The sequence below is a fragment of the Amblyomma mixtum genome, chromosome 2, assembly GCF_055824585.1.
Source record: "Amblyomma mixtum isolate Tamu chromosome 2, ASM5582458v1, whole genome shotgun sequence".
NCBI classification, from domain to species: Eukaryota; Metazoa; Arthropoda; class Arachnida; order Ixodida; family Ixodidae; genus Amblyomma; species Amblyomma mixtum.
In genome coordinates, this window is record NC_143013.1 from 236474292 (window position 1) to 236535239 (window position 60948).

Consider the following 60948-nt stretch of genomic DNA (forward strand, 5'->3'; position numbering starts at 1 on the left):
GGATAGTTTTGTGTCTTAGACTAGACTTTCTACAAAAAATTAAAAAAAATCAATTAAATCTCATTCCAGCAGAGGAATAGACGTGATTAGAATCGCACTATGGTTTCCGGGCATATCCCTTGGCGCTGGCCCCGAAGGAGAGGAGAAGCGGAATAGACAGAGGAAGCTCAAGCCGAGCGAGGGGGATCTCCAAGTAAATTGTACGGAATAAACTAAACCAACTGAGCAGCGAACCGCCTGCGAAAGAGGTAAAAAGTGATCTATGGACTCAATTTCGCCACAAGACTCACAAAGGTTGGTCATAGGTAACCCCGATCGACGTAAATAAAGATTTAGCCGCGGTATTATGCAGCGCAAGATGGTCATGGACACCTCACATTGCCTCGAACTGCACATCCGTACACTCCAGGGAAATATCAGGTGTTGAAAATCCGCTTTAGGAAGGAGAGGCTCATGGCTCAAGTAGTGGAGATGCTGGAGTAGTTGAAAGCGTGCTATATATAGTCAAATAGACAGTATTTGGGACGAACGGGACAATAGGTCCACAAGTGGCGGACTGTCTTCGTTGTTGTTGTTGTTGTTGCCTTGGTGGCATGGCACATACCCACGACGGGGGATAGGCCAGGGTTCAGTGAGGAGAGCCAAAAGAAGGTAAATTGGTGCCAAGCTAATGGTTTAAATTTGATTGCAAAGCTAATGGTTTAACTTTGGACAATTGCATCTTTCACCTCTTCTTTCTCTGCATGTACACGAAACCGCGTTTCTACCTGTTCATCTCACCCTGTTTACACTAGGCTGCTGCTGGCGGGACGCTCTCCTTCCCTTGGCTGCAGCTGCGGCGACGCTCCTCCGAGGTTATACCCGAGTTATTTCTATTCAATTCACCTTTATTTTCAACGTTTCACAATGCTGAGGATCTTCCATGCAAAAAGGCTGTATGAACAGCCTAACGAGGCCTGGGGGCTGGCGGCATGGCAAAAGTGACAGCAGTATAAAAAATTATTTACAAGGTATCTACCGGTATACCTAAAAAAAGTAACATTTTATCATAAATTTACAAAAATAAGACGTGAAGTAAATGTATAAAAAGTTACCAAAGCGTTATACAAAGCCTTGCTTAACATGCACATGATATTTCAACAAAACCGATAATTGCACACATGACAAACAAAACTAACATCATTATTGGTATGTTTATTGAACGCGGTACTATTTTACGCTAGAAACACTAAACGCAGCTCAGTCTAGAAACATTGAACTCAAAATTTCGCGTGTTATTACAGCGTTATTAAAACTAGATAGACTGAGCCTATTTCGTAACACTGGCACCGTATAGAAGGTAATTAGTTTGGTTGTGTGGAATCAACCATTTTTCAGTGGCACTTGTTTCAGAAATATTGCAGCGTAACGTTGCACCTAAGAATGTCATTAGGAATTATTTACAGTTTTCAGTAGCAAAATAAAAGTGATAGAAGAGGCGGTAACTATAAAGAGACTGTATATTGATAACATGATGCTGACGAAATAGCTGGGCTGAAGGGTGTACATATGGTACATTGTTTATGCAACGCATGGCTTTTTTTTTCTAGACGCAGAAGCGTTTTTGTAGTCATCCTCCTGACCAGTGTACAATAGTTAAGGTGTGAACGGAAGAGGGCGTGGTAGACATGTAGTCTAGCGAAGATCGGAAAGAGATCACGCGTCCGAGAGTTTTTTGGCTACCTGTTCAACATCTCTGTACCATGTCATCTGACTGGAGGATATGACCCGTAGTATTTTATGCTGTATCACGATATCTATTTCATGAGGTCCTAATTTTAGCTCACGACTAGAAGCCAAGCGTTTGCTTTTACATACACATATAATACAAGTATGGCATTATCATCAGTAGACATAAGATCATTTACATAGGCATTGAATAAAAACGACCCAAAATACTGCCTGTGGAACACCGAGTGAAATCTGCTGGAAAGTGCAGTAGTAGCCATTAATGTGAACACATTGATATCACTCCGTTAGGTACGACTGCAAAAGAGTATTTGTTAGCCCACGGACACCATAATTATCTAGCTTAATAAGCGGGGTTGTGTGACATATGGAATAAAAGTCTTTTCTGAAGACTATATAAATTCACAGTGTAAATTTATTACCTTCAATGTTTTTAATGGTGACTTCTTTTTGCAACAAAAAAGCAGATTTTGTTGATCAATTAACCCTTAGGAAATTCTGCATTTCCGACAACATAGTAAAAAAACGTGTGTTTAGTGAAAAGGCCACCTAGTCGAATGAGAATAATCTTCTCAATGCGCTTTGAGAAGAGTGGAATTAGAGATTTTGGTCTGTAGTTCTGTTCTTTTCTAATGTGGCTATTCTGTTCTAATAGCAATCATGCCATCCTTACTGGGCATGATAAAACATTATTTGTCAGAAAGTGCACTCGCGTGCACTACCAGCCTGCACAGAGTACAGTTGGCAGTTTCAATTAGGCAACGCGTGAGAAATGTTTGAACGCAATAATAGCCTGCTCCGTTTACTTTTGTCCGCCTCAGTACATGCATAATGTCCGCCCTGTACATACCTACATACATGCATACTTACATACATACATACATACATACATACATACATACATACATACATACATACATACATACATACATACATACATACATACATACATACACACACACATACATACATACACACACACACACACATACACACATACATACATACACACACACACATACACACATACACACATACACACATACACACATACATACATACATACATACATACATACATACATACATACATACATACATACATACATACATACATACATACATACATACATACATACATACATACATACATACATACATGCATACATACATACATACACACACACACATACATACATGCACGCATGCATACATACATACATACATACATAATGTCGGCCTTGCTATGCAATTGAACTGAACACACCGCAGTGACATCTCTCATGGTTCTATTTAAAAAAGCGGTAAATGTTAAAAAGACCACTCTGTTTGATATTTCGTTAAAAACAGTTTCAATATAACGAGGTTTGACTATAATGGACTTCTTTATACAGACAGTTCCATGGAGTTTTATAAGCATCTTTTGCAGTCATGAGCAAATTTTCGAACAGGGTTTAGCAGTAACTTTCTTTCCTTGCCTCCGGGGGCTGCTGGCTTCCTGCATATGTACAGGAGGCATCGAGTAATTAGGCAGGATCACGAAGGATCACTAAGGCAGGATCACGAATCACCGTTCCAGCGCCGTCTCTATGAAGAAAAATGAATACGGCGAAAGCCAGAAAGATACGGAGGAGAAAAAAAAGATAGCTGGCGCGTTTTATTGCTCGTTCGCGATGTCGTAACGTTTAGGTAGTGCGGGTGTTTCGTAAGTTGATAATGGCTAGCGCGGTCGCAAAACTCACGATTTGCTTTTTAATCACGGATGCAGGCACTTGTTTCGAATCTTCAGGGGGTGCGATTTCAGTGACGTCGTGGCATACTAATCTCGTCATCACCACTTCATGCAATTGCACGACCAGCAAGGTGCTTCCATGCAGTATCTCCGCCATCAGTTCCGTCAGCTGGAGCGCTGCAACAGTGTAAGTTTCACTGCATACTAACCTATAGTGTTCGTCACTTTCTATAAGCGATAGTGGGTTTCACGGAGGATATGGTAAAACCACCAAACTTTTTATCCACCTTGTTAACTAACACCAACAGAATGCGGGCACTGCCGCAACAGTTATTTAATATTTTCTACCAGTGGAGGAATGCGAAGCAAGGCTTCATGACGAACTATGCGAGGTTCCCGTCAGCGATGAAAGCTAACAGAAATACGCGCCGAGCAGTAGCTGCCTGTACAGGATAACGGTATAGAATAATGCGAATCGTTATAAGGGAGCCATGACTCTGACAAGCGGTCTTCAGCAGTGAAACCGTCATGTAAGCCGAAGAACTAAGCTCAATGTTAGGATGAGTATTGAAGTGATCGGAACAAGATAAGAACTTGAACGTCATCGAACAGTTTCAGTGCTCGAATTCTTCTATTCAGGAAACTAATTTCAAATCCGGAGGGAGTAGACGGACAGGGAAAGAATGGAAATATGTTAGAGCTAGCAAAACCACATTCCGATTAGAAAGGACGATGAAGAAGTTAGAGAGGACTGGAGAAAACTTACGCGGTTCTTGGTTATAACCAGTTATTTTCAGAGCCGTATATTCCCTTCGGGAGAGTTCGGCAGTTTTTTGATCTCGCCGCCAGTCTGGCAACTGCTGCACTCGTGTCTGGCAACCCATCACCTCCGCCCCGCCAACGCCATTTTGTGCCGAGGCTGCTCGCGACGCTGTGCAGGCGGTGGTGCTGTCAGCAGTTGCGCTTCCCTTGTGACCGCCCTGCTGCATCTTTGCTGTTTATTCGTGCACTTATCGGCCGTGTAACCTTTCGCGGACCAGCACGGAGATCGCAATGGGAGCCTGCAGCGCAGTGTGCTGCTCGAACTCGCAGAAAAAAGGGTTCGCACTTTACCGTTTCCCGCAAGGCGACAATCGAGCACGGCGCCGCGTCCGACATAAGCGTCCGACATAACGAAATGCCGCACGTACGACACCTAAGTGCCTAAAAAACAATGTTCATTTGGTTTATGCGGTTAAAATGAAATAAACTCTCGCAGCCCACAAAGCTGGCACACAACTGCAGATCTGCCGCGAACCAGAACCGCAACACAGAGCGTATTGGCGCACGCCCAGGCAATCCTGCTTTTGAAGCATGTTAAACTCGGCTTCTGTAAGGCTACCTTTCTGTGAACATTCAAATACGCACGTTATTTGCGGTTATTTTCTTCGATAAAAGTTCGCCAGAGGCGCAGCGCTAGCACGCCCGCCAAGGAGAGCTTCGGGCGCCTCGGCACAAAATGGCTGACCGCGCCGCCGCTAAATTTGGATGGCTGTTGGCCCCGCCCCTCCGCCAAACTCTCCCGAAGGGAATATACGGCTCTGGTTATTTTAAGCCTGTATGCTTGAAATACTTGTGTTGCTGTGGCTTTCTAAGACGAAGAAATGGGATGCCGCAGTGTTTAGAAAACATCCAACTTTTTCGTTAACCTTACAATGTATAGCTTAGGTTTTTGCAGAGGTGTTTAATACGTGGCACGAATGGGGGAATGCGTAGTCAGGTTCTTAGGTTATGGGATCTTGGCTTCCGTTGGCGATCAATCGCCCAACCAGCTCAGTGCTGCTCCGGAAGACGCGCTTTGAATGATGCGCGTTGGAGTGGGCACTGTGGCACGGGATGTGATCAGGCAACATAGCTGTCTCTTTCATCGCCGTTCGAAGGCCTGGAGTTCAAACGTGATTATAAGAAATGATCAGCCTTTTCAAAACACCCCAGATTTTAGAAGAATGAAGTTATGCTAGCAGACGCGGCGCTAATTGAGCGCCCTTGATTGAGGTTGACTGCACAGACCGGGTGCTTTCATCGGATATCCTGAAAGGTGCATTCAGTTGCGCGCAAACCACTACTGACAGCGCCATATTCTTCTCACAGACACTGACAAGGAATGTCTTGGCGTCTATCAATATCTGGGAGATGCATTTTTCTGATGTCCGACACTATTGCGTTCTACATGCCGGGTATATAGCTGTTTGTGATGATGATGATTACGATAGAATTGTCATGCCCAAAGGGTAATTGATAGAGGGTCACCATGAGTTAAGTGTTTTTGCCCGAATATACCCAAGCATAAAGCTCGGCGGAAACTTGGATACGTATACCCGGTACATTGAAAATTGGTAGGTACGTGTTGGTACTGCGCATCGAACTGCACAGGTGCCGGTTATAAGGCGCATGTTCAAGGCAGTGCGCTTCCAGAGAGTAACCAAACATTTGCTCTCTTTTTAGTCGATTACAGCCTGCCAGTAAGCAATGCGCTTAAGGCGGTTCGTTCAGCCATTCCAGCAAAGGTAAAATCCGAATTGATCGCTTTGATAGCGCGCAGTTTTTATGGGCGAGCCGTTATACAGGGCCCGCCCTGGACCTTCGTGCCGGTGATGTCCGCAGAATTTACCAGGCTGCCAGAGCTGCACCCACCGCAGTATCCTCCGGAGTCGCCTCGTAGGCCCCTCCCCGAAACTAACTAACTAACTAACTAACTAACTAACTAACTAACTAACTAACTAACTAACTAACTAACTAACTAACTAACTAACTAACTAACTAACTAACTAACTAACTAACTAACTAACTAACTAACTAACTAACTAACTAACTAACTAACTAACTAACTAACTAACTAACTAACTAACTAACTAACTAACTAACTAACTAACTAACTAACTAACTAACTAACTAACTAACTAACTAACTAACTAACTAACTAACTAACTAACTAACCATTCACGAAACTAACTAACTAACTAACTATTTAACTCACTCACTCACTCACTCACTGCTCTCGCTGAATCTCTTAAGTACGCCATAGCCTAGTTTAGGTGTTAATTGGTGTTAATTTTTTCAGTACAAACAAGGTAGTCGAGATACTGGCGCATTAAGCGAAGCCATTAAGTCTACGGGGCTCTGATCTGGGTGGTAGTCATGTGCGCGCCAGGATAGCCTGCGTGGTGATCGCTGACGATGAATCGACCTCCGCAATTTTACGAAGCATGAGGTAATCGTGAGCATGGCGGACACCCCGCAGTATAGATAACTGTCTCGCCGCACGTGCTCACCTGCATGAAAGGGAGCACTGACGTGCAGCACGGGTTCCAGAAAGTCCGTCTCATCGTTTCTGCGTCGGCAAACAAGTCAGGTGGCGATAAGAAGCCACAACAATTTTCTGATTATGCACTGAGGGTGCATCGGAGCCTTTGTACGTCTGGAGTAGACGTACATCCAATAGGACAATCGATGCAACTGTAGAAAGCAGAGACTAAAGACCTCTTGAAAGGGCTCCGAACCATCGGATCATTCAATAATTTTTAACGACGATAAATAAAAAATAAGCTACATTTTTTAAATGCAGGGGTTAAAAGTTGTGTTACATGACCTCCCACGAAAAAAAAGCACCAGCAACAATCAAATTGCTGTTCCGATGAATTAAAGCGACTGAAATTTTGAACCAGTCAATTTGATACGCCGAAGCTTTACCTTGGGTATGAAATACGGCACGGCATATGCTTTAGTGAAGAGAACTTTATGTAATGGAGCATTTTACATTTCACATTTAACGAAATGTATCTGCCGGGAACGGGGTTAAAACTGCGATCTTATATTGAGTAGCATGTCAGAGGTAGATATAGAAAGGTATGGGTACAGCTACTGTACCGTGGGCTTCATCGTTACAATCAAAGAATATTCTGTACTTTACAGTTTTCTCGATCTGCTGTGAAACAGTAACATCGAATGGAGCGATTTCAGTCGTCGCTTTCACCTACGCTAGTGAGTTAAATCTTTTCTCGAAGAAGCTATTTGAAATTTTGTTTATTTCTTGTACTTCTTCTTCTTTGTTGTAACAACTCCAGTAAGGTGTCCGTCCAAAGCATATTGACTACGAGAGAGGTGTGCATGCGTGCGCATATGTGACAGACTTGGGTTTATTTGTTCTAAAGAGCTTTCGATGTCGCTTTTGCACGTGTCTGATGGCTGAGGCAAACAGTTCCGACTGTATTGAAATTTGAAGTCGTTATTGTTGTAAAATTTTACTGGGCAGAATATTTAAAATCATAATAATTTTGTCCCCTTAATTTACACTTTTCGTCTTGTTTTTTAATCTGTAGCACTAGAAGCGCCATGAGAAACAATGCGTTGTCGGTCATAAAATTCGCCCACTGGGGGAAGGTCACCAGAATGGAGAATTCCCACTGGCTGGGGGAAAGTGGCGTCACCAGACGGGAGTATTCTCACTGGCTGCTTCTCAGTGCGAATTCTAACTGTGAATGTTAGCTAACTAAAGCAGCGTAACAAAGTTTGCTGGCCCGCAGCCTTGCTACGGCGTTTACTGGCCACCAGTAATTGGGAATAAATAAAGAAAAGTGCTTTGTATACTTAAAGGATGATTCTCGCGTAGTGCATCCATGTATTCTTGCATCCGAATTTTCACCTGCGAGAAATAAAAGTAACAATTGTTCAGTAGCCATAGGGAGGTGGTATACATAATAGTATACACAGTACTCGTAGCATACATAAATGATATCTTTACAGCGCAAGTCGCGCTGACGTTGCGTCATGTGCTACTGCCACCTTTTTTTTTTCCATAGGAACTTCAGAAACAGACATCAAAAAACAAACAATGCACTTGTTAAACTCAATTCATGGACAGATGCAAATTATCTGCGAATAAATTTGGTTGTGTTGTAACTCCCTAAGAACAAATAAAATATCGAGATGTATCGAATTCGTATTCAGCAGTTAACCTATAGAACTCGTTGAGCCAGTAAAAACACTTGCAGTTATATTTTCGAAGAATTTAGTGTGGGATACTCAGATAGAATAGATTCTTTCAAATTTCAGCTAAGCTATACATATACTCACGCGGTTTAGGCACATCCTTCCAGTAAGAGTAAAAATAATGCTTTATAACGCGACAGTACGTTCTTATATTCAAGTTTGTACTATAACTTTGGACACAACACGTATAACAAATCTCCGTAAGTTGCATTTGCTCGAGAAAAAAGCCGTGCGATGCAATTGAAATGAATCACTCATTTGTCTTCCCAGAAATATTTTTACGTATTATGTCATTCTTTTTATATTCGCGCTATATTATTGTAGAGCTTTATTGTGTTATAAATCGAAATTAAGATGCCCCAATAATCCTTTCATTTTGCTTGCACTGCTTAAAAAAAGACTGGCTGCTGGGTAACACGACGAGGAGAAATTGTGTTTGGTTATGTTATAACCTCTCGATTTTGCTGAGCAGATTAAACTGGGAAAATTTTTATATATCCTATTAGTAAAAACCCGCAACTAATGATTACTCTTGGTAAAATTTTTCCTGATAATTTAATATGTCATTTTTTTTGTTTATTTCTTGCGGCGTTGTTTGGATTGTATTTTGTCAATTATTATTTGTGACCTTTGGCTTGCATCGCACATTATTTTGCCATTATTCTACGATGTGCATGTGTGGCCTGCGAATTTCTCACTTAGACTTTCTGCAGCGACTGCTGCAATTCGCTTTGTTTGTTTATTACTTTGTCATTAAAGAGGTGTTCATTTGTAATTTTATCAAATGCTGCATAACAACCATCGCACTTCTTTTCTAGCCGTGTGTAACGTTGTGCAACGGTCGTCTTCCTCCTACGGAACCCGGACCTTTCTCAAGCTGTTGCCAGGCGTTTTAGTCCCGACTACTCCTTTGTAAGAAGAAAAAAAATTACTTCAATAAGCTTCAAAAGGAAGAGAAGTTAAGTTGTGGTCATGCGGCTCTGCCACTTTCGCTACTTGCTGGTGGTAGTAGGCGTGTATCTATTGCCTAACGTTCACCGGCGTCAGCGTTGGTGAAGCGTCGCATGTAAGCATGGAAGGCATCACTGAATGTTGGAATGTTGACGTCACTGACTTTCCGGTTCATCACCATCATCAATACCCGCCTGGAGGTCAAGTTCACTGTAGGACAGACGTTACTTTAACTGGTGTCTGAGTCCAAAAAGAGAGAAGCATCCAGATGAAGCCTTTTTGAAAGTTGCTTTACATTGCAGAAAGAGTTTATGAGAAAGTGCGAATAAGGGTAATGCACTCGGAGCATAAATATGGCTTGAAAATGATAAAACTTTCCATAGATGGCCTGTAATACCACTGAAACGTGCATGTGCGTCAAAGTGATAAAAACCTTCTGAAGCATAGCACGCCAGAAGCATGGGGACAGCCCTCTTGATGGCATAAGTCTGCCTAATTTCTTAATACTTTGTGACTGAATCGATTGAAATTGAACAGAGCAGCGGGGGTTGCTAAGGCATTTGATGATATTCAACCGAATGTACCTAGTGTTTGTAATTTCGACAGATTTTCAAAAAAAAAAACTGTGAAAGAGACGGGAAAGCGGTATTTGCAGGCGGATTGTGCACTTTGGCGGGTATTGCGTCCTTCGTATTACGGAATCAAAATACTATTCGTTGCCTTTTATTAAACAATTATCTTCATTTTTATCTGTTGTGGACAATGTTATAAGGTGTAGCAGGAGGCATTCAACTTCGCAGGTGAACTCAGTTTTTTTAACATTTTCTGAATCGACATTATAGTTGCAGACATCCAACGTGGAATTATGTGCAGAAAACAAGCCGGATGCCGAAAATTACGCGGGAGATGCGCCGGAAGTAGTGTGGACCAACACCGCATTTACAAAGAATACAGGGCGATCGCTGACGCCGGAAGTGGCCGGGTGTGTTGCAGCGTCTCAGTCGTCTGCTGCGCTTATCATGACATTTGAGACGCCTTACATGTGGTGCTGCCGAGGCTATTTTGTTTGAACGACTGCTTCTGCGAGCAAATATAACGCACGTGTAAGCATGTAGGGCTCCACGAGAAATTTGTGTGATTCGGAGAAACAACACCTAGGCGTTGTAGGCAGTATGCACAGTCGTGAAATATATGAGAGAGAGAATAAACTTGTTTGCCCAAAACTGCGAATTTTCTGTTAGAGAACGACTTCTGGATATCTTACGCCAAGCAGAAAACTAGTTATAATATTGATTGCTCACGAAATATTGCTCACGACTGTAAGTCCAGCATCAAAACATGCATTTATGTATTATGAGGGTTTAACGTCCCAAAGCGACTCAGGAAATGGGGGACGCCGTAGTGAAGGACTGCGGAAATTTCGACCACCTGGAGTTCTTTAACGTGCACTGACATCGCACAGTACACGGGCCTCTAGAATTTCGCCTCCATCGAAATTCGACCGTCACGGCCGGGATCGAACCCTCGTCTTTTGGGTCAACAGCCGAGTGCCATAACTACTGAGCCAAAAAGATAGCTTCAAGTGACGTTGCATACTTTTTCATATGCATATATGCTGTTTTATATACTTTTTCATAGTGTTCTTAAAAGTACTTGCCAACTGTTAACGAACAACCGCAATCATAAGTACATTATGCTATGCGGAAATTATACTGGAAAGTTTTGTTTATATCAGTTTCTATGCGGCTGCGCTCCCGCCATTACCTGATCCTGTGGTAACTTCGGTAATTCACAATGTAGGCCCCCGAATCGATGTTGGATGTGAATTACGAGTACTTTTATTTTTTCCCTCATCCTTTTACAGTGAAATCTCTTTATGGGAAGCACCGCGACTGTTTTTCACACGTATAACACTAGCGCACGTATAACACTAGTGCGCTAGTTGTGTCCTCTGTATTGTAATTTTTTTAGAGCGATGGCAGTAATGGGTTCATCATTCCAAATCACGGCATCGCCGTCCGAGAGCAAAGTAGTCGAGCATACCACCTCCAGAAGCACTACCCATCGCCCACGATCACCCTGCGCTAGAGCAAACGCTCATCTCCACCCACTTCCACCCTACATAAGCGCCATCCACCAGAAGACATTGAGAGAAGCCCACCACCCACCCACTCATCTTTCAATCACCCATCTGTGTTCCCCGCCCAAATCCAGCCCATGCAGGTGCGAAATGAAAAACTGACGGAGAAATCAAATTAAAATATGAATTGGCAAAAGCCCGGCCTCTACTGCCGCAGCTTCGCCGCATCAGTTCGTATGATCGTCTGTCAATTTCTTTTGCGCCTTTCACCCAAATAACATGCAGCAACTAGTCCAGCAGTCTGCCATTTACTAGGCTATCTTGATCTACACAGGTGCGCAAGAGCCCAGTTTTCTTAAGCTCAAGGCAAGTTGATGCGAAAAGTCTGCTAACTGCTGAAAGCAGTTTTAATCGACGAGCTCTTAACGGGAAAAAAATTACCCTAATCGACGAGCTCTTAACGGGAAAAAAATTACCCTAATGCGAAGCCGCTGGAATGATGGACGATTCGAGCGAAGATGAGGCAAGTGGCTGTGCATTATAAAGTTGTTCATATCTTCTGCCTCCATGCATGCCATATTTTTCTCAACTGCTTTCCTTTAAGACGAGCACACGAAATGTCTCGTATGAATATATCAATCACAGGTAAAAAAAAAATCAAGAGTTTCTGGGCCTCTAAAATATACCATAACCCATCACTGGTACTTCTGTACAAAACGATGAGACGGGATGGGCTTCACAGTCCGACCTCTCCGAAACTACGTTGCTGGCTAAACAATGGCATTCGCCGCCAACGAATTTAGAGCCATACATCAAATTTCGGTGGCCTAAGGCACATCGATACAGCGTGTAGCAGATCTGGTACCGGTTACTTTCTTCGGCTGGTTTTTATTTGGCCACCAAGAAAAATAATTAGTGGAATTTTACTTTTGAGCGCTGAAGTGGCGTTTTTTTTTAAAAAGAAAAGAGTTTCGCGCACCAGCCAGGTCTGCCTTTTTAAACAGGACGGTGAATATCTGAGTGCCATTTACTTGGCTGGTTTTCAGCTTGCCGAGGAAACCTATAAATGAAAGATTCGACTGTCCTGCTCCAGTCGCTGGCCTACATATACCGGCCCTTCGCTACTAATAGAACATTACGTGACGATACAGTACTGTGAAATTCACCAAATAGGTACAGCGGACTAGCAGCGAAAAAGGAAAAATAAACTTTAGTCTTCATCTGAATGCAATTATTCAACAGTTATGTGTTTGGCAAATGCATTTTGACGAATCGACAAATTTTTGCATTTATATGTCATGAAAAAATTCGCATCTTGCCTTTTTTATAAAGCGTGGACAGTGAAGACATTTCCAGATAGCGCAAGTTGTCTTACTCTGGGCTGGGAAATCAGTTAGTCGCAGTTTAAAAATCAATTACTTCATAAAGTTTAGTCGCTCTAAACATGCGCCGACCTTCTATTTACTTTAGAAGTTCTCTGGTCTATTATTTTTATTCCAGACGTCCACGCGGGATGCCACGGCTGACGTAGGTTTACCGACGCAACGCCGCCGCCGGGACGACGCCTTGCTTTCCGCACATCGGAAGCCTTAACGCGGTCGGATTAAAATGCACTAACTACAAATTTGGCTTTACACTGCTAGCACCGTAAGGCCTAGCGTTTCTAGTAGTAGCGACGCCAGAAGGCATACGCGATGCTTTGAATGCTTCAGCGATGCTGCACTTAGCGTCATTAGACGAGAGACATGCACGGGCAAGCGTGAGAACCGCGTCCACACCTGTCGATTGGTGTCACTCCGAGTCCGTCCGGTTTAACAGCAAACAGGCGGGCGTTATCTACGTCGTCTGAAAGCGTCGTCATACAGCGCACCTTTGACGCAAGAGGGGGCTTATCTATGTCCTGCGGTACGCGCACGACGATTGCGCACTCTTGGATTCGGAGCTGGCCAGGTGGGCGAGTGTTTTACTCTTTAGTCGCTGTGTGCGTTTGCTTTGGAGTTAATTTAATTCAGCGTCACTGCTACAGTTTCCGAAACACGTCGGATATAGTTTTCTGACTATGCTTGTTTTCTTATTAGCCCCGTTGAATAGTCTTGCCGATGTTTGAGTATCGATACTTGCCCAGCAGGCTATCGGAAGCCTGTCAAAGAAACCTCGCCAGCGGAATCACTTGTCTTCTGGAATTTTTTATCGCTGCTGCTCTAGTTGGAGGCGCTATTTTTGTTTTCTTAATTTGGCGCAAAAGGTGCTTTTCATCTTTGGCGTTCGAGCACTGAGTTTAGGCGCATCTTTATAGAGCTTAAAGGTTTTAAAAATTATCAAAGCGTAGTTCCTTCAGGGTTACAGCCGCACTGGACTTCAAATAGTTTTCCAAGTCTGCGTATCTCGTCCACAGTTCTATGCCTTCATTTTTTTTACATTCGCTGGGGTGTTGCGGAAGCCAATGCTATACAAAAATTGCAGTCAATGGCCTTTTAGATTCATTAGTGCCTGGTTAACCTCTGCGTTTTGTCTTTGAAGCTTGGCTTGCATGCTGACGTCGAAGTATGCGTGGTGTTACGTTTTTAACTAGTAATGGCGCAGTAGAAGGCGACACTCACGAGTGCGGCGGTTGCTTCTTGTCTGCCATTCTTGCTCGTTATGGGCACTGACACTCTACCGCATATGCTAAACCCTAAGGAGATGGCAGTGCGTGCATTTACGTGAGACAATAGGTGCACAACAAGAGAGCCTGCTTCCTCGAGGAGATAACGTTATCCCGGCGCTTTACGGCGACCCTAAACTGGGTTATGCAAGGCGATTGCTCCTGCAGAACGTAGCGCGGCAGCTCTGAGGTCTCCGTTCTTTTGTCCCACCTACTGGACGGACATTCGTTTTTTTTTTTTTTATTTTCGCGTTGGTTACTTCTAGAGCAGTGCTGCTGTGCTTAAGTTCATTATTTGAAGCAGTTTCCCGCATCCACTGGATCTGATCGCGTTTATAGATGTAGCTTTTTTGCTGGGCAGACAAAGTTTACGCGGAAATGGCGAGGCAAGCAGAAGTATTGAAGATTTCTCAGTGCTCAAGACATCTTGTAGCCAGTGTGGAATAAAAGTTTAGAAGTTTTGCTTTATTAGTTGTAGAACTTTTTTGACTGGCGGTCATTGCTACCGTGCCCCTTGCAGCTAAAGAGACACTACGGACAAGTCCAACTTTAGCGATAAATATTTTTCCAAGAAAGAATTGTTTTTCTGGCTCTTCCCGAGTATTGTGACTTTTGTCCGGCCGCAATAAACCGACCTATGGCTGAGAAAATTCAAATAAAAATTTCCCGCCACTTGACTGAAACTTTTAGCATACACGCCGAGAAAGACTGGTTGCTGCCTTTCTGAAGTAAATTGGCGGTGTAGAACAGCCTCCGGGATCCGCATCGAAAACTGGGGTCGAAGGATGCTGTTTACTTGCGAAATCAGCCGGTAATGGCGACATCTGTTCTTTTTCTATTTTTTAGCTTATAAAGCCTACGTTATGGCTGAGAGGTATTTTTCTCGTCAGCACAGTTTATGCATGGCAGCACAGTTTGTTGCACGAGAGGCAAGGGTTGGGTTTTTATGCGAAAGAATTTCTAGGCTATGTGTCCGCTAAACGTGTCCGCAGCGGTTGTGATGCCTTCAGACGATGTAGCATCAAACGAGTGGTTGTAATCGAAAGAGGATTATGTGAGGATGCTGCGCAATAAAAAGAAAATAATTATGTCGCTGGTATGAGTGGTTAATTGATTAGAGCCAAAAATGTCGAAAAAGACGTCGAAATAGCGCAGACGTCGATATAATGAGTGCTCGGGAAAACAGCCTTGGACGGCAAAGTCATGAAAAAACAGGCGAAGGAGTGAAAATAAAGTTTGAAAGGAATTGAAATGTTTTTGATGAGTTGTAATTAATCCAACAAAAAGTTTCATTGATATAGATTAATTAGTTAATTGATTATCGGCAAAAAATTCAGGGGGCACTTTGACTGTCTAAAGTGGGTAGAGGCGGAAGCGTTTTCCGCACCACCTTCGCTGTTTCTGTGGCACTGGTGGCGTCACATGTATTTGTCACATGTACGCTTGTCACATGTATTTGTCACATGTCACATGTACGCTTAAGCTTCGCCTTTAGGAGTGGAACGCGACAGCGCGTTGTAGCGCTGCCAGGGAGTCCACGGAACGCCACCACCCGTTCGGCGCGATGCCTTGCCCTTTGAACGCAACGCTTTTTGAGGAAAGGAAATGGCGCAGTAATTCTCTGTCATCTCGGTGGACACCTGAACCGCACCGTAGAGGAAGGGAGGTGGGAGTGAAAGAAGATAGATAAAGAGGAGCCGTAATGAAGAAAATGAAAATTGTATTTGAGGAAAGGAAATTACACAGTAACTGTCTCACATATCTCGGTGTACACTCGTCAAAATTCAGGGGGGGGGGGGGGGGGCTCTTTTTTGACCTAAAGTGTGGTCTCTGATGTGTGGTCAAGATGTTAAGCTTCGCCCCTAAGAGTGGAACGCGACAGCGTCTTGCAACGCTGCCAAGGAGTCCATAGAACGCCATCGCCCATTCGGTTCAACGCCTCGCTCGTCGGTAAATTGTTTTTGAGGAAAGGAAATGTATCTGTCTCTCATTTGTCGGTGGACACCTAAACCTCGCCGGAAGGGAATGGAGGAGGATGAGAGTGAGTGAAGACACCGTATTCACTAGACGCGCCTTTGTTCATTCCAAACCATCGAGCTGGCATGGCGGAGTGGATAGCGTGCTCGTCTCTCACGCCGAAGACCGGGGTTCGATTCCTGAGCTCGACCAATTTCTTAATCGCTTATATTTATTTATATGGCCTGACTAGTAAAGCTAATTAGTCTAATTGGGTAATTAAGCAATTAACTAAGCTCAGTCCCACTTACTTGGAGCATCACTATACGATCCCTTCAATTGGCTGTATGGTTACTAGCCAAAGTGCAATTGGCCCCGTTTGAAATTCGCGCACTGTGACGTCACGACCGTTTCCACCAATTGAAAAGCGTGACATTTTCTGTCGACAACTGCTGCTTACAACGATGAGACATTAAAGGCTTCCGCCTTAAAACGATTGGACGGCTTAATAGGCTAGATGGAGATATAGTAAGTGTACGGTAAAGCAATCCCGGCGACAAATTTGAAAAACCAAAAATGGTTGATTGAGATAAAAGAAGGTATAATCATTGCAAATAAAACGATATTTTATTAAAGCATAATATAATTACGCCAATTCAATAGTTAAATTAATTTAGAAAAAATCAAGTGATAAAGAAAGACGAAGAGGGCCGAGGAGGCGTCAATGTTTTCGCATCCTTCCAATGCGGGTCACCGCAGTGATCTCTAATTTTTTTTTCTCGTGTGGTTTCTGGTGGCCTCTCAACGCCCCCTTCTCCCTACAATCTAAGCAGAATGAAGAAAAAGGGTATAAATTTGTCCTCTAGCACACACACCCTTTAAAGAAGGGTGTGTGCCAGAGGACATCTTACTCCCTTTTTTACTCCCTTATAGGTGCATTCGTATTTAGAGTGATATATAACAGAGCCCTGAAACAGATCCGTCATTGCATTTGATGATGCTTTCCCACGAGAGATTTTTTTTAAATACTCGAAAGGAAGGCGCGTGAATTGAATAATGGCCTGTGCCAAGACAAAGTGTAGAGGACGGATGTGATACCATCTTAGGCCGGTATAGTGCAAGAAAGCGGCAGCGATGGATGACGTGAACATGTTACGCAATGAATAGAGATTTTCCGCTTGAGGGACATCGCGATGAGACTTGTTACGGTCCGTTCCCTTCTTCTTGGAGAGGTGTAATTGTTACAGATAAATAGCTGTTGTTGAGAAATGCCGGTTGAATTAGTTATATTGATAATTCACAGAAGGCAGCGAACACGCTAGCAAACTCAGAATAAAAAAATAAAAAAAATAACATTTTAGGGAGTAAACACTCAGGCACGAGGTGTCGAGAAGTGGCCAAAGGTCTAAGTATGCAAACACGCGGCTGAACATTCAGTTGCTTCCGTTCCGCACTTCACCACTACATACTGCACTGCGCTTCCATCAGAAGTGCAGTTACAACCACTGTTTTATTTTTTCACATAACCGGTTCGATTTGGTTCAAGCTAGCCACCGAATTGAGTGCTTTATTTTCCACACCCACTAGGCTTCAAATGCCTTTTTTGTTTTTTCTAAATCACGGAAAGTGGCGAGCATTCTTGCTGTCTAATCTTATTTAAAAGCTGTATAAGCTTTTTATGCTCAAATTTTCACGTGGAGATTTCTTGTAACAGACTCACCGCAGTTTCAAGAATCGATGATAACGAACAAGTCCTGTTTGCGACCTTTCATCTCGATAGAAGTTCACCTGAACATTGTGGTGCTTGAGGCTGCCAGATTTACCGTTAATCCAGCATCGCTTCTATTTCTCGCCCGTGCAGGTCGTACACGCGACGTGCGTCGAGGACCATGGCATCTGCCACGTTCACGTACTTTCCGGGAGCCGTGAACGGCAGCAAGCAGAAGAACGGAGCCCTGAAGGAGAGCTCCCTGGAGCTGCTCACCATCCCCGAGGAGTCCTCCTCCTGCTCTTCCTCCGGGAAGCTGCAGCGCTCGGTCCGCGACCCGCTCCTGTGCGCGCTTATGGCGTTCGTGTTGTTCGCCGCGTTGGCCGCCTGCTGCTCCGTGCTGGTGTACGTCGAGTTATATTACCGCAGGGCCTTTCCTCTGCGTATCGACTGCGACCTGGAACACAGGGGAGCCATGGTCGACTACGCACGCTGCCTGCGCCGGGGGTGAGTGCTGAACATCGCGCGAGAGCCACATTGTTTTTAGCGAAAAAAAAAACGACCAACCGTGGTGGCTCAGTGGTTACGGGCTCGACTGCCGGCCCGAAAGACGCTGGCTGGATCCTGGCCGCGGCGACCGGATTTCGATGGAGGCGGAATAGACCCTTTAGAAAATTCAGCGCCATCTGGTGTGTGGTGCGCAAACCGCGGTGCCGCCGCCATTACTTGGGCATACGCCTGCCGGTATGCGCTCGGGCCAGATTGAAAAGTACGGCGCCTGGCGAAGCCACAACAAGCGCAATTTTCTTGTTTCTGTGTCCTAGCCATGTTCCTTGACATTGGCTCTCTGCACCAAGCTATAGTCGCGATGCCGGCATGCTGCTGTGTGCCTTTCTGCAGCCAGCGCGGCGAAGAGACGCGCACGGAAACAAGCTGTGTTTCCAGAGCACGGAGCGCATGGAGTAGCTGCATGCTTCTTTCTTCTCGTCCGTGACCTGTTTGTTTTCACATTAAAATAAATGATATAAGAATTGAAAGAGCAGCGAAAAGTTCCTTCTACCGTGTAGCCGCTCCGCTGTATAGTGAGCACAAAAATAAAGGTGCCACCTTCGGCGCACTCGAGGACATGCATTCCGATGCTGGCGACTGTTTCGGCGCGTCACAAAATCAAAACGTAGCTCAAACGCGCTTGTTTTGGATTTTCAAGCATCCACGTCCATTCATAGAGAGTTCCGTGCGCGCGAAAAAGAGCACGACGATGCGGCGCGGCGAGGAGCGCCGTCGCTCTCTCCGTTGCGAACATGCAGCAAACGACGGCGACATAGACGGAGTGCAGCAGCAGCAGCTGGGTGTTTTCGTTCGGTCAGGGCCTGTGCACTCTGGCTAAGGCAGGAGACACATGTCCGGCACCACGTCCGGCGCGCCGCTTCCGAACCTCCACACCACAGCAAGCAGGGACACACGCAGCGGCAAGCGCTGCTGCGCCGCTCTACCAAAGCTCCGCCCACAACCGGTGTCGCACTTCGCCGCAGCGCAGCAGTGCCTGAGTGCTGCTTGGCTTGGTGTACAAATATTGCAAGAAAAGACGGCATCGCCTTGTTATCAGAAAGACTGCCAGCTATACTCGAGCGGCGACAAAGCATGCCAGCTGATGTTGCGAGCTTTCGGCAACGGCACCGCTCGCGGGCGCTCCGGGCGAAGATCTCTGCAGCTGCCTGTCTGCCGTGGTCGTCGCTAGGCCTATAGCCTGCTTCGCATCGAAGCGGCAGGGGCTGGCGCTTCGGAAGTCGCCTGCGCTATAATTGAAGGCCTATTCTTCACTCCGCTTTGCTGTCAACAGCATCATCTCACAATAAAATAATAGTATGGTCAATTTCTACGGCGCCTTCAGCAGCGGAGCTAGCGGGCGCCAGTCGAGCCGGACCCCAGCGTCAGGCCAGCGGCAGCTTCGAGGCGGTTCTCACAACAAATTCGCTCGTACCACAGTTGTCACTTTTACCAGCAACTCGGTATTGACCAATGACCCAGAAAAATGATATATTTTCTCATTTCCCTATCCCAGGGTTTATTATTTACGTCGAGAACACACTTTAGCTCGTTTTTATGACGCCGGCAGACGGGATCCAGGCTGGCCGGCCGGCAGGCTCGGCTTACTCGGCTTACTTCACGTTCGCACAAGAAAATACAAAACAGCCATGCTACCAGAAAGCATGCTTGCTAGATTCTAGCAACGATAGCATGCCTGTGCTAGAGTGGAGCTTTCGGCAACGACACCGCCTGCGGCAACGCCCGGCGACAAACTGTGCGCTGGTCCCCGACTGCCCTAGTCGGCACTGCTGATCGAGCGCCCGTATCCGGATCCACACGCATTTCGCCGTGCAGTGCGCCTGCTCGTAGTCGAGTCCGGTCCAAGTGTTGTTAGCCCTCCTTTATGGACAGTAGATTTGACCTGCAGGGTGACACGGCAACGCGCACTGTCGACGGATCTCAGTGATACCGGCTTGTAGCTTCGCTGAGAGGTGCGGCCGGACGATAGGAGTCGAAAAGCCTTCCCGAAAATCCGCCCGGGATGACATTCAGGTCCCTCGACCACTGCAAATTTTCCGCCATCGCTTTCACAAACGCAACCGGACATGCCACAAGGTGGAAACTAGTGCAAAAGCTGTGCAGAGCCCTATAGCTGCGCGTCTTCCAGCCAAAGGTGCCCAAAATATGGCGCACGGCGCCGACGAAAGTTGCTGATGATGATGCCTGCCGAGTTGCCAGACTGAATTTTCTAAAGGGTCTATTCTAGAGGCCCGTGTACTGTGCGATGCCAGTGCAAGATAAAGAACCCCAGGTGGCCGAAATTTCCGGAGCCCTTCACTACGGCATCTCTCATAGCTTGAGTTGCTTTGGGACGTTAAAACATCAATCAATCAATCAATCAATCAATCAATCAATCAATCAATCAATCAATCAATCAATCAATCAATCAATCAATCAATCAATCAATCAATCAATCAATCAATCAATTAATCAATCAATCAATCAATCAATCAATCAATCAATCAATCAATCAATCAATCAATCAATCAATCAATCAATCAATTAATCAATCAATCAATCAATTAGCGAAAAAAACAAACGCTGCAGACTATTCTCAGCTTTCAGCCCCGCCGCGATGGCTCAGTGGTTACGGCGCTCGGCTGCTGACCCGAAAGACGCGGGCTCGATCCAGGCCGCGGCGGCTGTATTTCGATGAAGGCGAAATTCTAGAGGCCCGTGTACTATGCGATGTCAGTGCATGTTAAAGAACCCCAGGCGGTCGGAATTTCCGGAGCCCTTCACTACGGCGTTCCTCATAGCCTGAGTCGCTTCGTGACGTTAAACCCCAATAAACCAATAAACCAAACCTATTCTCAGCTTTCAGATACCAAGTATAGACTTGCACTCTCGCTTGCGGTTATCTAAAGCCCTATTTGTGAAGCTGATACACCTTTCAGCACTCATAGGCTTCTCCTTAAAAGCTTGAAATTCATCCGGCGCCTTTGCACACCCCACAGACGCTGTCCGGTACACACAATGCCGCAGTCACCACTTCCTGATAGTCACGAGGTTGAGCCTGTTATGAGCTCCACGTGAGATTAGTTTTGCGATTGTTCCGCTAGGAGATGCTCCAGCCTTAGCAACATTTAAATAATAATTAACGACGAGAGTTTGTGGAACTGTTCCGTATCGGAGTCGCTGTCACCATGTACAGAGCACCAACAAATATCTCCTGTACCACGTGAAAGTCGTCTGGCTATCGGTTCTCTCTTGGTCTCAAGCAAGGGCGCAAATTTGGCACTCACAGCTAGAGGTGACTGAAAGGGAAGAGAAGCACCTAACAAAACTGGAATGGGGCAAAAGGAGGGGTGGAGAATGCCGTAGAACGCTATATTCATTGCGTCACCGAGGAGTCACGCAGCATGGGGAATGCGTGGAGACGTAGTATTTTGCGTGCCAATTTGTTTCTCCTTGGTACAATAGAAAACATCGTGAATCCGTCAGGCTAATATTATCTTTCCTATTTAAACTATATTATTAGATTTGTAGAAAGGGCGGACACAACTGCTTCCCCTTGAAAAGAACAAAAGAATTGTTGCTAAAGCAAGAGTAAAAAAGTGAGAGAAGGCATAAGCGAACAAAAGAGGGAGTTGCAAAAGGTGTGGCGGAATACGGAGAAGTAACTGTAGCAAGAAGCTTACATGCACGCCCACTTAGGTGCGCAGGCTCTGCGGACGTGTACAATGAAATAAGAGCCAGTTATGCTTACAATGGAGCATCCACGAAGCTGGTATTCGCATAGGAAACGTGCAAACCCTTCGCTGCTATCGAAATCATCATAGGAAGGTAGGGGCACATATAATACGTTGAAAAGGTAATGTTTTTAGCGGAATTCTTTGAAAATATCATGAGGTGGAGGTAAACAGGACCAAAGACAAGCACTGACTACTCAGAGAATTTAACCACATAATTTATTGGCCTCCTGTCCTCCAGGTGTCGGTACGTAGCCGCAGACGGCTTCTTACCGACGTGCTTCTTCCCTGAGAGCTATGGATACGTCGAGCAGAGCCGAGAGCACCACGCAGACGGCGGCGGATTCACCGCACACTTGAAGAGGCCTGACTTGCCGCCACTGTTTGGAGGAGAATTCAGTGACGTCGCGGCGAAAGTTTCTTTTGTGACGCCTACAAGACTTCGCTTGCAGGTAAGAAGACAACACTGAGAATCCGTAACACCACGTGAAACGTGACTTCTGGAGCCGTGTGGCGTCCATGTAGGAACTCTACGGCCGGTTGTTGGCAGTGGCGGCCGGAGCGGTGGAGTTCTGTCATTGCTACCGAGAGAGGAGCGGGAGTGCTTATTGACACGAGGGCAAGAGTGTTACGCGTCCACTTGGTAACACGGACATTCCGGTCCGCTGCTCGAGAAGATTTCGGGTTGTTTGCATTCGTTCTGAAAGATGCGTTCACACGTCCTAAAAAGATGGGTAGGGTTCTAACGTAACTAAACCGAGCAGACATGCGCAAGCATGTGTTTATCCTGATTGACTCATGGTTTTGCTTTGCTGGATCGTCAGCACATCTAGCGACGCTACTATAGGCTCAGGTTGAGCTCTGATCGAGGTTAAGCTGATCGGATCTGTTGGCGCCACAGATGAAAGTTGATGCAAGGCGACGATGTGCAATGCACAGCGAGAGAATGTGTTGCACGTTAGCACGTTAGCACGAGGCGTGATGGGATACCGTGATAGCATAGTGCTCTTATTGCCAGCGAAGCTTATTTGTTCGCACCGCCGCGGTTTCGAAACCTATAGTCGCGGAAATAATTATATTATTTGTGAATGGGCTGTTGCAATGCTAGGTTTTGCCAAGGTCATCTTCAAGGTTAAGCTTCACACAACTCGGTTAACCGGTTAGACCTCGTGAAGTAGTGCTTTTGCACTAAGATATAAATAAAACACGAGCCTCAGCAGTAGGACGAAACAAGGCGCAAAAATTCAAATTTTACATGCATGTCAGTCTTTCGAATGTTGCGGTGGGGCCGCTAAGAGAACTCGTTCCAAGTGTTTGATTTTAATGCCTCTAACAAATGGGGCTGATGAGCAACCTCATGGCAATCGCTCTAATCCGGATGGGTTGCCTATCCTGTAATACTTGCTGCGTGATGGCTAGAGAGCTCCTAGCTAATGCCACACATTATGAAAAGGCCGTAGCTACGAAGAGAAAGGCGGGACAAGGAGCGATAATTCCAGAATGTTTTGGTGTGGGTTTCGCACTTCCCAGAGCTACTCGCTTATCTTGACTGAGTGGATGTTGTGTGGATCTGCCATAACTCGATGGTAGGTTGTTTTTCGTAGCACTCGCCGAGAAGTGTTTTTTTATTGCCCGATAAGAAACTAGTCCTTTCACTAGCCGCTGCTCATGCTCTTTTTATTCTTGGTGAGAAGACAACTGCGAGGCATCAGTGTCGGGCTTCATCGTAAGACGCCTGTTGGACCTTGACCTTGAACAAAATCTATATCTCTTGTCAATCTTCCGGCTTGTCTGAATGGCGTGAACTTCAAAACGTTACAATCTCAGGAATGAATGCCGGACATAAAGAAAAACGAAACGAATAGACTTTCCTACTTCCTTGCGGCTGAAGAGTTGATAGCGATTGGTGTGCTTTGATATCGTTGTACTCCCTTTCCCACACCCTGAAATGCGCTTGATTCTAGGCCAAACTTTTTCCTTACGATCGCGAGCGTCACATGGCCATAGTCCGCCTTGAAAGCCTTTTCTTTGGCAGGATGGAAAGAGGTTTTATTCGCGGAATATTGTGGAGAAGATGGCGGTAGCTATCTTTCCCTCCGTGAAAATCTCGCATATGAATATGCTGCAGAGGAATAACGAATGCGTGCGTTGCCACAGGTCGGCGTTCGTTCAAAGACTTACACTCCTTGACACGTAACATTAAGGAGAGACACGCAGGGTTGTTTCAGGTGATACACTACCCCGATTCATGCATCCATGTATGTCGCGTGGTGGGGATGGTTCGGTAAAGGGACCCGAAGATAGGGCAGGAAGGACATTTATCATGATGCGCAAGGATGTCCCCCGGAGAACTGCCGTCTTAAAAGTGAGCGCGTCTTGTGACTTAAATATTGGCGTAAATATACTCAGGAAACTTACGGCCTGTTGTTTAAGCCACAGAAAGAAAAGTTTAGACTTGAATGCTCTTAAACTGAAGAGAAATGTAGTTTGGCTTAACATTCACACCCTGAGGTTTACATCTATCTCAGCTTCCTTTGCCAGGTAATCAAGCCTTTCGCAATGCTATATCGCCTAACAAACGTTAGTCAGTTCGGAATGCGAGTCGTATAAACCGTGTTAAAACTGGAAAAAGTTTTTTTTTGTCACAGTTATTCACGGCTGTTGGAACAGAACATTTTCTTCGAAGAACTCATGCTCAATGTCTCTCCTTCTTTTAAAACTCTCAGATTTTTCCCGAAGGTAACGAGGACCAGTCAATAAGCTACAAAATTGATAATGAAAATGTGCGGGTCAACGGTGACGACACGCAGTACGAAGTGCTAGAAAGCGAGCCTGGAAAGGCGTTCGGCATCATCGTCAGGCGGAAGGGAAACGGCACCGTAATGTAAGTATACGCATGCAAGAAGAAAGAAAATTTTGAGTACTTGCGTGAATTGATGAAGTGTGTTTTGTTTGTTAAAATGCCGTTTTCTTGTTTCCTTTTCCTTGCGTCATGATGTCATTGCTTTCGTAAGGAGAAACGTATGAAAAAAATAAGAATTGGAGGAGTGAATCCAAATCCAAGCGGAGGAGCGGATCCAAATCAATGAATTAATCAGTGCATGTATAAACAAATAAACCAAGCAGTCTCTCTTTACTGCAACCACTGAGTCGACTTATGACACAAAAATAAATGATATTACTATCTTGATCCTGAAGAATACCGCTCTGATTTGGCGCTCGTACAAACGGACCGAAATTAAAGACATCGAAGACAAGAAGACTAAGCAGTCAGTTAAAAATAGTTGCGCTGATCAACTATTCTGAACAACGTTTACGAACTGCACTGCCAAAACACGCAGGAATTTTGGTGCCTCTTTATTCATAGTAACAAACTAAAAATTTCTTCGCAGATTTGACAGCGCGCTTCCGGGAACACTACTGTCCGAGCAGTTCCTGCAGGTGTCAACCCGACTACCATCGTCTAATGTTTTTGGCCTCGGAGGTTTTTCGCACAAGAAGACGCTGAGACAGGACCTAAATTGGAATACAATAACCTTTTTCAATAAACGAAACCACCACACGCCGGTGAGTGCTACGGCGGTTGCCAAATTAACCACTCTTTCAAAGTAAAGCCCGCCGCGGTGGCTCAGTGGTTACGGCGCTCGGCTGCTGACCCGAAAGACGCGGGTTCGATCCCGGCCGCGGCGGCTGAATTTCAATGAAGGCGAAATTCGTGTACTGTGTGATGTCAGCGCACGTTAAAGAACCCCAGGTGATCGAAATTTCCGGAGCCCTTCACTACGGCGTTTCTCATAGCCTGGGTTGCTTTGGGACGTTCAACCCTAATAAACCAAACCTTCAAAGTAAACTGAGTGTTAGAGATCCATGTCGGCCTTCACGAAATGGAGGCACAGTTTAAAAATTGAATTATAAGCACCGCCAGCGCACATATGGCATTCGGTTTACACCACAGTACAACCTCGGTCAATATATATTAAAAAAAAAAGCGTTGATATAGATGTGTGGTGCTGCAAGCATTGCGTTACTTCTGTAGGGCCGGTTTTGTTGCGAAAGGAACAATACGCTAGTCGCCAAGCCATTTCGCGGAGCCGTGGAAAGGCCATACTGCGCATGCGCGAGGAGCAGTGACGTCACATGGCGCACAGCTGTGGTACCACCGTCGTTGCTGAGCGGGTGGCTCAGAGGTGCCGCCGCCGCACTCGCCAGTTGCGCATGCGCAGTAGCGGCGCATAGCTAGCGTGCCGGGGCCGCCGCCGCTGCCGCGCGCTCTCCATCGCCTCTCTCTCTCTCCTCTCCGATGTGCAGTAGCGGCGCACAGCTAGCGTGTCGGGGCCGCTGGCACGTCACCTGTGCGTAGTGACGTCACTTGCTCCTCGCGCATGCGCAGTATGGTCGTGCAAGAGCACGCGAAATGGCAAGGCTGTGGGCAATGTTGCCAACGCAACAATATATGGCTACGCGCAGCTGTTGCTTTCGCAATCCTCCAGGTTTGACCAGAGCTAAACTAGAGCCAATTATTTTGCTTTTGCAAACTCCTTTTTGCGACATCGATTGCTTTTCATTTCCGTCTCCAAAGACTTACGTTTGTTTTCCTTGTCACCTTCTGTTCCCTATCATTGAAGAGCGAGTACTTCGGCGTGCACCCGTTTTATCTGACAATCGAAGAAGACGGAAAAGCCAGTGGCGTGTTCTTAAGGAACGGAAGCCCGATGGGTATGTTGCTGTGCTCCCTCGAAACTGTACTGGTAAAATTTAGCTTGGTTTCCCGATGGGAATTGTGCACTGTAAGAAAAAAATTAATTTTACACCCTGCCACATTGCCGAATTTCCGTGAGTCAACGAAAAAAAAGTAAAAATTGAGAGTGTTGGTGTTCCCGTTTAACTTACTAGATTAAACGGGAACAAGGAAATACAAAATCTCAGTGTGCTGCCAAAAACAAGGATACCGTAGTCGTGGATTCCGACGGTGAACTTTGCTCAGCGGCACAGCGCCGTAGTCATTAAGTTTCTGTGGGAGGTAATAGATAAAAAAAAAAGTATTGGCGAAGAGAATAAATTTCAGATCAAAAGAAGTTTTTAAGACAACCATCCAGACTAAACAACGCTGTCTAAATAGAAGTCATCGGGGATTAATGTATTGCTTACAGTAATGCCATTTTGGTGATTCTCTTGAACTTCTATCACAATGAGAGAAGACACTAAATCAGGTTATGCATACTATATGGGATTTACTGCACCAGGTCTTAAGATGAGCCCTGCCCGGCTATGGGGTGCAGCTGCAGTTTGGCGCCTCACAGGGCGGTTCGGATTGGTTCTCAGAACCATGACCTTGTCACTTATAATTGGGTCCCAGAATAATGACATCATCACTACGATGAGCTGTCCGTCACCTCTGCTTGATTTTCACAATTTGTGAAGTCACCACTAAGCGATCGGTGCATGTTTTCGCAAAGCATGAAATAATATATAGTGACTGCAGGGCGGAGAACCTGCCGTGAGAGCCGCTCGAGCAGAGGTGCCGCTCCGGTGACGCCAAGAATCCGCCGTTCGAACCGTCTGATGCGCGGCGCATGCGCAGGCGTCGCGAAGGTCTAATAATTATTAAAACAAGTGAAATACATAAATATCGAAAGCTGCCATTCAGTTACGCCTTACTGAATGTTGTAATCGTGCTGTGAGTTTTTTTGTGTACATTCCACGAAAATAACCGCTTAGGGCGCTCTGGCGCATAAAAAATAAAGCAGGATAACGTTAAGTTATATAAAACACCCCCTTTTCTACACCCGCTAAGCCAAGCCAGTCTCCATTGCATAGAGACTGGCTTGGCTTAGCGGTAGCTTTTCTCCGAATTATCTTTTCAATTCATGGTGTAGCTAAGTCAGTGACGGATGTACTTTAGAGTATCCCATCATGCGGGAGCCGAGGCTGAACCCGCGGTATGGGTTCAGGGTGTAACGCCGAGCGCTGAGTTGATGCGGTAAAGGAGTGTGTGCAGTCTATACGCTTTGTCAAGTTGATGAAAACGGGCTAGGACTGGCGATAATTTTAGACAGCGCCAGTAGCTTCAGAAGCTTTGGTCGATAGCCGTAATAACCTGGCGCTTCTAACGTATTTTTTTGGTGGTCTCATTGTTGAAGGCGCATCCCGCTGCATTAATTAATTCAAACTAGATGTGGGCTGTGCTCGTTTTCCTGTCAAGGGAACATTATCTATGCCAAATTGTAAACGCCGGACATGTTTATACCCTCTGACGTGAAAAAGGACAATATTCACCGCATCAGAATTGAAACTCATTATCGTCATGAGACTTAATTGAGCTCAAGAAAAGGGACAAATGTTTAAACATAATAATTGAGGAGTGGCTTGTCTTATGTGTCATAATGGAATCTCCTCTGCTGTCCAAAACTTTACCTTTTTATTAATTTACAGACGCCTCAATGCAGCCCGAGAAGGTGATCACGTTTAGAGCAACTGGCGGCGTTCTTGACTTCGACATTTTCCTTGGAGACACTCCCGGCGACGTTGTGAGACAGTACACAACGGTATGCGTGCCGCTGTTTGCTACCCTTTTGAGCAAGCTTGCCGCTATAGGGCATTCCTTTGTTTTAATACTAAGCAGCTCAAATTCTTTCTTTCGCTGCTGGTGAGGATGCCGTCAGCTTCGCTACGTTAACTATCGGCAGTGAAACCACAGCATGAATTACTAAGAGCCCCGTGATGTCCTCACCCTGATTTTAAATGCAAAAGAACCCTTCATATAAATAAATACCTAAATAACAGAAAAAAGGATGACTTTACTGCCGATTAGCATGGTGACCACAACGTAGGAGAAGGATGAACCAGGCAAAAACGTCGCCTTGTCTTATTCGATTTTGAGGCCATCTGGGACACCTATAGATCTGCCAGATGGCCTGAGAAGCAACGACTTTGGTCCGTGCTTCTGCTGGCGCTGCTAAAACGAAAGCATGATTTTGTACAAAACGCAGAGAGAGCCGCCGTGTACACGTTGGGGTCGGAAAAAATGGGCTTCGCAGTCAGTTCCATTCTTTAAGGAGATATTTTAGGGAGCTATTTTCTTCATTCCTCATGCGACGTGTAGAAAGTTGGCTCAGTTACTTTTGCCGTGACATAGCTACAAAAATTAATACCCGGCACTTACTCCGGATGTTCGGGTCCTCCTTTGCACTTATTCAGGTGGAAGAAAGGAGCTGGATATTTAATTACTTCCTTGCCTCAGTACCAATGTCATAAGGAGATTTTCTGACGGGTGAAATGAAAGTTACATAACGAACATAAGGCAGTTAATTACGCTACAAACAAACAAAAAAGGCACACTTATTACCTGATGTATTTAAGAAAAATATGCGCGATGGAACAGGAATTTCTTCCTGCGTTTTTTGGTAGAGCCATGTTTTCATTTTTCTTCACGTTGTTATTTGGGAATGATACACTGTGTCGTCTCTGCGGTCAAAAAAAGCGTCAGCATTGACAGTGACCTCAGTGACGTCACTACTCACCCTAAGGGCAGGGCAATGATCATGGGAGCCATTCTCTTCTGTGCTGCTGCAGCTGTTACTTTCAAACCACGTCATGCATGACAGTCGACCTGTTTCAGCTAGTTGGAAGACCAGCCATGCCTCCGCTGTGGGCACTGGGCCATCACGTGAGCCTTCATCCTAGTGTCTCCCTGTCCCGTGCGGGGACCCTCCTGGAAAGTCTCCGTGCTGCAGGCATTGACGTGGTGAGTGGACACGCTGCACAGTGCGCAAAAGTTGTCGCACGGATCATTCATGTTCCTGCAGCACATTTACAGAGAGGTTTTTGTCTTGATGGAGACGGCTCTTGTTAGAAAATAAGAAAACGTGAATTTGTGTGGGTGTATGAGGGACACTTCGCAAGCATTACGCCGCTTTAAAATGTGGGGGTGACTTAAGGCGTGTATCCACATTTGATCTGAGCCACCATTGAGCTCATTCCTCTCCGGTACCATAATTTTCTTAATCTACCGTGTCTCATAAACGCGGTAGCGTTTATAGGCCCCATTACCCAGAAAATCTGGCGTCGGCGTTGGCGTCGCGAGCGAAAAATCAAGAACATGACTGTGGCCGGCGGTGCCCAGAGAGCAAACTAGAAGACAGGTGGGCCACTTAGGTCATATGACCTAGCGATGTCATCGCAACATGTCCGTCGGATAGTGAGCAAACTGGCCACCTTGGCAGGTAGCAGTTAAATTAATGTTCAGTCACTCGTGAAGAGCAACCTGGGATACACACGGCTCATCACTGGGAGCATCTGCCATCGCAGGATATTGACGCATCGCTTAACCGGTGCATCACTGCGCCAGGAGGGGAATGAGGACTCCCAGGGATCTACGAATGTAGAGAATGACCTTATGCACACATGGGGATTAACTCATTACGCTATCGCCTCATACCCTCAAGGCGCGTGTCCCTTCCAATATTTTTATTCAACTATCTTGATTTTTCAGGACACGTACTATTATCGGTCTTCCTTTCCGATTCCTCGTTTCAATGCGATAAGTAACTCGTACGATATGTTTCATTAAATAAATCGGAATTCGTCAATAAATACTGTTTTCAACAGGTGAAGGTGCAGATATTTCGCTCTAGATGGCTGTCCTTAGCAGGATTTATTAGTGTAAACCACCAAAGAGAACACTGGAAGTTGTTGCCATTAAGTTTCTTATGGAGCAATAAGTCGGAGGTTTTTGATTAGGCTGTTTGAGCTCTTGCGACGAAGGTAATATTTAATAACTGTTTTTTCGCAACCACCGAGTGTTCTGTCGCGGCTTCAGTTAATATGAAAGGTTCATTGTAGGACGGGCATGATGGAAAGAGCCCAGGGGATTTAGAAATAAAATACTTTGTAGTGTTCACCATAGAAAGCTTAATAGGGTAATTATTTTAAAGATAATTCATTCTAAAGCAGAACAAACAGAAGAACAAGCAGAAGGCAGAAGGACAGGGTTACGCTAACGACCTCAGTATGACTAACATCAAATGCCCTCTGCATACGGTGTTTCTTTTCACTGTCTCGTCGTGATGCCTGTACATGAATGGGAGGTTGCAGGACACTCATTTCTGTTCTCGTCTCTTCTTTTCTTCAAGGCAGCACTGCACCTGAATGAGGGCTTCTCAAACGGACGGACGGATGCGAATGACGTAAATGTACTCAAAGAAATTCGAAAGCTCCAGCAGGAGGTGGAAGATTTTGGCATAAAATTCCTGCTGAGAGCCGTGAGTATGATTGATCTTGTGCTCATAATTCAAAACCGCGGGGTCTATTCGCAACACCGCATTAAGATTACTTAGCCTTCTGAAGCCTACAAAGCGTTATGTTCCGGCGTTGCTGTTGGGTTGGTGGTTGAAAGCGCCGGCACCGTTGTAAAATTTACTTCTCTATTTTAACTTGCCGAGTAACTGCAAGATATGGTCGAAACTGAACCTAAATAGAGCTTTCTTGGTTAACTGAAAGCAAGGTGTGTTCCGTGCTATTTAGGAAATCAACTTAATCAGGAGATGAAGAAAAAGTAAAGAATAAATCCGTTTTTTTTTTTTTTGCTGATACGTAATCTCAAACGTTAACTGAACTGAAAACCAGATACATAGTACTCTTTTTCGGCAGATGGCTGGCTTTTGCGCGAATGCTGGTTACTGTCGCCTGAAAAGTGTTTGCGGCTTTGATTTTTTTGAAAATGATATTATATTACTGAGTTTCGGTCTCTTCCTCCCTAAAATGTTCTGGTAAAAATGAGTAACTATGTAGTCGTCGAGAACGCGCAAGTAAAAAAATGCACTGTATGACCGGCGAACGCCTGTCTGAGACAGCTGCCTCTCGAAGACATTGGCTTGCAGGATGCTGCATGTTTTACTTCGCTGGTTCGGCGTGCTGAGCGTGTCGACCCGGTAGCCATGCGATAGCGTTAAAACCCTCACAGTGACAGACCTGCGGCGCGGACTGTTTAGGGACGCTAAATACTCTCTTTTGCAAACGTGATGCAACTGTTGTTGTTTAGCTCTAAAATGGGGCGCATACAAACACAACATTGAAATTCGAGAAACTTCACACGGCACTGCGGCTTCTGAGCGATGTGGAGAGGGAATAATAACAAACACAGTACTACACGCCGCCAGCGATTATTGGGTTTCGGGGGTCAGATTTTACCCTCCCCCCTTATAGGGGAAGACAAGGCTGTCAAGAGCTCAGTATTGAAGAACGATGATAAAAAAAGAAGTTAAGTTTAGTTTTCTCTAGAGTTGAGCAAGCTGTCACATGAGTGAAAAATACTGACTGGACTATTATTGAACTCGTAACTCGAATTTTTTAGCAAGTCTGTGCAGGTGTTTTCGTTTCCCGTTATATTGAACACCACCCCCGTGGCGCCACCATCGACTAGCCCTCCTCTGCAGCCCACGGTGCGAAGCGCGCGGTGTTTCGAGACCCTCCTCGGCCGGTGCGTTTCGCGGCAGCCACCGTAGACGGAACATGCCTTATTCCCCCGCTATCTCAGTGCCCCCTTTCTACCGAGGCTGCCCTCTTCCTCTTTTTTCTGTAATAAAATCCCTTCACGGAGGCTACCGACTTCCCCTGGTACGAACCTCCAGGAGGTTACGAACTCCTTCAACCTTAATCACACCCCGGTTACTACTACTACTTGCTCCAGGTCTAGAGCTCTTTCCTGGCATGATGGCTGTTTGTGTGGGTGCCATAAGGCAAATTTTTTTGCGAAGACCCCTTCTTTCCGAATAATGCCAATTACAGATCCGGAAACCCACTCTTCGCCGTCTCCCGAGGGTCTTAAAAGTCCCGCATGGTGTGCTTCCTAGCAGCATCCGACGGTCCACCGTAGAACCGAGTGCCGCTGACCTCAGCGACGCCTATCTATTTGAGACTTTTAACTGTTGATGACGTAACAGCTTTAGTAATAGATCTTCTGGCGCGCCTCTTTCAGGACCCTGTCTCTCCACTAGCAGCCGGAACAGAACTTCCGTTGGTATGGAATGACGTTCAGGAAACATCCAATGTGAGTTTTCATTTTATTTTTACGACCTATTAAATTTTTAACCTGTCGCTGTGACAGACGGGTTCATTATGACTACAAGGATGAGTAAGCAACACATACTTTCCCTGGTGCATTCAACGTGAGAATTTTGGGTATATTTGTCATCCAGCTGAATTCTCAATGGGCTTTAGGTATTAAACATCCATATGCTTCAAGCGATGTTGGCTTGAACTCGCATCCTCTACCAACAGCTGCTGCTTCATTGACTCATTCTTAAAATATCTGATGTGAATTTTTTAGATATTTTTTTGTGTATTGCTTACTTTACCAGCTAGTGCTTAGGACGAAGACATGAGAGGAAAAATGAAACAACGTATGAATCGAGTCTAGATTGGTTGATCCTTTTCCAAGAATATCTAAGAACCGCATTTCTGTAATGGGATTGTGTAGTGGGCTACTTGGTTCGATTCTGCACTGATTTCTGAGTATGAAGCAGATTTAATCGGAAAAAGCTTTGGCATCAGGGAAAACAGCAAAACCTTCAGCGGCCTTCACTTGATCAAAGCGATTTAAGAGAGGGAGTTGTTGGCTGAGTCGGTCAATCATGTTATATTATATCATGTTATGTTATATCATGTGCGCAGTATAAGGTATAAGGTACTGCGCACATAGAAACAAGGACGAAAAGGATGCATAACAAGCGCTTGTTGTGCGCCTTTCTCGTCCTTGTTTGTATGCGCACAGTGCCCTGTGTTGATGACGACCACCGCGAGCTTTCCCAAGAGCAATCGGTTACAATTCTTGAATGGGAAAAGAGATTGGTTCAGCCTAATGAGTGGTAACAAAGAAATCGTCCTGAAACGAGATCCTTAGTGTATGAAGATGTTGTTTGTGTAGAGATGTTTAATTAAAAGAAAAAGTACACACAAAAAGCCTTACCGCGGAATAAACAGCCACCCTCACTTTCGTCGTCAAAGGTGGCCGGCTCAGTCATGACACGCGCCCACAAATCGCCGTTCTTGTGTCGAGAATTCCGTTATGTGGATGCGGATTTCAATCTAGATCTGCAAGTTGTTTGGTTGAAACAAACCGGTGCTAGCGCCGAAGGAATAAGTGTGAAATTGCGAAGGGCGCAGTGATTTTAGCTGCAATGAAGACATTAAGGGCTTAGGAGTTGTTTTTCCGGCTTCCTTGAAGGCGTCTGTTATCTCTGGTTTATAGCGTGGAAGCGACGCTTTTGGCTGTACGCTAGCTGCTGTAGATTACTGCTTGCCTAAAGGCTTGTTTCTCAACTCTTCTACTCACGCGTATGCCAAAGCTAACTCCACACAACTGCTGCACACTCAAAGAAGGAACAAAATAACCTCTTGCATCATTCACGTTACAAAACAAGGATGCATACTAACAGCTGCATTTGCCCTTTCAGGCCGAAAACTGGGTATAAATGTATAGGGTGGAATACGTGGCACACGTGTCATTAGCCCAGAGATACAATGATGCAAAGCTACCATTTAGCGCTTGGTCACATTTCGTGACCGCGGCTGGCTACAACGTGGGTTTATTTTTGTGGTCATTGTACTAGCGCGCAAAAAAAAATATGTAACAGACACAGAAAACTGCCGTCTTTCAGAGAATGCGCACAACTACTGAAAAGTCAATAGGTCAAAGAAACAAAGAAACACCGAAGAAGAAGGTGGGGCGTTATTTGGTAGATGTCTGAACGGAAAGTGAATCATTTTTTTCTTGTTCGGTGTGACAAGATCTCAGTTCGGCCTTTTTGTAAAGAAAACACAAATATAGATTTCAATTGGAAGGAAAAGATACTAAACGCAGCTTTAAACCGAGTCTCTTAAGAACCTGTGCATGCACATGAAAAAAAAATACACCGCGATTTTATTTATCCCCATAACGCTGCGTTTAGAAATAAGCTGGCATTAAAAATAAAACTAGCCACGTTCGTGGCTGCTCAGCATGTAAAGTGACGGTGTAGTGAAGTGTCCTTATAGTAAAAAATATTCAGTATAGCCCTAAAGCATCAACTGTTATCGTGTAAAGACGAAGTCGAACATTCTGTGCAGCGGCGGCAGTGCCATCGCTGCGCGTGCTTTGGGCTCGTTTTGGCTGACCGCAGACTGTTGCCGCCCTGCTCCTTTAATAAGGTCCCAGTGCCTTTAATAAACCCCCGTCTTACATTTGGTGGAGTCGCCGGGTAACGATATCGGCTCTGGAGCTCCGTAACCGCACTCTTCCAACACCTGCTATGCCTGTGGACACCCAAAAGCAAGCCGTGCAAGCAGGCCCACCGACTGTCATCTGTGCCGGCTCCCTTCGCCAGCGGGACCCGGCTGTCTTCAGCGGAACAGATGAGCAGGACGTGGAAGATTGGATCGCGTCTTACGAACGTGTGAGTCTCTATAACAAATGGGACGACGAGACTAAGCTAAACAATGTCATTTTTTATCTTACCTGTGTCGCCAATTTATGGTACCGCAACCATGAAGGGGACGTTGGAACTTGGTCGGCCTTCAAGACGAAGTTCCCCGAAGTGTTTGGTCGCCCAGCCGTCAGACAACTCCGCGCCGAACAGCGCTTGCGTGAACGGTCGCAGCAGGTCGGCGAAAGCTTCACTAGCTACATAGAAGATGTAATCGCCCTCTGCAACCGAGTGAACGTCAGCATGCCGGAAGCTGACAAGATAAAGCAGATCCTGAAAGGTATTGATGATGACGCCTTTCAAATGCTGCTAGCGCGGGACTTGCGCACCGTTTCAGAAGTCATCACGCTGTGCCAGAGCTTCGAGGAGCTGCGGAAGCAGCGGGTCCTGACTCTTCAGCATTCAGCTCATGTAGTCACTTGCTGGACTGACACCCGCAGCTGATAACTCCTCTCTGCTGCAGCAAGTCAAAGACTTTGTGCGTGAGGAGGTGGCCCGTCAGCTTTCTCTTTTGCCTAGCCCTCAGGGGTCGCCACCATATTTGGCCCCGGCTCTCCAACATGCTATTCGCGAGCAGGTTGCTGAGGCGCTTCCGTCCGCCCATTCACCATCACATGTCGCTGCTCCACTGACGTACGCTGACGCCGCTCCCAGACCTGTCGCCACGCCTCTGAGTTATGCAACGTCGTCCCAAGACCTGCCGCCCGTCCACTGACTTACGCCGAGGTCGTTGCTCAAACTCAGCCGCCTACGTACCCTACAGTGTCAGTGCCCGTACCAGCGCCGGCACCTTATATGCGACCCTCTCCACGAAGCCGAGATCCCTGGCGCACGGCGGATAACCGGCCTATTTGCTACACCTGCGGATTGCCTGGGCACGTAGCCCGCTATTGTCGTCGCCGTCTCCCAGTCTCGACACCGCCGGCCGGGTACTGGCCTCCAGCGCGTCAGTACTCTGCGTCTGCTGAGCCCCGTCCGTCGACTCGTCCGTTCTCCCCCGAACGCTCACAACTTGCCGATCGCCGTTCCCCTTCGCCGCGACGCCGCTCCATCTCTCCGATGCGTCGTCGACCTAATAGTTCTCAAGAGGAAAACTAGATGCCGCAGTTCCTGAGGCAAGAACTGCGTTCCCGTCGAACTACCAAAGACCTCAGCTGTCACCTGCGAACCTGATTGACGTTTCGGTCGAGGGAATTTCTGTCATGGCCCTTGTCGACACTGGCGCCGCAATTTCAGTAATAGACGCACAACTTTGTCGCCGCTTGAAGAAAGTTAAGACGCCAATTGCCGGACTCTCGCTGCGCACGGCCTGCGCTCAGTACATATACCTAGCATTATACTTTGACAGTGCTCTTTCATGGAATGATCACTTGTCCCACGTTTGTAAAAAGCTCCGAACCGTCTCCTGTGTGCTTTACAACATCAGGTACTACATGCCGCTTTCAATACGCAAAGTTATCGTAAACGCCCTTGGTTATAGCATACTGCGCTATGGCATAACGATTTATGGTCACTGTGCAGTTCGCTGGAAGTGCAGGATTAATTCTCTCCTACGATCTTTATTAAAAAATATCGGCTATGATTTAGGCCTTCCCTCCAATTCTGATCTCTTTAAGGTATTTTCTCTACCTGATTTTGATCGCCTTTTGATGGAAACGATCGTCCTGAAACATTTTTGGCTTAGTGACTATAAGATTCCGTATGTTCCCACACGGTCTCTTCGACCGAAGGAACCTTTTTGTATTCCCCGACGGTCTACAAGATATGGAAGGCGTTTAAGAGATTATTACATTCCCTTTCACTTTAACAGGTTACCTCCAAGTGTTCGCCGGGCAAAAACTAAATACAAAATAAAAAAGATGCTGCGATACATTAATTAGAGGGTTTACGACATCATGCATGTGCTTTACCACCTGTCAAGTAAATCTTGTGATTTCATTGGTTACTGCTGTATTTATTGCACTGATCTGAGGTATTGTCATGCCACTTTGGTTTTTCTTCCTTGCGATTTAATCTGATGAGGATTTTTTTCTTTCCTTCATGTAACATGAGTCTTGTGTCTATTTTGTTCTCACCGTCATACTAATTTGATGTCCGTTATTTTGAATGTGTTTTTTTTTGCCTGTGTGTATGTCTGCGCGGTTCCGCTGCCTGTCGGGCTCTGCCGCTCAAGCCCTATGAGGCTTTGGCAGGCCGGATTTCTGTACATTTTTTTAAATATTTGGCGCAATAAAGTATTATTATTATTATTATTATTATTATTATTATTATTATTATTATCAAGCCGTCAGCAGCTTGCACAGCACGAGTTTTGATTCAGGACGTCCTATATACAATCGAGTTCGTCGTCCTGCCGTTTTGTTCCCACGATGTTATTTTGGGCTGGGATTTCCTGTCTCGTCATGCTGCGGTCATAGATTGCGCTCGCGCTGAAGTCGGATTCTCTGCCTTGCCCCAATCGCTGCCGGACGCTGCTCTCTCGTCGCCATGTATTAAAGCCCTCGTCGCCGAAGACATCGACCTGCCTCCGTGCTCTTCCGTCCTTGTGCGCCTCTGTTGTGACCCTCTCCGTGATGACACTGTACTTTTCACGCCCGCTCATACTTTTCTCCGCCGAAAGTGTCTTCCCCTGCCCTACGCCGTTCTATTTCTGCTGGCCTATCCGTACTGTGGGTCTGTAACCCGTTCTCCTGCCCTAGTGCTTTGCGCCGTGGCGAATGTGTCGGCAGTGTCCAACCCATCGCGTCTATTATAACCCGTGAGGAGACTGACGAAACATCGCACATCAATCTCACTGCGCTCAGCCCACCGTCTTCTACGCCCACTCCTTCCTCTACAAAACTGTTTCTCCGCTCCATCGACGCAGATCTTCCTCCGCCGCAGCGCAAGCAGCTTCTCCACTTGCTCCACCAGTTCAGCGCCTCCTTCGACTGCCATCACAGCTCCCTTGGCCAAACCTCGACTGTCACACATCGCATCGACACAGGTGCCCACGCTCCTCTACGGCAGCGCCCCTATCGTGTGTCGACAACCGAGCGCCAAGTCATTGAAGATCAAGTCGACCAAATGCTCAAGAGCGGCGTCATTCAGCCCTCAAGCAGTCCTTGGGCTTCGCCAGTTGTGCTTGTCAAAAAGAAAGACGGCTCCATCCGTTTCTGTGTAGACTACCGTCGCCTTAACAAGATCACGCGCAAGGACGTATATCCCCTGCCACGCATCGATGATGCGCTAGACTGCTTGCAAGGTGCCGAAATATTTTCTTCTTTGGATTTACGCTCCGGGTACTGGCAGGTACCCATGGAAGAGGCCGATCGCCCCAAAACAGCCTTTGTAACCCCTGACGGCCTATATGAATTTACTGTGATGCCTTTCGGCCTTTGTAATGCTCCTGCCACCTTTGAGCGGATGATGGATACCATTCTGCGTGGGCTGAAGTGGAAGACCTGCCTCTGTTACCTCGACGACATCGTCGTATTTTCGCCTGACTTTGACACTCACCTCTCCCGACTGAAGCACGTTTTGACCTGCCTCTCTGACGCCGGCCTTCAGCTCAACTTAAGGAAGTGTCATTTTGCCGCCCGCCAACTTACCATTTTAGGCCATGTTGTCTCTAAGGACGGTGTCCGTCCGGACCCGGCTAAACTTCGTGCTGTGGCTGCGTTTCCTCGACCTACTTCTATCAAAGATCTGCGCAGCTTCCTGGGTCTGTGCTCCTACTTCCGTAGGTTTATACGCAACTTTGCCTCAATTGCTGCGCCTTTGACACAACTTCTGTCGGGCAGTTCCGATCTTTCTCAGTGGTCCCAAGTTTGTGACGACGCCTTCGATTCTTTGCGCCGTATCCTCACCTCACCGCCGATACTGCGCCATTTCGACCCAAACGCACCTACCGAGGTCCATACTGACGCCAGTGGGGTAGGCATCGGCGCCGTACTCGCACAACGCAAATCTGGCTTCATTGAATACGTCGTTGCTTATGCCAGCCGCACAATAACAAAGGCTGAATCTAATTACTCGGTCACTGAAAAAGAGTGTCTGGCGATAGTTTGGGCCCTTACCAAGTTCCGCCCTTACCTCTACGGACGCCCGTTTGAAGTCATGACCGACCACCATGCGTTATGCTGGCTTTCCTCTCTGAAAGATCCATCCGGTCGCCTCGCGAGGTGGGCCCTTCGCCTCCAAGAGTACGATATCCACGTCGTGTATCGTACTGGCCGCAAACATCAAGACGCCGATGCTCTATCCCGCTGCCCACTTCCAGCCAATATTTCCAGCCTTTCCGCCTTCGACGCCTCCTCACCGCTGCTTTACATCAGCGCCATGCCTTCCTCGCAGCGTGCCGACCCATGGATCTCTTCTCTTATTGACTTCCTCACCAACCCTACGGCTGGTTCGCCTTCGCGCGCTCTTCGCCGCCATGCTTCCCATTTCTCAATACGTGATAACCTCCTTTATCGCCGCAACTACACCTCAGACGGCCGCAAGTGGTTGCTAGTTATTCCCCGTCACCTTCGCTCGGAAGTCTGCGCCCATTTTCATGCTGACCCGGAGTGTGATCATGTCGGAGTGTTCAAGACCTACGATCGCATCCGACTACGATATTATTGGCGTGGCATGTACACATTCATCCGCAAATACTACGCAATACGCAATACGCAATGTGCAATACGCAAAATTCATCCGCAAGCATTATTAAACTTCTCATTATACGAATAATTAAAAGAGCTGAGAACACGCTGTTCTCGGGTGTTCGCATTGGTGGTGGGCTTGTAAAAGACAGAACTTTAGCACAAGAGAGGAGGAGGAGGAGGAATAAGAGGAAAGGCAGGGAGGTTAACCGAAGAATAATCGGTTTGCTATCTTACACGGGGGCAAGGGGTTGAGGGGATAAAGAAAAAAAAGAGATGGGAGAGTAACGTAAAATTTAAGTCACATGGAAAGTCAGCGTTCGTGAAGTCACGGCCTGTCATGCAGGCCAGAAGTCGGCAAGAAGCGGAGCAGTGCCTTTGAAGCCTTCACCGCCGACGATCGCCGCGGCCAGTGGCCGAAGATCTTCATTTCAGTCAGTGGGCGTGGATCTAGACGCTCCAGCGCACGGCTGAGAGCCTGCCTTTCGACACTGTAGGCAGGACAATCACAAAGAATGTGTGATATAGTCTCGAGCACAAGAGAAAGCTGTGAAAAACTAAACCGAACATTCAGAATCGAAAACAGAAGTGGTTTGGTTTGGTTTGGTTTATTGGGGTTTAACGTCCCAAAGCAACTTAGGCTATGAGAGACGCCGTAGTGAAGGGCTCCGGAAATTTCGACCACCTGGGGTTCTTTAACGTGCACTGACATCGCACAGTACACGGTACATCGCACAGTACATCGCACAGTCAACAACTGTGAATCCGAAAAAGGCGTTGTAAGATGAATACAAATAAATGAGGCTGCGGTGGATGAAATGAAAGCACACTATTGGTTCTTATATTAAAATATTAAAAAGTGGTTGGTTGGTTTATGGGGTTTAACGACCCAAAGCGACTAAGGCTATAAGAGACGCCGTAGTGGAGGGCTCCGGAAATTTCGACCACCTGGGGTTCTTTAACGTGCATTGCCATCGCACAGTGCACGTCGAAGTAATGGGTCAATGGCAATTAGGCCAAACGCGGATATGTGCGCTAGCATAATGTGTTTCGGTGCTGCACTCTTCTACCTGGTTAAGGTGGTTGTTGGTGTGCGTGTTCTCTCATGCAAAAGTGATAGGAGAACATGGTAGCACCTGCCAAAGCACCTGCCTTGTGCCACCGCTCCACTGCTCACGTACCCACTGGCAACACCTTGGCAAGTAAGCCACCCGGTGGGCAGGTGAGCAGTGGCGCAGTGGCACAAGGCAGGTGCTATGGCAGGTGTTGCCATGGTGGGACTTGGGTTGCTTGGGTTGGATTACAGCTAGGCTGCTCTTCCCGAGCCGCCCCTCACGATTGAATAGGTTGCTGCTCGACACGCTGGGCAGGTAACCACACCACACGGTGGGCAGGTTAGCAGACTCCCCCAAAACAGACAGACTGACGGACGGACGGACGGACGGACAGACGGACGGAGGGATGTGCGAACGGGTGTACGGACGGACGGACGTGACGAACGGACGGACGGACACCGAAATGCGGGGAATGGCCGCCATAACTGCTAGCACACCAAAAACTGTTGCTCACATCAGAGTGACTGCGGCCATTCTATGCTAGAAGATGTAAAACGTGACACAAGGCCAGGTGTGCTTCACCGCTTCCAATGCCCATTCCTCCGGCAAAAAGCGTGTTGTTCCGGATGGCACAGCTATAAATGTTATGCTTTCATTCGCCACATGCTTACTGAACCCGATGTTCTCTCATCTGTTCGGCCTCTGTACACTTCATGTGCTCATCTTTGCAGACTCAGAACCACACCTTCGTTGATTTTACGAGCCCCGACGCTGAAAAGAAGTGGGAGGAGAACTGCCGGCTGCTCCAAGAGAAGACAGGGTTCGATGGGCTTATACTGGCAAGTACACATATAACGCTTTGATCAGCGTGAGGGAGACAGAAAACTAATGACGGTAGCTCTCACCAGTGCTGTCACTTTGATCGAAAGTATATTAGCAATAAACTGTGTTTTGATGAGTCACTGAGGCTCTTGTGGAGCCGTATTAAATTCATGAGAGTTCTGCGCTCTTGTCGATTTTCTGGAATAACTGGTCATGAAGATACGCGTTTTTATGACCCAAGGCAGTTGGGTCAAACAGCGCCATGAACAAGGTGTTTTTGGCGTAGAGCAGATAGGGTCTTAGACACAGTTTACAGCGCTAGCTGTTAAGGGCATGTTTCCAACTCTTGTTGCATTTACATTGTCTGCGTAACACCGTGTCACTCTGATAGGTCAGCATGCAGTAGCGTCACTCATGACGTAACTGCAAGGCACCGCGCTTATTGTCCAGCATGCAGAGAGATGTCACGCAAGAGACCACTAGAGCGTGGCATGGCAACTCGCGATGTTTAGTAGTCTGGAATCGATGACATCACGAGCTCCCTCGCCGTCACGTAACGCTCACTGGGCCATAAAGAAGATTAATAATGAATAAACAATATTGCATTCAGCTTCGCGAATGGCTGTTGGTGAACCTCTAGTTACACAGTGGCAAGCGTTCTGTGAGATTTAGGAAGTATTTTACCCTAGATATGATTAGCTTCTGGTCAGGAGGAAGGACTGTAGCTACTGGAAACCCGCGGATATTCCGCGGTACAGGAGATGGAACCCTACACCTACCGCCCACGCGGATGATGCTCAAATCACTGTGGCAACGCTGCTGCACTGCTGTTACGTTTAATGAACTTGCAAATAGGGCTAACATTTGACACATTTTGACGGATCATGGCACGGATACCGTCTGATAGCTATATTTGTAGCGGGAGAAAATGAAAGTTGTTTCATATATCTTTGTTAAGTTCTTTTGCGGGTTTGTTTATTCGTAGGACAATCATGACGGTACTGTGATTGTAGTGGTAACGCATGCTTCTGGGTTAGCGTGTTATGTTAGCATGCAAAATTTGTGTTGCATGTTGCTGGAGCCTACAGTGGTTAAGGTAAAAAAAGAACTTAAATTACATATTGCTATTTAGAGAAAATCAGAAGTACTTTTTATCCACTGACAGAAGGCGAAGCTTATCATCACGAAAAAGATAGAAAAGGGAGAGAAATGAAGGAGAGAGAGGCATATGACACACCTACGTTAACTAGTCCTATCCGCCATTATTCAGAGAGACAGGCACCACAATGGAGGTCTTCGGATTATTTCGGACCAACTTGAGTTCTCCAACTTGCACTGACATCGGGCAGCACGCGGGAATTTTCGCAATCGCCCGCATCAAAAATATTGCCGCCGCGGCCGGGGCTCGATCTCCTTACCTCTTTGCTTGGCAGTCGAACCGCCACAACTACAGTGCCACCGCGGTGGGTTAAATCGTCGGGCTTTCAAGTCCTACTACTCGGTAACGCCCTTTCTTGTGCGCTCGGTCTAAAAACGTAAGCCGGGCACGAGTAATTGCATTTTCGGACTACGCTGTCATTGCACAACTCTCGAAAACCACTTGAAAGGATAAGGACCACGATCGGAACCTGCTTTCAAGGATTGAGCTTAGTTCTGTGAATTCCACACATCGCGACTAGTTGCCTGAGTGCCATGGCTATGTGATGAGGACAAAAACACAATAAAGTGAATGCGCAAAGAGCAATTTTAGAAAAAAATAGGCCAGTTTCATAATACTTATGGCGTGTTGTTTCTCAAGGACCTCAACGAGCCAACTTATCCACTCGATGCCAATGGAACGAAGACGCAGTGTCCAAGGAACAAGTGGAACTACCCTCCCTATGTTGTGGGTACGTGCACTGCCACCGCATAGTGATGTTGCTAGCTGAAAGCAGGAAGGTTGGCAGCGTACAGACAGGCCGATATCGGCACTGCCCTCTCTCATGACTACGCACGCATGCGTTCAGTCATTAGAAATCAGCATACTTGGCACAGCAAAACTTTGAAAGATATAGTTCGGAATGATCATGTGCACTATGAAAAATGTGTGTAGCGCATTAGCACCGACAACCGGTTTTCTGGAACAGTGCTTTTTCTCAAATCTCTTTACTGTAGCCGTTGAAGAAACCTGAAAAATGTGTGGCGCAGCATCGAAGACTGCCCCATGTAGGCGATATTGTCCTGTTGACATAATTAAGGTTAATGAAAACCAGGGCATAGGAATGAAAACAGGTGAGCAAGGCTTTAAACCGTGCTTTCCTTAGGCCGCTCTAACATTACTGCGCTATCATTTGGTGTTTGTTTTAGCAAACATTATTGTCCTGCTTTTTTAAAAATTGGGTCGTTTAGATTAGAAAGCTGACGCTCCAACACACTAACCGGGGCAAGACTAATAGGCGACCAAAGAGCGAATCCAAACACGCAACGCATGATTCAGGTAGCCCTATTTATAGATAGGCGCTGTGGGCCGTAAGCATGGATGGGTATGGGAGGAACGCGAGGCTGCAGGTAGCTTGCTTGCGCTTTGCGCTTTCGGCGGAACATGCAAGCTGTGTTTGTAGAAGACTAAAGAAAGCGCTTCAGTTGCATTCAGTGCAATCTATAGCGATGGCTAACCATAGACAATTGACCACGTGACATACGTGTTGGGAAAACGGATGTGTTTAATTTATTGCTGTAGCTGGCAATACAGTCCGCATGACGGCACCGCTACTAGGCGACAACTTTTCTTGGCAATGAAGGAAAGGCTACAGAGGCGGAGCGCCCATAAACATGCTATTGCGCCGAATATTTCGGCCTCACGACTGTGTGCCTGGCGCGTTATTCTCCGAGCGGCAACTTCATTCTATAGCTTGAGCAGCTGGCGCCATCTTTTCATGCTTCTTTTAATTAGACGTACATAGCAAATTTGTTGTAAAAAAGCAAAATGTTTTCTCCTCAGTTTTAACGTTGAAATTTGGCGGTTAAGTTACAAGCATGGCTTAAATAACGAATATTGACAGTATGATAAGCTTTCAGCGAAAACCAATGCCTGCAAGGGGAAACTATATTCGGATGCGGAAGAAAAGAAGACTTGTTTCGGCTCCATAGTTTCCGCTGCACTGCCCGGAAAGCTGTTGCGGGATATATAGAGTGGACAAAGAGAACTGGTACGTACAAGGAGGCCAGTTACTAGTGTTATGGGGTAGTGTTCTGTGCGGACCCTGATCTGTCTCCACCCCATGCGTGTACCACGTAGCAGAAGGGCACACTTTCAATGTCCTTGTCCTTGACCAAAGTAAAGACGTGGATTACGCTCTTTTCATTATCGTTACGTATGCTCCGTCTTACGGGATATCTAAACGCGACAGGTCAACACTGGGGAGGAGGACTGTTCGACAACAGCTTGTGTGGTCACGTGAATCAGTCTGCGGGCATCCACTACAACCTCCACAACCTTTACGGGTATCATCACGCCGAGACGACGTGGAAGTGAGTAGGCTGCACTCATGATTTGATTGCTTTAGAGTACTGGAGAAAGTAGGGTCACGTATTTGATCACATATCAAACCATGAATATAACAACTAGGAAATTGGGATGGATTATAGGGCTTTGTCCTAACACAAGGAGTCGTGCTCACTACTGGTTACTGTCTGAGATGCTGCTGAACATTTGATATTTCAACACAGCTTTCCAATATTACTATTTTCAGAATTACTCCTTTATGTCTACGCTTCTATTCACGCGGTGGTTTGCGCGCCCATTGCTAGAAACCGGTCGTTATTTCCTTCTGCTCGCCATACTACAGGCTCTGCAAGATGAGACTACAGGAGATAAGGGAAACTTTTACAAGTGTCGTCTTTACAACTTCCCTGAGTGATATGCGCTGAAGGGTGTGAAGCAAGGCTAAGCGTTTAGCTATGATTATAAATTGCCTTACAGTGCACTCTGCAGAACAGGGTCGCTTTTGTTGAATGAATTTTGAATCCTATGAATTTATAACTGTCTAATCAGATAGTGGAAATTCCGTCGAGTCAATATGTCGATTAACGAGGCCGCATTAATACAGTGCCTTCACGTTGCCAGGAATTCGGGACAGCTGTTTAGTTCATTTGTTTTCTTTTCGCGCTGGACAAGAAGGTAACGGCTGTATATTTTGTTAAGAAATACACGGCTGCAGCTAAGGTCCGTTCAGACTTCCTCTTTATCTGTGGGGTGTATAATTAATGGCGTGTAGCCCTGCGATGGAAGAGAAGTTAACCGTGATGAGAAAATATATATTTTGGGAAAGAAGCGATGGGAGCTGTAGACTCTTCACAATTTGTGTTCTTGTCACCGAAAAAAAGCTCTAATGTCCGTAATTGACGCTGATTGTTGAAGTTTTGAGTATTTTTGTAACACAGGTTAGGCAAAACATCGACACGTCACTACTTATGATGTGTGCGGGAGGTCACCTTGAACTTAAGTCCTATGAAAAAAGAAAACAGTTCATTATGTGCGCAAGTAGGTGCACCAAAGTTTGACTTCTCTAGTTGAAACGGCATAGGTCGCAAGGCTTAGCGGTGCAAGCTAACAGCCGTATCAGATTCCTAATAATGTACTGTCTTTTTTGTCCGCGCAACGTAGTACTTGCAGCGCAAATGACTTGAATTCTCGATCTGGTCCTTCTAATTATTTCAGAAGTCTCCTTAGCCTCAACCCGCAGAAAAATGGATCCCGGCCGATGGTTTTAACACGTGCTACCTTTTCTGGCTCCGGGTCTTTTGGCGGACACTGGTTCGAAGAGCCCGAGTGCAGCTGGGACAGCCTACGCAAGGCCATCGTGAAGGCTCTTGAATTCTCGATGTTCGGAGTTCCAATGGTAGGGTGTTGTTGCTATGTGCTGTCTTCTTTTGAGGCATTCATTAACAGCGTACAATCCTCGAGGAAGTGGGTCGCGAAGAGCAAACACTAAAACACGACTGATGCGTTTAGCCTGCCTGAAGCGCATTCTTCGGCACGGGCCTGCGATGTAATGGGATAAGGCATAGGTGACCACGCGACAAGTGGCGAGAATAGCTAATTAGATAAATGACCGTATAGTATAGCAGAGCTTTCTTTATGCCTTGGTAACTAGAATATATGTGATATGGCTGGTCTCCCCACACAAGAAAAAAGTCTTAGAACGATTGGCGTTCTTTCAAAGTCTAGTTTGCGATAATTTTTCGTGGGAGTGCTGAAGACATTTAGTAAATTTGGCAGAAGTGCCGATTGCAGCGTATCGCGATTTCTAAGTACGATTGATACTGATTAACTTTTGCCCCCCCTCCCCCCCATCGCCTTCTCTCGGCGGTAGCTTTTAAGCGACGAACTTAAGTGAAGTTACATAATAAGTAAAGTCTCGAAAGTTGTTCTTACAAGCAGCGCACCACTTTTCGATGCATATCTCGCAAGTGGCGAAGTACTTCGCCTAACGGTGCACTAGTGTGCACATGCTGTAGAAGAATAATGAGGGCAAGTATCGACAACAGAACTGGTGCGCTGTGCCATATCGTTATGGTCACATGCCATAGAATATCAGGCTGTTTCAACACTTTAAAGAGAGACCCGAAGGGTACGTTACTTCGCATGTGATCAAGAGGTCACTCGTTCAGTGCTCCGTTGGTTTCGCGAAACTGGTGTCATAATTCTACAACTCATGCAGAGACGACAGGAAACCAGTCGCGGAAGTGTATCGCAGATGGTGGGACCTATGTATAAAAGTAGTCTGCTCCTGAAAAAATGCAATTTTGATCACTTTATGATACATGTATTGGACAGCCCTCGTTTTGCATGTCAATTCTGCTGAGACTCTTGGCGACCTTACAACGCGGGCTGGTCGTTGACGCGGCTCAGCCAGGGTGTCACTTATATGACGACGGAGCCCGAATTGAATGTGGAATGAATGAGTTAACGCGCAGTGAAATGCATAGATGCCTAGTTTATGCCTGGAGAGAAAGAGGTATTGTAAAAGAAGAGAGTCTTGAAGAAGCGCTTGCGATGCATGAGCGCAGGAGGGGAGGACGACTGACGAGATTACGCTTACTTTTGTAAGATCTAAGCACGAACAAGCCAGCGGTTTAGCTTAGAGAAGCATTCTTCGAATCTCTCTGTGCGACTCAACAATCGATAAGTGATGCGATGTCATGGGCGGTAATCTTGTGTTACAGCGGGCGTAGCACGCCTAGAAGGACTCGGCGTTGGCTTTGATGCCCAGTTGGCGCAATTCCGGCAGAAAACGGTTGGCGGGAAACGGCCGCTAAAGAACTCCGTACTGAAATAGGTCGCCAAGAAACCCACGTTGCTTCTTCGAGATGTGCTTTAAATGAGACGAAGAAAACGATTCGAAGCATTATCGTTTTGTTCACTTATACAGCCGAAATATATGATTATCATTCTGTTGGGCTGCACGAGAGAACGGCAGTCCCATGCATGTTCTAATACTGTCGCTTGATCGGAAGGAGCAGCACATTTTGAAGTTCCCCTGAAATTTATTTGTTTGAATTTTACACTTCTGTCTAGGTCGGCGGGTACTGTCACTGGACCGAAGAGCCGGAAGATGCCCGCGTGGCATGGCTTCAAGCGTCCGCCCTATTCCCTCTCTCTCTCCGAAGGATACGAGAAGGAGAGGCTCAGGTAAGCGACATAGATGACGCCCAGAAAAAAAAAGTTCCTTCATGTACTAAGCGCAGGTGGTGCTGCCTGATTATTAAAGGGGAAATATGCATATAGATACGGCGCAGCACATTATGACACTCACCAGTATTCTTACACACTCCCAAGGCATGGTCTCAATTCTTTAACTACTTTTGCGCCCGGAGCTGGCCAGCTAGGGCCAACGATGATCTTCTCGGGTATACAGGACTGTGTGAAGAAGTCACCATGCATTTGAAAGCAGTCCATGGAAGAATGTATCCCAGAAACACTCACTGAAGCTCCCTTGGGAAGGCGGGGATGAATGAGTGCGCATGATAAACGAAGCTATAGGGGATAGATATTTTAGTTTAACATGATCCTGGTGTTTAAACGGAGCCCCGTACGGCGTTTGAATCAACACGCACATTAAGAAGACCAATGAACAGCCCGCATTGGTGGCGTGAAGTCATGTAGCATAACACAAAAAAAATTCAGGGGGGCACTTTGTTGACCTGAAGTGCGGTGAGGCGAAAGGCTTTAGCGCGGTGTTGCCGCTTGTGTCACTGATGTGTGGTTAAGATGTGTGGGATTTACCAATACCTAGTGCCGGTGATCTAATTAGGTGGCACTTCGCCCGCATATCGCGGGTTCGGGCCGGAGCAAGCTGAGGGCACTGCCAGCGTTTGGTGCGCGCCTGCGCTCTCGCTCCGAAGGAAGGAAGGCGCAGTTATTCGAAAGCACAAGTGTTTATTACACAGTAAGCTACATTACGTGACACTGCACTAATCCCCAGACCTCGGTGCAACCCATAGCGCCGCCGCAGCACCCGAAAGCGGGCCCGCGGAGCCGCGCGCGCAAAGCGAAGACTACATACACGCGGGACAGCACAGCTAAGGGTGATCGCATGCCGCGCGGCCAACCAAAGGGTTAAATCGCACGCAGCGCAAGACGAGGAAAGATGGGGTATACGCGGAGCACATCTTGACGACGCAGGTCGCACATCGATGGCTCACCGCGCGTCGTCACCGGCAATGGCCGGCGATGACGGAGAACCAGCCAAATCAGGCCCTCCCGAACCCGGAGCCCGTCGGCGCCGCACAGGCGGGCTACACGACTCCGGAGGTTCGGGCCTGGACTCAAGCATACATACTAGATGCGCACGTTAAAGCACCCGCGCTCTTGGGCTCCCGGCAAAGGCCGAGGCACCCGGGAGCCAAACTCTACGCACCTTTCTGCTGCCCGAGTCGGTGGCGATCGCCCCCGTTCCATTTCCCGCTCGGGACCTCTCGCCGAAACAACGCCCCCAACTGTCACTCGGGGTGACCCAATGGGGACGCGAGGTCGAAGCGGGAAGAACGGAAGGGAGGGTGATTTACTGCGGTTCTCGGAAGAGCTTCCCTTGCAAGGGACGACAAGCAGCGCGGCTGCCCACAGTCCGCTCGCGGACACCCCACGGGGGGTCTCTCTAACGAACGAAACTGCGGAAGCGGGCGCACACTCGGGTAGCCCAAGAAGCTTAATCCCCACAGATGTTAATTAAGTACACAATTGTTTTTGAGTCTTAAATGCTGGAGACACCGGAGGGTGTTTGGGAGACATCCGTATGATTACATGCCTTTCTGTAAACACTCTCCAGTGTCCTAGACAAAGAGGAATACATATGCGTTGGCAGAAAGTAGCGTAGCCATTAGCACGCTCGGCTGCGGAACGGAAGGATGGGGGTCTGAATCCCATCGTGCAAAAAATTTTTCTTCTCGTCTGACTAGAAAAAGCATGACACCTCTGCTGACAACCTCCTGCTGACAACCTTCTGTCGACAACGATGAGGCATTAAAGGCTTTCGCCTTAGTAACCAGTGTGGTCCAACTCCAGTCAATACAAAATGAGAGCTCACTTTCAATGCGGTCCCGGTCTAACGACCTGTCTGGGCTCCTTTGCACTGTTCGTACACGGAGGATAGAGAGGAGGATGAGCGTATACGAAGTGACGCAAATGAGCCTACAAGCTGGTCAGTCATCGCCGGCATAGCAGAAATGCTCGAACAAATTCTGACTTTCTCCTCAGGGAAATGCAACGTCTGCGAGAGTCCTGAACGCATCTGCCGCTGCTCTAGCTGTGAGGAAGCGCTTGCTCCCGTACCTGTACACCTTGTTCTACGAGGCCCACACCTCGGGCAGCTCCGTCCTGAGGGCCCCGTTTTACGAGTGAGTAGTCGAATGGCTGGCATCGGAAGGGGAGTTATTTTCCTGCTGCATGCGGGCAGTAGGCTTCATGCGTGATCATGTGGCTGGCATGCGTTTTGCGCAAAATGAGCGATACGCGCATTTTTTAAGTTAATTATATGTTTATACCAACTGCTTATCTTAAAAAAAAGTAATTCTTAGCAAGACGCCGTAAAATCGCGAACATAAGAAATTATGCGCCGAAGAAACCAGTTTCAAGGACATCTAGCTAACATGGCAAAGCTGCAAGAGGGTGCTGAACTATGAAGCTTGGAGTCAGCACAAACAGACGAGAACAGCGCACCTGTGTTCATTGTCTTTCTGTCAGCGTCTGTTAGCGACGAAGTCCTGTTATGAGGATATCGCATCATGGACAATTCGGACACTAACAAGTGCACACAGGAAAACCAGGATATTCTGACATCCATGTCGCATATCTGCTAAGAAAGCTCCAAATGGCACTGCTTTGTACAATTTTTTTTTGTCGAAGTGCATGTTGCTAACAGAGCTTCTGAAACACAAAACGCAACTTTCCATTCTTTGAAAGTAAAGAAGTTATCACTGTACGCTTTTTAGGCCGGAATAAGGATGAACCCTTGCATCTCTTTACGAACAGGTTTCCTGCTGATCCTTATGCGGTGAACGTCAGCTACCAGTTCATGTTGGGCGCAGCCGTCCTCGTTTCGCCCAGGGTGGAAGAGGTAAGACCACGATGGTCAGTCTGTCGTACTGTGGGATGTGATAAGGGACTGTGTAGTTGGCAGTAACGTGCATCGGTCCTGAAAATAATTTTACTACACTTAAAATATTAATACATTCTAAAATAATAATCTCATTAACAGCGTTATTTGTGGGCCGAAGAAGTAGAAACGCCGAAGATGGGAACACAAAGATTTTGCTAGTAATTGCTATGGGTTGCTTCTGCTGCGTGAGGTAACGTTGGTCCTCTGCAAGCTGTTACGTGTTGATAATTTTGGTCTCTCAGAAACATTAATATGGGTAGTTGTATCAAATGTCACCACTCTATTGTTAGTCTTGCGAGGTAAAAGAAAGCTGCTTACTTTCACAGCTTTCGTAGAGGTGCCTAGAATCCGAGGAACCTAAGATGACAGTTGTGGCGGAGAATTTTAGTGTAGAAAACTCTGTGTTCAACATCTCACCTGAATGCCCCGACGTAATACTTAAATACCCGACTCTGAAAAAGAATGGTTGGAGTTCGAATTAACTGCCGATTCGCGCGGAAAGCAGGTAGGGAACGTTCATTATAAAGCAGCAGTGAGTTAGTCAGATGTTCTAGAAAGTACACTATCATCAATATCAAAATAAGTGTCATCAAATATGCAAAAATGCAAATATATGAACAAAAACCAGTTGAATGCCCATCAGTGTTGTCTGCAGCCATGCCTTGCTGTTTTGTCCACCATGGATGAAAACCGTTTCGATTGCCTTGCCAGGAAGGTGCTGGAGTCAACGGTTACCTGCCAGCAGGCCAATGGTGCGACTTCTACAAAGTAAGTGCAGCTGCAGATAAATGCAGATTAATGTTTTAAAGAAGTGAAGGGGGCCCGCGATTTCATCGTTGTGACCGTTTCCCGCTATATCCTAATATGACCTTATCCACACCTGTCATGTTTAAGCAGGCTTCCTGTCACTGTCTAGTCCTGCGACAATACAGCTGTCATTTAGTCTGCAGCCATTATGCGTGGAGGAAGCGTTCAACTTGCGCTGCGAGCGCCCCGAAGCGGCCAAATACATGTATGCGAACGTAAATTGTCAGGCTCGCGAAACCGCGACCGTCTTTATTTCCGTGGCGACTAGAGAACACGACTTGAAAGAACACCGTCGCACAGGACAAGATGAGACAAATTATGAACATTTAGCTATGTCTTCTCGGCGCTGAAACTAGTACTGGTCGCATTGATAGAGGCCATGTGGAGGCGATTTTTTCGCGAGTTCCCATTTTGGTTTGCATCCCCGCATTACGCATGAGCACGCCGACCACAAAACTTCACCGCATGACAGAAGTGGGCAGTGAAAACTGAGTACACACACAGAAGGCTAGTGAAAAAGCAGTTTTCATAAGCGCTCACTGAACTGCTTCAAACGTGAATGTGCTCATCTTCTTGTTCCTTTCGAAACGTGGACGACGGCGCCATTGATTACATCTTTGGTGCTGAAGATTGTAGTCATCGAGCTCGGATCTACGGTGGATTCCTTCACTACCGGACATTTTGTAGCCGATGGAACCTCTGTGATTATGGACGCGTTCTGTTCAAGAGAAATCGTTTCGCGCTTTCGCCATTTACCGCTGCTGTCACCACGGTCAGAAACTCGCGGCCTGTCAATACTGTCAGGGGCACCATACACACTGCCTAACGGCGAAGTCATAAAAACATGCTGTGAAAACTAAAGCTAAACTTCCTATAGGATCTTGCAAGTCGAGGTTGCTTGCCACGGGCAGGGAGGAGGTAGAAAAACATAAGTTCTCTAGCGACTTTGACAACTTCATCGAGGTGCAGCGGGCCATGCGCGCCGCTTTGCGTGTCGCAGATATGCGGACCACCCGTCTGCCCAAGTTTCATTAAATATGGACACACTGGGCCTTATAAACACACGTCAAGAAGTCGTCAGCAGAAACGCTCCATGCAGGCCATGCTTGAGGCGTGAAAGTATTCCGCCTGCTCTTTGCGGTGCTCGACTAAGTAGGTTATCTGTGGTAATTTCAGTTTGCCGAATCTAATCAATATGTATGTGCTGAGCACTGCTACAGAATTGATGTACCGAATGAGAAGGGTCCTGTGAGGTTCATTGTAGTGTCCTTATAACCCTTTGTAATATAATTTCATTTTGTAAAAACTGCAAGACGGGGGCTTATGGAAAGGAACTGCGAAGACCGGAGGAGCGGCGAAAGCAGTTCGAGGTCAGCCAGGTCGAGAACGGATATCCGTGGCGATAGCAATACTGCTGAAGCGCAAAGCCATCTTTACTGTTGTTGTTTACATCAGTAAACATGGCGCATACCCACTCGGGGGATTGGCCAAGGTCTTTGGCATGAGTTTACGTCTTCTTCTTTGAAAAACGAATAATCAAATGCACGGACTTTGTGAGAGATTTTGTGGGTAGTAGCTATTCTTTTGGGATGAGTTTTTAACGCGACTGCATTACAAAGCAGCCATGCTATCGCACTTCTCATGTGCTGCAGACTGTCACGGGGAGACAATCTCTAAATCGCCGTTGCGTTGCTGCTTCAACGCACCTTAAAAATTCACAATGCACGGGAGAGCGAATTGGTTCGTGCGCTTTGACCTATTCCTGAAGCGCTGTGTCGAAAATATTTTCAACTGCAGGGCGAGGCAACAAACCTTGCACAGGGGGCGAATGTTACACTGGAGGGAACGAACGTCCCCATACACGTCAGAGGCGGTTCCATAGTTCCTTTGCTTCACCTTGCCGACGACAATTCGTGAGTGCAACCTGTATGATTGTGTTTACTCGCAAAATCGATTTACAGTGCTGTCAGGCATAGTTCGTCGGTGTCACACACGCACGCACGCACACACACGCACGCACACGCACACACACACCCACACGCTCGCACACACACACACACACACAGACGCGCGCACACACACACACACACGCTCGCGCGCGCACACACACACACACGCTCGCGCGCGCGCACACACACACACACACACACACACACACACCCGCACGCACGCACGCACACGCACACGCACACGCGCACACGCACACGCACGCACACACACGCACGCACGCACGCACGCACACGGACTTTGGAGGCCAACGAAAAGGATATAAGTAAAGTTAAGGTTGGTGGAATGAGCAGTTGGAAATAAAAGCGATAAGGAAAACGTTCTGGGAACCTAATCGCATGAGAGCAGAGGAAGTTAAAGAAGAAGCGCGGTGTAATGATGTCCTAGATCAAGTTGAGAATATGAAATTAAGAAGTACAGCCGGCCAAATATCTAGCTGGCGTGCGCGACGGCGGCTTTGTCTGTGCTCCTGCGCTTTGGGATGAAGCAAACTTCCGGAAAGCTCAATATTAAGCCCGGGCTCAGGGACCCTGTGCTTAAATTTGATATCGCAGCAAGTTTGCTCCGTCATAAGCTACAGGAGCACGGAAAACGCGGCCGTCACGCAAGCCAGCTAAAGATTTGGACTGCTGTACAGGCAATGTAACATGGTAGAATAGATATCTTGCGATCAAAAAGAAAAAGCTGTACGCTGAGGTTTCCAAGGCAATGTAATTGCAGCAGAGGAAGAGGCTCGGCGAAGAGATGAAATTATAAAGTTTTCCGGGACATAGTGGCCTTATATGGCGCAGTACACGGTTAGTTGGATGTCAGGAGGGAGGGGAGGGATTACTAAGACAATTATTGTTATCGCTAACAAGTGAAGCTGCAGCTGACTCTATTTAATTGCGAAGCATTAACCACGAGACCTCGCTACGTAAACGAACTTTACGTACCATTTGTCACCTTTAGTGCTTCCTGTTCATTTTTTTAATTGCTGTGCTGTACCTGTCTTATTAGAGCTAGTGACGTACATACTTGACTAACCATGAGCCCTGACATCCCAAAAAAAGTAGATTACATTGGTGAATGAATAAAAAATTACTAGTGAAAACCGAAGCTGGAATGTCTGGCTCCTAACCTGCTCGTTCGATAAATAACGCCGTTTCTTTGTAAGTGTAAGTAATGCCACTCATCATGTTCTGTTTTCCAGTCAATCAGAGGCATTGGAGCTATTCGTTGCTCCTGACGAGAAAGGCGAAGCATCCGGGTTCCTGTACTGGGATGACGGCATCACTTTCTGTACGTCCTTCACTTCCATAAATTATTCACATAATGCGGGCTTTCAAAGGAAATGTTTTTCTGTTAACGAAAGCTGCGAAAGGATAAGGTTGTCTAAACTTTAGGTATGCCACCGTCGCCACTGGTATTTCTAGCCCTGTAAATGTGCCTCAGGAATTGTTATAGATTGCTCCTACGAGTCTAAGACAGAGCTCCGAATGGCTAGTGTCCTGATAGGATGTGTTAAGCTCTATACGTAGTAATTTTTTTGGTGCCCAAGAATACGTCGCTACACGTCCTGCAAATTACTGTTGGGCCGTTCCCGGTTGTAAAGCGCAGTTAGTGATCTCCCAATGTCACCTAGACTTCGCGCACTTTTACGTGGGAAGTTCCCAGACACCCTTAAAGCGTGTGGGGGTACGCGGTCTCGGACTCAAAGGAGATGCCCTCGACTCAGCGTGGCAAGCTCAGCGGAGACCGGCTACCAAGTGACAAGAGGTTTTTGGGCGTTCGGTGCCCAGCTTTCGCCGGTCGCAAGCCAGAGAATGGGTCGGAGCCAAAGGTTCACAAAACAAAACAAAGTTTATGCAGCAATGAGACGATACAGAGGATTACACAATCACTAGTACAGATACATTAAAAGTGATTAATAAAACAATGCAACTAGTGCAAAGGTAAGCTCGAGAGAGAATACAATATATAGGCAATATTGCACCTAAAGTGCTCTAACACAAGAGAAAAAGGTAAACAACCAAAACACAATTTGTTCACCGGGCACTGCGGCAGTCCGACGACCAGAGTTCCACGACGATGCCGTCCCGCAGACTGGCGACCGTTGCCTCGTTGGTCCGATGCTGGCCGAGTGGTGTTTTCCCGGGAGTCGAACGGGCGCGCTTCGATGAAGCTTAAACGGCGGTCCGGACTGACTTGACAGCGGTCAACGTCCTTCTTTATAGGCTCGCTCTCCCGTCTGTTTGTTGTACGCGCCAAAGTAGGCGCTCACATACACGCAGCATCTCCCGTGTCGGTGAGCGGTGGTGGAGGGGAGAGGGAGCACACGCACACAGGCTAGGCGCTCCGCGGGGGTTTCCCCCTCTCCCGTTCGTCTCGTGCCGGCGAGACGCGTCCGCGCGGCGCTGTTTTTCTTTGTTTGCTTCAAAAATGCGCCGAATTTTGTGACACCCAAATGTAAACTGCCTGTATAGATGCGAAGAAAGAACTGCGCGAACGAGAAACGGACGGCGAAGATGCAATGACGCACACAAACGCTACCTTTGTTGGCGCCTTTGCCTCTTCGCTGCCTATGTCTCGTTCATGCTGTTATTTCTTCCCATCTATAATGAACCAACTAGCCCGGCCGACAAGTTCTACGCAAGCTTCCATCCTGCCGTACCGGGGCGCGTGTTCGCCAAATGCAGCCGGTACAGCCAGCGATGACAGCGCCGCCCACCGGCAGGTAGCAGCCACATTAAGGCTGGATATAAATATTCATTCAGAACGACGGCTTGACATCGCCGCTATGGCGCAGTGGATTAGAGGCACGTGTTGCGTATGGAAGGTCGGCCGTTCGACTCCGCTCTCTGTACTGTAATTTTATTGTTTTTTTAATTTCATTTTTTTTTCAATTCTGCCCCTTTTAGGTCGCAAATCGTGATGCTTAGTGGCATATAACGCCGTTTAAGAGGATTTATTATCCCTTTTAGGTAAGCCGTTGTGACAATCTTCAGTCACCGTGATCAATTCACCGTGGTTTCAAGCCTTGTGGCTGTACAGGCTGCAGTTGGCGAATACGCTACCGGGGCTTGGAAAGTAGGGATGCCTGTAACCTTCGGTGATGTTGACCCGTATATGGCGGCAGGATCCATTTCCTCGACCCCCGAATCCGAAGCGTGGCCATGTCTAAAGTGGCAAATGCTGACACGATTGTGATTTCATCTTAGTAATCTAAAAGGTCACAGATTAATGGTCTGTCGGCTAGCTTTGATCAGATCACTGAAAGAAGCCCAAATTCTTGCAAACATTCCCCCTGTTTTTTTCATTGTCCAGTCGTCCACAGACCTGTCTTGAGCTCTCGAACTCCGTTTCGTCTGCGCTCCGCACCGTGCAGAGCAACGTACAAGGGTAGCGCCATAGAGTTTCTTACTATTACCTAGAGGGAAAGCTGGCGGCGCTGCACTTCAGCCACCATGGACGCTCAAAGCATCATGGTACGGTGAACTGCTCGTTGCGGGAAAGTCGTATTTTTTTGGGAACACGAAGTGGCACTACTGAGATGTTTCACTCAGAAAACACGCTGTTCGTGTGTGCGCAGACGACTTTGGTGCGAACGTAGTGTGCAAAAGCCACAGTAGCCACAGCAACAGCCCACGACGCCAATAAAATGTTTATTTTTTCCGAAGTACCACTATAAAGCTTCTTATAGTGTTTAAGCAACCACATTTTCTTTAAAACATATTTTCTTTTAAAGGTGCGCCTGTTAAGCACCAAATATTAGTTTTTGTAGTGTAGGACAATAGGAGGGCGTGTCATCTCTTACTTGGGGCAAACTTTGCATTTACATGCTTTTCTGCTCATTTGTTGCATCATAAGACAAGATATTGAATGTTAGAGCACTCTTGATTACCGAACAGCGTTCATTTTTGCATTATTTTTCGGTCAAAAGTTGTAGTTCTGCAGTTTTTAGCTCACCGGCCCATGATGCTTTGAGCGCCCATGGCGGCTGATGTGGCCTTGAGAGGGCTCCACGCAAACTCCCATAGAAGGGGAGCCAGCTTTGCCTCTAGGTAATAGTAAAAAAACTCTATGGGTGGCGCCTGGTTCGACATAGCGCATGTCTGGTGCTCAGACGACACTCAAAGGTGCACAATCTCGAACCAGGCGCGGCCGCTAGACGTCACTGTGCGTGCTGCGGAGCGCAGACGGTACGCAGTTCGGGCGGCCTGGACAGGTCTGTGGAGGACTGTACATGCGTTGAAGTGTGGGTAAAAGCACTCCGATATAATTTTGAGTACACTGCACGCTGATCTTCGTCCATTTAAAAAATGAGCGTTTGTATCTTTTTTTTTTCAGACGATGACATGACGAAGGCTCCACAAATTCGCTTGAACTTCAGTCTGTCAAAGGTAGTACGAAGCTGCATTTTACATCATGATGGGGGCAGCTATATCGAACTAGCAGTGTCAAGCCGCAATTACCAGACGTAATGATGGGTTCATTATGTTGTTTATGCGAATGATGAGGTTTCGTTAACGTGTGGAAGCAGCGCCGAGTGATAAAGACGAAAATTACACTATAATCACACTTCTGGCTGTCTAATTATTTTAATTCGAACCCGTATTGCATGAAAATAAGCTTTATATGGTAATTTTTTTGTCTTAGGCAGTGTCATTCTATGCGCTCTTGTAATGGACGACTTCTAGTCCTATTTGGCAATCTGTGCATGTGCTCACATGACATGTCTTATAATAAAAAAAAAATGTAAATTATCAGTATGTCTGTGCACAAAAAAAAATCCTTTGGTGACAATTAATAGAAAATTGTACAGATTAACATGTAGTGTCCTGACTTCAAAAGTGAGGGTGGATAGTTTTCTTGCATATTGTCAAAAAATACTGTTGCTCACCGAACCATTTGACGACTGGACATACGCCTCATTTTGCAGCCGTTCCATATCACCACTATTATTTCTGCCGTGTGAGACCATAAATTTAAAGACAGGGCGCAAACGTTCTTCAGGGCACTTAACCGGTAAAACTCTTTGGGAGATGGCGTTGTTTCTGCGTTCGTAGATTCAACCGACACTGCAGGCTGTGCGAAAAACTACTAAAAGCAGATATCAATATCAGAAAAATTATGTTTGAGTTAACATCTGTTTTAAATATTTAGCCTCACAGGAAATGCAGATGGCTAACTGTCTCAAATTTATTCCAGACGGTTTGCGTTAGTGCTAGCAAAACTGCCAAAAAAAACAAAGGAAACTGAATGATGAATGTTAAAAATGAAATGGCTTACAGTGCTAGGTGTGAAGTTGGAATGTGGGAAATAAATTAGCAATGGCTAACAAACATTTTCTAAATGTAATAATTCTAATTGAAACCATTTGGGCCATCCAAGTGAAATGAGCATTCCAACTGAAACAAATAGGGTGCCCCATTTGGACTGCCCAATTGGTATTTCTATTCCAGTTGGAGCCAGTTGGACTGACCAATCACTCTGGCCAATTGTAATGAGAATTCCAATTGGAACCCATTGAGTCCAATTGGAACCAATTGGAATCCCTAAGGGGTCCAATGGTTTTGACTGGGTCTGCAAGAGACGTCTGCTTCCGAACGACGCCGCGCGTGCGCCTATCAGCGAAATAAAAGTGATAGCATTCTTAGGTAGCATATGAACACTATTTCCTTTGGTGTGAAATGCCCTTTGGGCTGTATGACACTGAAGGTTGAGGCCACTTTTCGGATAATAGACGGGCAAAGGGGTCTCGTGCAGGAAATCACGCCTTTTTTGGTTCTTTGGTTCACTTTGCAGGAGCCAAGTGTTTCAACATTAACCATGGAGCTTGAAGAAGACAGCTACCAAGGGCCGAACAAACCTGTCATAAAAGCCGTAACCATTTGTAATGCACCATCTCCGCACTCGGTGGTGCTGGACGGGAAAATACCAGTAAAGACGTTCCACAACACTCAACTGAAGGTACGGCTACACGTGCAATCTCAATCTTTATATTTTTGTTTTCCTTTCAAGAGTAGTTTCAAGCATGTTCAGCGAAGTTAGCGACAGCACAGGCGAAGAATAGAGTTTAACAAATAACTTTTGCTGTGTAGTCTGAAAAATAGTTGCGTTACCGCGAATATTGTTTAAAACTGCATGATCTTGCGCTTTTCTTTACAGGTACTCAAGTTGGGCGAGCTTGCGATGGACATCAGCAAACATATCATCACAATACAACACTAGCAGCCAGTCTATGGAAGTTCTTTTTTTCCTTCAAACAAGAGATGAACGCAATGGCAGTGCTATTTGCTTGGTTGAACCATGATATATGGCACAACACTGAACAGAAACGCGTTCATATTTGCGACCAAATAATGTCTCTTTAAAATAGCTGATCGCTAATACAGGTAGGTGTACTTGTGGGCTTCTGGCGACGAGAACAGATGCTGATACCT

The 60948-nt window shown here is 46.5% G+C and overlaps 1 protein-coding gene across 1 annotated transcript; it reads left to right on the forward strand.

Moving 5' to 3' along the window:
- The first annotated feature begins 17979 nt into the window (after nt 1-17979).
- On the forward strand, nt 17980-60747 carry LOC149363025 (sucrase-isomaltase, intestinal-like). The gene is made up of 22 exons (XM_089573335.1): nt 17980-18333; nt 22348-22558; nt 24833-24990; nt 25499-25673; nt 26732-26822; nt 28539-28651; nt 29725-29850; nt 31238-31366; nt 33082-33153; nt 41981-42088; nt 43870-43960; nt 45461-45581; nt 46771-46951; nt 48631-48744; nt 50809-50948; nt 51583-51667; nt 52421-52477; nt 54314-54429; nt 55716-55804; nt 58853-58905; nt 60311-60475; nt 60674-60747. The coding sequence occupies exons 1-22, from the start codon at nt 18008-18010 to the stop codon at nt 60734-60736; spliced, it is 2784 nt and encodes a 927-aa protein (XP_089429461.1). The 5' UTR covers nt 17980-18007; the 3' UTR covers nt 60737-60747.
- Nucleotides 60748-60948: the final 201 nt, after the last annotated feature.

Bases quoted from the DNA above. Each gene is read 5' to 3' on its own strand.
- LOC149363025 (XM_089573335.1), top strand. From the start codon at position 18,008: ATGGCATCTGCCACGTTCACGTACTTTCCGGGAGCCGTGAACGGCAGC. The intron at 18,334-22,347 runs GTGAGTGCTGAA...CCTGTCCTCCAG, and splicing joins GCACGCTGCCTGCGCCGGGG to GTGTCGGTACGTAGCCGCAG. The intron at 50,949-51,582 runs GTGAGTAGTCGA...CTTTACGAACAG, and splicing joins CTGAGGGCCCCGTTTTACGA to GTTTCCTGCTGATCCTTATG.